The sequence below is a fragment of the Lactuca saligna genome, chromosome 6 (assembly GCF_052625555.1).
Source record: "Lactuca saligna cultivar CGN05327 chromosome 6, ASM5262555v1, whole genome shotgun sequence".
In the NCBI taxonomy this organism is placed as follows: Eukaryota; Viridiplantae; Streptophyta; class Magnoliopsida; order Asterales; family Asteraceae; genus Lactuca; species Lactuca saligna.
In genome coordinates this window covers 111,099,028-111,171,116 of record NC_136422.1, presented here as the reverse complement: position 1 = coordinate 111,171,116, position 72,089 = coordinate 111,099,028, and positions in this window count along the sequence as shown.

Genomic DNA, 72,089 nt, shown 5'->3' with positions numbered 1-72,089 from the left:
GAACTTATGAGCACTCATGATTGTTGTAGCCTTGTCCAATACCTCTACAACCAAACATGACAGTCTTGATTCATACCTACTTCCGACATATGACCGACTGTGGAGGTTTGAATAATATGTTATACCAAACAAAATTATTCTGGAAGTCAAAACATGCAAAAGAAATATAGTAAACGATCGACAAGAGATAGCAACACTTTACTCATAAATAAAACACTTTTATTCATCATCAAATGTCAATTACACTTTACAAATTTCGAGGTTATCTAACTACTAAATCTAATATCATCCTTCACCCCTATGCTCTGAGCATGCTGGAGATGCTTAATCCGAGTCAGTCCCTTCGTGAGGGGATCTGCCGGATTCTCATCTGATGATACCCTCTTTGGCACGAGGAGTCCTTCTTCGATCCGATGTCTGATGAAATGGTATTTTCTGTCGATGTGTCTGGATCTCCCGTGGTCCCTTGGTTCCTTGGCTAAGGCAACAACACTTTCACTATCACAGAAAATTTCCATTGGCTCTTTAATAGCTGGTACAACTCCAAGGTCTCCAATGAAGTTTCTCAGCCACAACGCCTCCTTTGCCGCCTTGCTAGCTGCAATATAGTCTGATTCACAAGTAGAATCTGCCATTGTCTCTTGCGTGGAACTCTTCCAAGAAATTGCTCCTCCATTTAGGGTAAAGACCCAGCCCGACTGAGAGCGGAAGTTATCCCTATCAGTCTGGAAGCTAGCATCACTATACCCTACAACTCTCAAGTCATCACTCCCACCGAGGGTAAGGACCCAGTCCTTAGTCCTTCGTAGGTACTTGAGAATATTCTTTACCGCAGTCCAGTGTGCCTTGCCAGGGTTCCCCTGAAACCTGCTAACCATGCTCAGGGCAAAAGCTACATTAGGTCGAGTACACGTCATAGCATACATGATCGATCCTACAGCCGAAGCATAAGGTACTCGACTCATTTGTGCTATCTCAGCCTCAGTGCTAGGGCTTTGTGTCTTACTCAGTTTGGCGTTACTCTGGATGGGCAACTCTCCTTTCTTGGAGTCTTGCATTCTGAATCTCTTCAGCACCTTCTCCAAGTAGGTACTTTAACTAAGTCCAATTATTCTTTTACTCCGATCTCTCAAGATCCTTATCCCCAAAATATAGGCAGCTTCACCAAGGTCCTTCATAGCGAAACACTTTCCAAGCCAGGACTTTACTTCCTGCAGGGTTGGAATGTCGTTTCCTATGAGTAGTATGTCATCCACATACAATACCAAAAAGCTAACTATACTCCCACTAGCCTTGACATATACACAAGATTCATCTTCACTCCTAGAAAAGCCAAATTCCTTGACCTTTTCATCAAAGCAAAGATTCCATCTGCGAGGTGCTTGCTTTAATCCATAAATGGATTTCTTAAGCTTACACACTCTATTAGGGTACTTGTTGCTGACAAAACCCTCTGGCTGACTCATGTAAACATCTTCAGCCAACTTTCCATTAAGGAAAGCGGTTTTGACATCCATTTGCCAAATTTCGTAGTCATGAAATGCGGCTATGGCTAACAGAACCCGAATAGACTTAATCTTGGCTACCGGAGAAAAAGGTCTCATCATAATCCACTCCAGGAATCTGAGAGAAGCCCTTTGCAACCAATCTCGCCTTATAAGTGTGTACTTTACTATCCATGTCAGTCTTCTTCTTGAAGACCCATTTGCACCCTACAGTCTTTCGACCTGGTACATTCTCAACCAAGTTCCAAACTTGATTGTCATACATGGATTGTATCTTGCTATCCACAGCCTCTTTCCATTTAGCAGACTCGGGGCCTGCCATGGCTTCCTCGTAGATGTTAGGGTCATCTTGACTTACTAGTGTCCCATCACTAATAAGTGTCTCACCTTCTGCAGTAATATGGAATCCATAGTAATGCTCAGGTGCACTCCTAACTCTCGTGGAACGCCTCAGAGGTACAGATTCGTCAATTGGCTCAACAGGAGTTTCCTCCTCAAGTTGAGGGCTAGAGTTTGAAGTTCCTTCACCACTTGACTCTTGAATTTCTTCAAGATCAACTTGCCTCCCACTGTCTCCTTGGCTTATAAACTCTCTTTCTCAAAAGACTCCTCTTCTTGCTACAAAAACCACATTGTCACTAGGTCTGTAGAAGAGGTAACCAAAGGATTGCTGTGGGTAGCCGATGAAAATACACCTCTCGCTTCGGGGTTCGAGCTTATCATGAGTCTCGCGTCTCACAAAAGCCTCGCAACCCCAAATCTTGATGTGGTCTAGTTTAGGTACTTTACCAGTCCACATCTCGTGAGGAGTTTTGGCAACTTTCTTTGTAGGGACTAGATTAAGGATATGGGCGGCAGTCTCTAAGGCATACCCCCAGAATGAGATTGGTAGCGAAGCTCGACTCATCATGGAACGAACCATGTCCAACAAGGTTCGATTACGCCTCTCAGCCAAACCATTCAACTGCGGTGTCCTGGGAGGTGTCAATTGTGAGACAATCCCACATTCCCTTAGATAGTCGAGGAACTCTGAACTAAGATACTCACCACCCCGATCGGATCGAAGCATCTTAATGTTCCTGCCCAATTGATTCTCGACTTCCTGTTTAAATTCCTTAAACTTCTCGAAAGTCTCTGACTTATGTTTGATTAAGTAGACATATCCATATCTACTGTAATCATCAGTAAAAGTCAAATAATAACGATTAGCATCCCTTGTGGCATGTTTGAATGGCCCACACACATCCGTGTGTATAAGGTCCAACAAACCTTCACCCCTTTCACACGAGCCTGTGAAGGGTGACTTTGTCATTTTTCCAAGTAAGCATGATTCGCAACTATCATTTGACTTTAGGTCAAATGATTCCAAGACTCCATCCTTTTGGAGTTGGCCGATGCGTTTCTTGCTTATATGACCAAGATGACAATGCCATAATGATGCTTTATCCAAGTTATTATTATTAGTAGAATCAATACACAAAACATTATTTCCTAAGTTATCTACAACAGATACAGCTTCATACACACCATCACAAGGTAATGCTTTAAAATAAAGTACATTATTAAAGAAAGCATTAATCGAACCAACTTCATTATCAAACGAAAAGGTGAAACCTTGTTTGTACAATGCATGAAAGGAAATAATATTTCTTGCCATTTCTGGCGAATAACAACATTTATTCAAATCTAAATTTAACCCACTACTTAGCGATAAAGTATAAACTCCAATCTTGGTGACAGGTGTAACTTTCCTATTCCCCATGATTAAGTTTATTCTTCCTTGCTCCACATTCTCACTTCTTCCTAGTCCCTGCAAGTCACAACAAATATGAATACCGCAACCGGAATCAAGGACCCAAGATTTCGAATGGGGTGAGTTATTAGAAATGATAGTGTAAATACCTGCATGGTTGGGTTTGACTTTCCCATCCTTCACATCCTGCTGGTACTTTGGGCAGTTCCGCTTCCAATGAGCTTTTTCATGGCAATAGAAGCATTCAGCCTCTTTCGGGTCAGAAGAAGGAGTAATGAAACCTTTCTTGGTTCTACTTGAACAAGAGCCATCAAGGGTCCGAGCCTTGGTACCCTTCGAAGATCTCTTTCTCTTCCTCCCTCGACTTTGCCCGATTGCTAAGACCGGAGTTGAGTCTGGAGTAGGAGTGATAGCAACCGACTTCCCCTTAAGACCTGTTTCTGCGGTCTTGAGAAGTCCCTGAAGTTTGCGGAGGGTGACCTCTTCCTTGTTCATGTGATATGTCATGCGGAATTGATCATAGCACGATGGTAAGGAGTGCAAAATGATATCTATTGCAAGCTCCTCAGGGAAGTTCACATTAAGCTTCAGCAAACGATCCACATACCTTTGCATTTTCTGCATGTGGCTCATGACGGAATCTCCGTCCTTCATCATGGTTGTTATCATGGAGCAGATGACTTCGTACCTCTCTTGTCGTGCACTTTGATGGTATCTTTCCATCAAATCTTGGTGCATTTCATAAGGGTAGAAATCCTCATAAGACTTTTGGAGTTCAGCTGTCATTGTGGGCAACATGATGCAAGCCACCTTGGTTGCATCTCTTTCATGAGTATGAAAGTCAGCGATCTCCTGGGGAGTTGCAGTGGACTCATCAATTTCCTTAAGCTCCTTGTCAAGGACATATTCTTTGTCCTCGTAACGGGTAATCATCCTGATGTTTCTGATCCATTTATTAAAGTTGGATCCATCAAAGGTGACTTTCCCACACAAACTCATAAGAGTAAAGGAGCCATTAGGATTCGAGCCAGAAGCATTATTTGAAGACATCTGAAAGAGAAGAACAAGTTTAGTATAGATTTAAGGGAGTCCTTAATAAAACACCCAAATGTAATATTAAGGCTAGGATCCAATCACAATATAATATAACTTAGAAGAGGTATGCCGTAATCTAAGCTATACCATATTTGAAAGGTAGGTGAATGACGATTCACCAATTTCCACCACGAAAACCGAAATAATAGATATTTAGTGTTTATTGGTTTTAGAAATTCCTAGATTCTTTGAGATCCAATGAACTTTTCAAAGGCATGTTTCAATCTCGAGAGTGCCATCCAAGTTTTGTGACTGGGATACCGAGGATCACAAAACGAGGTGTGAAGTAACCATGCAAATCACTTGGTACCCTTAAAGTTTATCACTCAATCGATGTGCCGGTAAACCACACACGCTCCACCGATACTATAATAAACCTTAAGTCACCCTTTACCTACCTTGTTAAGTCCAAGTTAGTGTGCTGGTTAACCACACACGCTCCACCAACGACTTAGACAAAGTGTAAAGTGTAATTTCATGGATTAGCACCTTATTCACATTTTCCTAAAGTAACTAAGATTGGGAATTTAATAAAACATTTAGTTACTTTATTATATTCATCATACTTTGAATGAGAATTTATATGTCCTTGTCTTACCCGTTCGGCTAACGACCCTCCACCAGTCAAGCAAGCGGTGGGTGAGAATATACACCCATTAAGTCACCATTTTATAGGCAACAACCTTATACCCACCTTATAGACCGGCTTCGTGAATGAGGCGTACTAGCGGTAAGACGACTTTATTCTTATACATATATATATAATTATTAAATCATCATAATATAAGTATAAGGGTTGAATTTTAACTTTTAAAATTCTAGGAGTTGGAACTTAAAGTTTTAACTTAACTTTACTTGTTCCAAAACTTGAGGGCAAGTTTTGTAACTTTCAAAACTTTTCATTTCTTGTAACTTATGAGTTTAATAGAGTAATAAAATGAAGACTCTTCATTTTTCTAACTCTTATGTTTTTAATGGTTTTAATTCAAGTGTGACTCTTGGTTTTCCATAACTTAAGGATAAGTTATGGACTCCATTAAAACACATTATGATCAAGAATTAATCTACCACATAGGTTACAAATAATTCCTATGATCATCTAAAACATCATAAGAACAAGAACATGAATATGAACACAATCAAAAATTACATTTAAAACTTTGTAATTTTGATAACTAGTTGTTGTAAATGAATTAGCAAAGACATTACACCACCAAAAACAAGTTTTCAATTACCAAAACAGTTTAGGGTAATGTTTCTAATTCATTTCCAGCAACTAAATCGAAATTCTGCAATCAGTCGACCCTATTCGCCGAGTGCATGAACTCACTCGCCGAGTTGGTTGAAGATACTCATGAACTCGACGAGTCCCTTCGCAGACAGCAAGATTTCCGATTATGTTTTCAACTTTTAAGCACAAATAAGAGCAAACAAGCCTAGGCTCTGATACCACTGACGGGTTTTGAGCATTCTAACACTTCCTAAGTGTACATGCAACCCTAATAACCTTGGATCTATGTTTGTCTAATTATCATGCAAAGTTGAATTCCAAGGTTATATTCCTATCTAGCATACATGGGGAACAATTTTAACTTAAAGTATAGATAGAATAACTTACCTTGTTGTTGTTTGTGTTCCTTGAAACCTTGTGAGCCTAGCACCCCAAGTGTGATGCCTCAAATGATTCACACAACACCAAATGCTCTTGGAAGAACTTATGAGAGAACACACACTTCTTCAAAATCGGCCAAGCCCTCTTATTTCTTAGTGTAACCGATTTTAGGTGGAGAACATGTTACTTATATAGTGTTGACACATCTAGGGTTAAACCCTAATGTGTCATGACTCTTCATTTCCATGACCCATGGGTTTGTAACTCCCATGGAGCATCCATGGAGCATCCTATGGGTGGAACCCAACTTGATAGTCCATGGAGCCTTTTAGCCCACTATACAAGATATGGATGACTTACATAATCAACCCATATATTTAATTAGTTATCTTTTGATCACTTAATTAATTCTAAATTAATTCTTGATCAAACTAATAAAATAATATTATTAATATATTAGAACTTATAATATATTAATAATCTCCAAGTGTTATTTCTCTCATTCATTCTATCCAATTGCATGGTGCCATGCAACCCAAATGGACCATGCCGGGTCGGGTCAAGTACATACCAGAAATAGTTATGGACTTAGACACCTTATCCAACATGAGGTTGTGTTGGAGTCCTTCCACATAAGCCACCTTCCTTATAGTAAAGTCCCCATTTCTTATCATCCCGTATCCCTTTATGGTGCATAAAGAATTATTTCCAAACTTCACGTTGCCACCATTTGCAAGAGATCTGTATTCCCTAAGCTCCTCTTTCCTCCCTGTCATGTGACGTGAGCATCCACTATCGATGTACCATTCTTCGTCGAACTGCTCGTCACTTATAACCTCTAAAAATTAGGCAGATTTAGGAACCCAAAGTTTCTTGGGTCCACGTGAGCTTTTCATGGGAACTGGAACAGTAAGAGAGATGTCAACTAGATATGTTCGTTTTATAAGAGTTGTTTCATCTTTCTTTTTAATGGTAAAAACTTTTATTTTGTTAGGATTGGGTGTGTTCGGTTTGGACTCTGGTTTGGATTCATTGACCTTCTGCTTTCCTTTTTGTTCAATTGATGAATGAGATTTTTGAGAACAAGCGGAATTAGCTTTAGAGCAAGATGGAGATGAATCGGTAGAAGTAGAAGAATTAGAAGAACGAGAAGAATTAGAATGAGAGCGTTTGGATTGAGAGGATTTCCTGGCTGGAGACTCTAGGTAACCCTTTTGCTTTTGATCGTTGGGGGGACCGACCTTAGAGTCTTGTTTTCTTTTGACTTCAGAACCGAACCTTTGCCCTCGGTTGATATTTTCTCGTGAACCGAACCTTGGCTTTCGGTTGTTGTGACTTTTAGGCTTTCCTACAGGATTGTTTTCATACTTCAGATTCTTGTCTTGGTGTGAGAAATATACATTCTGGGAATGCCAGAATTGTTTCCTTTCAGAAAGGTTCTTCCTATATATATTGTTCCTTTCTCTCTTCCTATTCCTCATCTGTTTAGGTTGATGATGAACATTCGCTTTCGTTTTCGGTGTCTCCTTGGCTGGTTCCTTTTGAACTGCAGGAGTATTACTTTGAGCCGAAGGAGCAGAGGGAATGTTTGTAGAAGTTCCTCTTTAAGCTGAGGGAGTAGAGGTAGCGTGTTCTTTTACCGAACGATCATCCTCCTGAGGAATATCTTTTGTACCACTGGTGCTTGGCTCATCGAAATTATCCGGCTTATTCAAGGGTTCAGGTATGTATCTTCCTTTGCTCTTCCAGGAAGTTCTTTCAGATAAACGAATGGTTTCGTTTGCATTATCTATTGGAGCTTCCCAGAAGTACTCATCGCAGCCATCAGCATTGTCTTCGTTTACAATAGCTGTGAGTTCAGCTGTTTTATGTTCGGTAACTCCTGTCACCTTGTATACTTGATTCGGAGTGGTCCTGACCTTTTGATACACAACTGCTTTCTCAACTAATATCGGGGACTTTTGATGGGACAATCGATCGAACTCCACTGAATTTTCAGAAATAAGATTCTTGTGGTTTTCAGGTTCATTTTTAATAAATTCTGAGCAGTCAACCGTGTCCTCTACAGAAATTTCACTCATGTTTTCGTCCTCGTTAAGCTCAGATGCATTTTCAACATCAATTTTATTTTCTGAGCTTACGTTAGCGTTTAAAGAGTCAAATTTTTGCATGGTTTCGGTTCTCAGTTTAAGTCTGTCATTTTCATCCAAAAGGTTTTTAAGCATGTCCTTGTGGTCCTTGGATTTAATGAAGGACTCAATTTTGTCCAGTCCATACATGTAGGTCGGATTGACATCATCAGACGATATCACACTCTCACAATTGTAGGCTTCGGCATCGATTTCATCCTCCTTAAACTCTAGGAAGGGCAAAATCATGCGATGGATCTTTTGGCCTATTTCACAATCCAAGTGAAGCTGAGTAATATTAGAATACAAACGTTTAGCAATTAAACAAAATACATTCCGTTGTTTTAACAATTTTAAATTGTCTCTTTGCAAATAAATGTTTTCGTCTTTAACTTTAACTAATTCCGACTCCTTTAACTCGATCCACATTCTCCGCTCCTCACTCTTCGATGCCACCCTGCTTAATTGATCAGTTAGGTTAGAATTGGTGACTCGAGTTTGAGTTAAGCTACTATCTAGATGAGAAATTCTTGTATTAACGTTTTTTAGTTCTTTCTCATATGAGGATGGTGGTACTTTGGATGAAATAAAAACGGATTGTACCTTCTTTATTAGTTCATCGAGCTCATTAAACTGCTGGCTAAGTGGTTTGGCCGTAAAGCACATGTCCTCCTGTACCTTCGGTCCATCGCTTCCTCCATCGGTGTTGTATCCCCTCATTTGAGATACGTCAGTCACCATGAAGCATCTTCCTCCACTGCTTTCCTCCTTAGCCACATAAGCCTTTCCATGGGTAGGCTTCCTCACTTCATCGTCTTCTGAGTCGGTAGACCAAACTTCCGTGCTACCGAACTCGTCATCTTTAACCGAACCCTGCACAATGAGAGCATTAATAGAGGGGTTAGCGGTAGACTTCTTCTTTCTCAACTAATCCAATCTTTTCTGCAACACAGCTTCCTCATCATTTCCATCATCCTTTTCAGCCATCTTCTTAAGGACACAGTCCTTAGCATAGTGGTTTTTCCCACCACAGTAGAAACAGCTTACTCCGGAATCACCATCCACCTTCGGTTCCTTCTTGTGCTCCTCAGCCTTCGGTTCATTGTTCACGTTTTCAGAGCTGTAACTCCCTTGCCAGTTTCGGTTTTTGTTGCTGGGGAATCTCTTCTTTATGAACCTCTTGGGATTGGACACCATCATGGCATAATCCTCAGACGTGAGATCATATTCCTCCAAGTGGAGGTCTTCATCCTCCATCACAGCTTTACTTTTAGATAGGAGGGCCAACGAACTAAGACTAGAAACGACGTTCTTTTCTTGCACCACAATCTTCTCTTGGGACTTAAGAATACCCACCAGTTTCGCCAAAGAGTATGATTTAAACTGCTCATGGGCTTTGACTGTGGAAACTACTGCTCTCCATTCAGACCTCAGTCCGTTCAAGAAAGTAACCTTCTGTTCGATAAGCTTCCTTTCAATATCGTGTTTGATGATCTTGCTGAGAAGATGATTGAAGCGATCAAACGTCTGGGTCACCGTTTCTTCGGCTCCTTGCCTGAATTCTCCAAACTCAGATAAAAGCAAAGTTTGAATGTAATGTTCAAGATCCTCGTCTGTAGAATACAGTTCACGAAGTCTATCCCAAACTTCCTTTGCCGTCGTGCATGAGCTGACCAACCTGAATGTGTCGGACTGAAGGGCGAATCTAATCAACCTTAACGTCTTAATATTGCACTGGAATTTATCCTTTTCATCTTGTGCAATATCCTTCACGTCCTTTAGCAGATCATTGTACTCCTTTTGTGTCTTGATGATTCTGGACAATGCAGAATGAGAAAACGGTCCATTAATGATGGCTTCCCATATGAGGGACCCATTATCCTCCGATCCAATCACGTAGTCTTCAAAGTGATGCGCCCATACTTCATAGTCATGGGTGTATAAGATTGGAATCTCTGTCGTCAAACCGATGCTGTTGGAAATATTAATAAGGTTTGATTGCATCACGTCCATTATAATCGTAAAAACCTGTTCAAAGATCAGACTTGTAATAAACCAGATTAGGGAAAAACAATAAATATCAAGATACGTCAATAAAGAGATGACGGTTCAATAAATATTGATGATTGCGGAAAAACCCTAATGGAAATCTTTTTCACAGTAAAGATGTGTATTGATTACACAGCCTCCCGCTCTGATACCAATTGTTGAGATTAAACTACCCTTTAATCTACAAAGATCAATTAGATCTTGAACAAGTATATAAACATAAAACAGTATGAACGCAATAATAAGAACAAGTCAAGATGAAATCAAACGTGTCGAATGATTAAACAAAATCCCCAGAAGAGCTCTATTAGGAACATCAACTGTAGAGGATTGGAAGGTTACAAGAACGATTAAAGAAACCTGTTATCGTCTAGATGAATCGCTATTTCGTAGATCTCTGAAAACGTTAACCTAATATGCATGCAAGCGTAAACTTATATACAAAACATAAAAGGTTCTCGGTTGGACAAGCCCAAACCGGAATACAAAATAACTTATGCTATCGAGCCCAAAAGACACAATCTTCAAAATAATCTTCAGCCCAACACAGACTGATAAGGATAATTTCCACTCTCAGTCGGGCTGGGTCTTTACCTTAAATGGAGGAGAAATCTCTTGGAAAAGTTCCAAGCAGCAGACAGTGGCTGATTCAACTTCCGAATCAGAGTATATAGTGGCAAGAGAGGCGGCAAAAGAGGCTATGTGCCTAAAGAACTTCATTGGAGACCTTGGAGTTGTACCAGCTATATCGAAGCCTATGGAGATTTTCTGTGATAGTGAAAGTGTAGTGCCTTAGCAAAGGAACCAAGGGATCATGGGAGATCCAGACACATCGATAGAAAATATCATTTTATCAGACATCGCATAAAAGGACTTCTCGTGGACTAGAGGGTATCATCGGATGAGAACCCGGCAGATCCCCTCACGAAGGGACTGGGTAGGGTTAAGCATCTCCAGCATGCTAGGAGCATAGGGCTGAAGGATGATATTAGTTTTAGTAGTTAGATAATTTTGAAATTTGTAAAATGTAATTGACATTTGATGATGAATAAAAGTTGTGTTTATTTATGAGTAAAGTGTTGCTATCCCTTGTCAATCGTTTACTATTATTTCTTTTGCATGTTTTGACTTCCAGAATATTTATGTTGTTTTACATATTATTCAAATTATCCACAGTCAGTCATATGTTGGAAGTAGATATGAAGTGAGACTATCATGAGTTGGTTGTAGAGGTCTATGATATTGGACATGGCCTCAACACTCATGAGTGCTCATATGTTATGAGTATTGGATTCAACCCACGCTCGTTGGCATCACTTCATGGAATTTATCTCGAGTGATCGCGAGACGGTAATATCATATAATTCTTCAAACCTAGAGATATGACTTGTTAACTATGAGATAGTTATGCATTGAATGTGAGCAACCGCATTGGTAACTCGATATTATAAAACGTGCGTTTCTGTATAATATAACAAGTAGTAGAACAAGCATATGAGTCGAAGTTTATATGTTCCTTCTTGGATTAGAAGCTGATATCTGGGCCCCTCGATGATTTTGTTTTGACCTATGTACCGGGCCCGGTCAGAACATAGTTGATGTATTCAATTAAGTTCTATGTCAAACAAATCCGAAATTGAGAAACAAACTGTTGGACAATAAGCAAGAGCGTGTTCCATGTGTTTGTCCGGCGGATATCTAGAACCGAGGATTCTATGATCACTTATCTGAAATGGTGTACCATCATCTTCTCAAATCTGAGACACCTTGAAAAGAGCTATGATTGTCGATCGGTTCCTGAAGTCATACTTTGAGTTAAAGTTATTAGACTTATCCAAGTGGGAGACTGTTGGATAAGGTGTCTAAGTCCATAACTATTTCTAGTATGTACTTGATCCGACCCGGCATGGTCCATTTGGGTTGCATGGCACCATAAAATTGGGTAGACTAAATGGGAGAAATAACACTTGTGGTTTATCAATATATTATAAGTTCCAATATATTAATAATATTATTTAATTAGTTTGATCAAGAATTAATTTAGAATTAATTAAGTGATCAAAAGATAATTAATTAAATATATGGACTGATTATGTAAATCATCCATATCTTGTATAGTGGGCTAAGAGGCTCCATGGATAATCAAGTTGGGTTAAACCCATTGGATGTTCAATGGGAGTTACAAACCCATGGGTCATGGAAATGAAGAGTCAGGACACATTAGGGTTTACATGGTGTAACCCTAGATGTGTCAACACTATATAAGAGTCTAAAACTGTCCCAAAATCGGTTAGACGAAAGAACCAAGAGGGCTAGAACCGATTTTAAAGTGTTACACTTTCTCTCTAAGTTTACTCCATAGCATTTGGTGTTGTGTGAAGCACTTGAGGCATCACACTTGGGGTGCTAGGCTCACAAGGTTTCAAGGATAAAATCAACAACAAGGTATGTAGTTCTATCTATTATTCAAGTTAAAATTGTTCCCCATGTATGCTAGATAGGATCATAGCCTTGGAAATCAAATTTGCATGATAATTAGACAAACATGGATCTAAGGTTATTAGGGTTGCATGTACACTTAGGAAATGTTAGAATGCTCAAAACCCATCAGTTTCGTCATCATCATTTTCTCAAAGTACGGAAAGAACTTGGACATCATCATCAGAGCATTGATCTCTGAGTTGATATTTCATGGCAGATTTAAATGGTTGATGTCTATGACTTGGTCCTTCTCCCCTCTTACATAGGTGAATCTCGGAACTAGTACAAGCAGAGTAGATTACTTCAGGTCCGAAAATTTGAACACTTTTTGAAAATTGGTGTTAAGTTGAAGAGTAATAGCATCGTAGGTGGGAGAGAATAGAGAACATTTCTGTTGGAATAGTGTCTAAGGCTATAACTATATTCGGTTGTGCATGGTCCTTTTGGGTTGCCTTCACCATAGCAACTTGAAGGATGATTTGTTAAGAGAGAGTAAATATTATAAGGAATAATATTTAGCTATTTGATTAATATAAGTCATAAATTAATTGGTATTAATTTGGTGACTTAAAGAGATTAATTAAATAAGAGGATATAAACTGTCAATTGTTTGATAGTTAGACTTTAGACTATAAATCCATTAGGATGGACTTTGGACAGTTTCTAAGAGCTTTAGGATAGCTCAAAATAGTCCATAAGGATATCTATGGAATGGATTTGGATAGCCTTAAGTGAAGATTATCCAATTAGGGTTTAGGGTGAAACCCTTAAGGAGTCTAAAGGTATAAATAGGCCCTTGGGGTGTGGAATTCGGGAACAACCTTTTAGAACCTAAAGCAAGGAACCTCTGGCCGAATTCCATCCCCTCTCCTCTCTCCTAAATCATCTTGCTTGCTATTGGTGTTTGTAAGCCATTAGAGGAGTGACAATTGTGACTCTAGAAGCTCCAAGACGAGAAGATCAACAAGGAACTCAAAGGTATGATTCTAGATCTATATTAATGTTGTTGTTTAACCTAATTAGCCATTAGAAGTCTTGGATTCAAAAGCATGTTTATTAGAAAGCCTAGATCCAAGCAATAGGGTTTTGCATGCGCACATAGGAAAGTTCTTATGGCTAAAACCCAATAGTGGTATCAGAGCCTAGATTGGTTTTCTACAAATTGTTGCTTGAATAACTGAAACAAACCTGCAAAATTCGATTTTTTTGGGTTATGAGTCACTGACTCGTCGAGTTCCATGGTGGACTCGTCGAGTAGGCCTGACTCGTCGAGTCCCCTTGTGCACTCGGCGAGTCCAAGCGTCAGGAAGGGCCAGATTCGGGATTTCTTTGTGTTTATCTTATCCAAACTTTCCATAAACTAATTAGATCAATATGAATCCGATTTCTTGATAAATATAAGTGTTATCTTGATCTAGTTAAAGGTAATTATCAACTAATTAAATATTTAGTTTTCCTATATGATAATTATTTAATTATTTTGATTGTTTTTTGGTAATTATCCTCAAAGAAATCAAAGATAAATCAAATAAAGATAATTAAGATATTAATTGTTAATTGAAATTATTTGTTATTTGATCCTCCATGTTTTTAAATGTTTAAAACCTACCCTATAGTTTTGAAATTTAAATTTTTGATTAAAAGCTTTAATTTAGACAACTTAAATTTCAAACCCTAGATTTTGAAAAGTTTAAAATACAACCCTACACTTATATATATGTATAACTAAATGCTAGTCTTACCGCTAGTAGGCCTCATTCACGAAGCCGATCTATAAGGTGGGTATAAGGTTGCGGCCTATAAAATGGAGCTTAATGGGTGTACACTCACACCCACCGCTTGCTTGATTGGTGGAGGGTCGTTAGCCGAACGGGTAGGATAGGGCAACCTCATCCTCTCATTAAAAGTATAATAAGAAATACGAAGTAACTAAATCTTTTTCCAAATTTCCCAATCTTAGTTACTTTAGGAAAAGTGAATTGATGCAATTCCATGAAATTACACTTTGCACCTTGCTAAGATGTTAGTGGAGCGTGTGTGGTTTACCGGCACACTAATTGGTTCTAAGCGAAGGTGGCGAAGGGTGATTCATTGTTTATCATAGTTCAATGGAGCGTGTGTGGTTTACCGGCACATCGAATAGGTGATCGTAACAATGAAGGCACCATGTAAATTTGCATGGTAATTCACACCCGCTTTGTGATCCTCGGCATCCCAGTCACAAACAAGAGGGACATATCGAGATTTAAACATGCCATTGAATAGTTCAATGAATCTCATCCGAACCTAGGAATTCTCAAAAACACTTAGGACCAAAAGTTGAAGTTTTGTGATGGAGAATTAGTGAATCGTCATTCACTTACCTTCAATTTATTTGCATGTTGGATTACGGCATCCCTTTTCTAGTATGTAAATGTTATTGTTGGATCCTAGCCCTAATTTTTCTTATTGGGTGATAATTAGGGATTCTTGTTCTAATCTATCTTTGTCGTTTCTATAGATGTCAAACACAAACAACGCTGCTGCTAGTTCTTTCACGTTGATGAGCCTTAGCCAAAAGGTCACCTTCGATGGGACGAACTTTGGCGAATGGATAAGATACATTCGCACTATTGCTCGCTATGAGGATAAAGAGTATGTCCTCGACGAGAAGCTCGAGAAAATCAACCCCGAAATTGCTACTCCCGCTGAAATCACCGCCTTTGAAACCCATGAGCGAGATGCGACGAAAGTACATTGCATCATGATCGCCACCATGAACTCCGAGTTCCAAAAGTCCTACGAGGACATGTATCCATACGAGATGCATCAAGACTTGTTGGAGAGGTACCACCAAAACGCGAGACAAGAGCGTTACGAGATCTTCACCAACATGATTTCCGCTAAGATGGGTCATGGAGAATCTCTTACCGTGCACTTGCAAAAGATGCAAAGGTATGTCGACCGCCTTCGCAAGTTGAACGTTGACTTCGGCGAAGACTTGGCGATCGACATGGTGCTTCACTCTTTGCCTCCGATGTATAATCAATTTAGGATGACCTACCACATGAACAAAGAGGAGGTCACTCTAAGTAAGCTCCAAGGTCTCTTGAGGGTTGCTGAGAGAAATTTCAAGGACAAGTCTGTTGCACCAACTCCCAATCCGTCTGCTGCTCCTGTCTTGGCAATTGGTCAAGGGAAGGGAAAGAAGAGGAAAGCTTCTTCAAATAACTATCGAAAGGTGAAAGCCCGAGATGGTTCCTCTTCTAGTGGGACAAAAGTTGATCCCTCTAAGCCCTGCTCTAACCTGAAGGAGGCAGAGTGCCACCACTGCCACAAGATAGGACATTGGAAGAGAAGCTGCCCGGATTACCTGCAAGCCATCAAGGAAGGAAAGATCAAGCCATCTTTCGCAGGTATATATGCAATAAAATCTAACGATTCTAATCATGCTATTTCTTGGGTTCTTGACACCAGTTGTGGTTATCACATTTGTTCTAATGTGCAGGGACTAAAAGGAAGTAGGTATGTGGAGCAAGGAAGGATCAATCTAATCATGGGGAACAGAAGATCGTCGCCTGTGACCAAGATTGGAGTGTATTCTTTGGTGCTTAAGAATAGTTTAGTTTTAGATTTGAACAATTGTTGCTATTCGCCAGAAATGGCTAGAAACATCATTTCATTTCATGGTTTATATAGACAAGGTTTTAGATTTTCTTTTAATAATGAGAATGGTTCTATTTTGGCTTATCTAAATGGTGTCTTTTATTTTGAAGCTATACCATGTAATGGAATATATGAAACTGTTATGATTGTTGATAACTTAGGAAATGATGTTTTGAATATTGATTCTTCCACTAGTATGGATAAAGCATCCTTGTGGCATTGTCGTCTTGGACATGTCAACAAGAAACGCATAGCCCAACTCCAAAAGGATGGAGTGTTGGAGTCATTCGACCTTAGGGAAGATGACACATGCGAATCTTGTTTACTTGGAAAGATGACTAAGTCACCCTTCACGAGTACTTGTGAAAGGGGTGAGGGACTATTAGACCTAATACATACCGATGTATGTGGACCTTTTAGATCAACCACGAAGGATGGGTATATCTATTTAATCAAGCAAAAGTCAGAAACCTTTGAAAAGTTCAAAGAGTTCAAGAATGAAGTGGAGAATCAATTGGGCAGGAAAATCAAGATGCTTCGATCCGATCGAGGAGGAGAGTACCTAAGTCTTGAATTCCACGATTATCTCAAGGAGTGTGGAATAGTTTCGCAATTGACGCCTCCTAGGACACCGCAATTGAATGGTGTGGCAGAAAGGCGTAATCGAACCTCATTGGATATGGTTCGCTCTATGATGAGTCGTGCTTCACTACCAATCTTCTTTTGGGGGTATGCCTTAGAGACTGCCGCCCATATCCTTAACCGAGTCCCTACCAAGAAGGTTGCCAAAACACCTCACGAGATGTGGACAGGGAAAGCTCCCTCGTTGGCACATATCAAGGTTTGGGGTTGCGAGGCTTTCGTAAGACGAGATACTCACGACAAGCTTGAACCTCGAAGTGAGCGATGTATTTTCATCGGCTACCCGCAAACTTCCTTTGGATATCTCTTCTATAGACCGAAAGATAATGTTATCTTTGTTGCGAGGAGAGGAGTTTTCCGAGAGCGAGAACTCATAAGCCAAGGAGACAGTGGGAGGCAAATCGAACTTGAAGAGATTCAAGAATCGATAGATGAAGGAACCTCTACCGCTGGCGTTCAACCCGAGGAGGAAACTCCGGTTGAACCGATTGACGAATCCTTACCTCTTAGACGTTCCGATAGATTTAGAGTTCAACCCCAGTTTTATGGTTTTCATATTACTACCGAAGGGGACACGTATATTAGTGATGGTACACTAGTAAATATTGATGAACCTAATAGCTATAAGGAAGCCATGGCAGGCCCGGAGTCTGCGAAATGGAAAGAGGCGATGGATAGCGAGATCCAATCCATGTACGATAACCAAGTTTGGAATTTGGTTGATTACGTGCCCGAACGTAAGACCGTAGGGTGCAAGTGGATCTTCAAGAAGAAGACCGACGTGGATGGGAACGTACACACATACAAAGCGCGATTGGTTGCGAAGGGCTTTACTCAAACTCCCGGAGTTGACTATGATGAGACCTTCTCGCCAGTTGCGAAGATTAAATCTATTAGAGTGATGCTAGCAATTGCCGCATTTCATGATTATGAGATTTGGCAAATGGATGTCAAGACCGCTTTCCTTAACGGAAAGTTGGCTGAGGATGTTTACATGGCTCAGCCAGAGGGGTTTGTGGATCCGAAGCATCCGAATAGAGTGTGTAAGCTTGAGAAGTCCATTTATGGACTTAAGCAAGCATCTCGCAGATGGAATCTTTGCTTCGATGAGAAAGTCAAAGAGTTTGGATTTGTACGAAGCGAAGACGAATCTTGTGTATATGTCAAAGCCAGTGGGAGTGTAGTAAGCTTCCTCGTTCTATATGTCGATGACATATTACTCATAGGAAACGACATCCCGACTCTGCAGGAGGTTAAGTCCTGGTTCGGGAAGTGCTTCGCTATGAAGGACCTCGGAGAGGCTTCTTACATTTTGGGAATAAGGATAGTAAGAGATAGAAGTAAGAGAATAATTGGACTTAGTCAGAATACTTACTTGGAGAAGGTACTAAAACGTTTTAGTATGGAAAACTCAAAGAAGGGAGAACTACCGATACAAGGAAATGCCAAGTTGAGTAAGACTCAAAGTCCGAGTACCGAAGCCGAGATAGCAGAAATGAGCCGAGTACCATACACTTCCGCAGTTGGCTCAATCATGTACGCTATGACTTGTACTAGCCCTGATGTAGTCTTCGCTTTGAGCATGGTTAGCAGATATCAAGGGAACCCTGGCAAAGCACATTGGATTGCGGTGAAGAACATCCTTAAGTACCTTCGGAGAACGAAAGAATGGTTCTTAGTCCTTGGAGGGAGTGATGACTTGAAGGTGCGAGGGTATAGTGACGCCAGCTTTCAAACCGACAGGGACAACTATCGTTCGCAGTCGGGCTGGGTCTTTACCCTAAATGGAGGAGCAGTGACATGGAAAAGTTCCAAGCAAGAAACCGTAGCTGATTCAACGTGCGAATCAGAGTACATCGCAGCAAGCGAAGCGTCGAAGGAGGCAATATGGCTGAAGAACTTCATCGGTGATCTTGGAGTTGTACCGGCCATAAAGGAGCCCATGGAGATTTTCTGTGATAACGAAGGTGCGGTTGCCTTGACCAAGGAACCGAGGGATCATGGTAGATCTCGACATATCGACAGAAAATATCACTTCATTAGACATCGTGTAGAAGAAGGACAACTCGTAGTGAAGAGGATATCATCAGAAGATAACCCAGCAGATCCGCTTACGAAGGGACTGAGTAGGGTTAAGCACTTACAGCATGCTAGGAGTATTGGGCTGAAGGATGATATTAGCATAGATTAGATTGTATTAGAAACGTATAATAGATAAATGTAATTAACATTTGATGATTAAATAAAGAAGTTTTATTTATGAGTAAAGTTACTATCACATGTTAGTTGTTTAACTATTGTTTCACTTTGCATGTTTTGACTTCCAGAATAATTGAGTTTATTAGGAATAATCGAATTATTCAAATGGTCCGCAATCGTTCATATGTTGGGAGTAGATATGAATGAAGATTGTCGTGAATTGGTGTGTAGAGTGTCTAAATGGTGTTAGACATAGCAAGAGTTGCTGCAACGTTCATGAGTGCTTACGAACTGGTTTTGAGCATTGGAATAAACCCGCGCTTGCTGGAATCACCTTATGGAATACGATATAAAAGGTGATCGCAAGACGATAATATCATATGGTCTTAAAACCTAGATATATGGTTTATTATTTGTTAATTGATTGTGCATTGATAATGCGAAAATGCATCAGTAACTTGATGTTATAAAACGCATTGTTGTGTATAGTTGGTTAATGAATAAGTGAATGCATATAAGTCGAAGTTTATCTGTAAATTTTATCCTAAGAGGGTAGAAGAGATATCTTGGCCACTCGATGATTTGATTTGACTTATGTGCCGGGCCCGGTCAGAACTGAATTGATGTGTTCGATTAAGTTCTATGTCAAATAAATCGAAGATCGAGAAATCTAAATGCTAGACTAACCATTCCATAGGATTGTCAGCATGATATTTAACAGAGGACTGTACGATCCCTTATCTAAAGGACAAGATTGATTAGATCAGAGTTGACAGCGTCTTTGAGAGCTACGATTGCAAACCCTATTATACTTGTATAGTTACTAGACTTATCCAAGTGGGAGACTGTTGGAATAGTGTCTAAGGCTATAACTATATTCGGTTGTGCATGGTCCTTTTGGGTTGCCTTCACCATAGCAACTTGAAGGATGATTTGTTAAGAGAGAGTAAATATTATAAGGAATAATATTTAGCTATTTGATTAATATAAGTCATAAATTAATTGGTATTAATTTGGTGACTTAAAGAGATTAATTAAATAAGAGGATATAAACTGTCAATTGTTTGATAGTTAGACTTTAGACTATAAATCCATTAGGATGGACTTTGGACGGTTTCTAAGAGCTTTAGGATAGCTCAAAATAGTCCATAAGGATATCTATGGAATGGATTTGGATAGCCTTAAGTGAAGATTATCCAATTAGGGTTTAGGGTGAAACCCTTAAGGAGTCTAAAGGTATAAATAGGCCCTTGGGGTGTGGAATTCGGGAACAACCTTTCAGAACCTAAAGCAAGGAACCTCTGGCCGAATTCCATCCCCTGTCCTCTCTCCTAAATCATCTTGCTTGCTATTGGTGTTTGTAAGCCATTAGAGGAGTGACAATTGTGACTCTAGAAGCTCCAAGACGAGAAGATCAACAAGGAACTCAAAGGTATGATTCTAGATCTATATTAATGTTGTTGTTTAACCTAATTAGCCATTAGAAGTCTTGGATTCAAAAGCATGTTTATTAGAAAGCCTAGATCCAAGAAATAGGGTTTTGCATGCGCACATAGGAAAGTTCTTATGGCTAAAACCCAATAATTTCATCAACATTGTGGTTGGGAACATCCACAATATTCCAACATGATCTAAGAAACTTTATTAGGACCTATTGATTGATGGGATTCATCTCGTCCTTTTTCCGGATCTCATTCTCCAATCATTGGATCTTTTTATGATGACAAATATGAGTTTGATTAATAAGTTCATTGGAAGCATTCAACATATCGTCATGGAACTTTAACATCTTAGGAAGCATTCAACCAGTTGAGACTCATGTTCCGTAGTGGTGGGTCCAGATGATTTAGTTGCAGAACAACGTGTTCAGGATTGCATCTAGTTTGGAATCATGTAACAAAACCTTGTTGTTAAGTCTTGTGTTGAGCCGTGGAAGCTTTTATAACATTAACATTCTTCATGGTATCGAAAATAGGGTCTCGAATTTCAAGGAGAGAAAATGGATCAATGTAGTTTCCTGTGAAAGATCTGGTGTCCGAAGTGGAATCTCAGGACTTGTTCGTGGCAGCGTCTTCAATGGGTTGATGTTTAGGAGAGCCAGGAGGAATAGGATTGCCAGCATTGTTCTTGGGAGTAGACTCAGTTTCACCTTTAGGAGTAGCTTGAACATCTTCTTCTACATCAATTTCTTGATCAACTAATTTGAAGAGGATGTTGAGAGATTGAAATCCAAATCTGGCCTTGAGGAGATAGATTTTGAAGCAAAAAAGAGTGATGTGAACAAATAGGGAACAACAACAGAGGCACATTCATATGTAAACATAACATTGTTAGAGTGTTCTTCATTGGGATTTGAGTTCATTGAATCGTGAAATGGAGGTTTGGGAATTTCTCTGGAAGCAAACTCCATATCAGCTACTTCAACGGAAGGAACAACAAAATACATGTTGCTCGTAATGGCTCTATTCCTCATGGAGATGAGTGTTCCTGCAACTTGGGATCCTGTTAGCTCTAGATTCTTGGAGTGACCTTGTTAACAAAATCTTCCGAAAGTGGGTCGTTAACGCCTGGTCGTCATGTACTTGTTCCGATTATCAGACCAGTTGAGGCATCCGAAGTAGGAGGGACAACTCTAACTTCAGAATGCTTGAGGTCTGGAACAGTTGTTCAAGACCATGCATGTGTAAAAGAAATAGGGATATCAAAAGTGACATGTAGGTGCGTTCCAGGGGACAAGGAACTTTGTTCAACACTAGCATCACCTTTTTGGGAACGTGTTGGTGGATTATTAGTAGACTCCTTGTGAGTATGTGTAAATGGTTTTGAAACATTGAGGGGTACATCAGATGAGTGAGCAGAGGGGTAGACAGACGACTAGAGACAGCCGAAATGTCATGGGTTCCTTCCTTTTGAGAGGAGGAAATGACTTTGGATCTCTTTTTGGCTTTATTGGATGGGGAAGGTTTGCGTTTGGCTGCTTTCTGTTTCTTTTCTCTAGATAACCTGCTTTGTCGTTGTCCAAGTTGGGCTCAACAGAGATAGGGGTGGATTGTGTTGGGTCGAATACAATCAAAGTCTCTAAATGTTGCTTCAAATAAGGGGACTCAGACGGAATAAGGGCTACCATGTGTTCTGGTAAGCACCTAATAGATCTGACGGACCTTTGGTCCGGAAGACGATATGATTTAACGGTTTTGAATGAGAGATATACCTCTTCCGGAATAATGTTGATAGAAATTGGTTCATGGTGTTCCTTTTACAATTGTTGAATAGTGAGAGCCCAAAATTTATGGCTTCAAATCTCATGAGGCTTGCGATTGATGGCGAATTTTCTGAAATCTTTCCATAGCACATTCATATGGTCAACAACATTTGTTATTCTGGAGTAGATATTGTATACAATGTACAGCTAATCCTTTCTTAAGGAGTTAATACCTCCAAGTTTTCCCGACAGACCTTAAATAATAAAATGAATAAGAATAGTCCACAAGCCTAAAAATCGCTGATCCCTTAAACTTCTTTGCCGTGTACACTTCATGATACCCAATGTGATTCTAAAACGACAGAAATTCTTTAGTTGTTGGCTCTTGAACAGTGATGCTTTCTGGGTTTTCTTCCACCCCTATCGCCTTCAAGAGAGTTGATTCATGGAAAGGCATAATATTTTCTCTAGTAATTTTTGTTTTAAGAGTCTTATTGTCAATCATGACACGTTCAAACGTCGTGTGTAGCAGAGAAAGTAGGATTGGCGGAGCTGGAGTCTTCGTGAGTGGCACTTAGATTAGGTGATGAGCGATGGAATCGGTCATCACTCGAATCGACTCATCATAGTCGTTTGGATCCAGTGAAAATAGTTGCGTTGTCTCCCTTAATAATGGTTTAGTTGGCATGCAAGAAGATGAACCTTCAGACAAATTTTTTTTCGTGGTTGATTTCGAGATTTTAAGAGCGATTTGGACATTTTTGTTGACTTCACTTTCTCCTATAAGTCAATCTCACAAACATTATTCTTGTTCTTGATTTATTGCATTCACCTTGATTGTGATCTTCTCTGTTCATCAATATCTTGAATACTTTGTTAAATGCATTAACCCGGAGTTGACTGGTCTTGCCAGACTTGACTGGAACATTTACTAGTTGCAGACATTGATCTTAAGCGTCAATTCATGGTTTGAGTTTTCAAACCTTGTCCCTGTGCATTAGATATTTTTTTTTTCACAATTGTTATCTAAGCTTGAGTGGTTGTCCTTTGAATCCATAAGATCAGATTATAGTTAGTTTGAAATTTCCTTGGTATTTCAACCATTTATGTGTTCAGGATAAAAGTTTTTCTATATACCACTTTTGCTCAAGATATCTTAACTTTAATGGTTGTTTCTAGTCCTTAGCAAATGTATTCAATGCAAATAGAAAATAACATGGGTTGCCTTACACGTGACCCACTGCTAGGTGTTGAAGAATATGATCATTGGAAAGTCAAAATGGAAAGGTTTGTACTTGCTAAAGAGAAAGGTGAAGCTATATGGAGATTAGTCAAAGAAGATCCTCATGTTCCTGTTAGAACAACAATTAGAGATGTTTTTGCCAAGATGATGGTTCAACTTGAAAACCTCCCTGCACCTCTTACTACAGACGATATCGAAAAATTGCATGCTGATCAAGTCGTCTTTTCCCAAATTGTGTTTGGTGTTCCACCATATCTCTTTGAATAGATTTAGCTGTGCAAATCTACCAAACATATTTGGGACACTCTTCAAGATCTGATCAATGGTTCAAAAAACATGAAAGACAAGTATCTGACATCTATTGTCAACCAGTTTGACAAATTTACAACAACTCCTGGTGAATCATTTGCGTCTGCCTCCAAACAATATCGAATCATAGTCAACAACATTACCGCTCATGGGATTATCCAAACTCCCTTTGAGTACAATCTTAAATTCATAAATAGACTTGGTAATGGATGGGGAAACGTGAATTCTTGTCTTAAAAGCAATGGATCTATGAAAAAGTTGAAGCTTTGCCAAATATTTGATAAACTTCAAGCTCATGAATAAAGCATCGCTTAGTCCTTCAGAGAACTCTCCGGAGGTCCTCTGTCTCTCGTCATTTCCTTTGAATCTTCTGTTCCTACCCTATCCACTTCAGACCCTTCAAATCTGTTGTCCCACCTATTCAACCCTCCGCCACTAACTATCTTGTTGATCGTAATCCTGACTCAGATGCATGGACTCTGAACTCCGTTTCCAAAAGGAGTTTGGACTACTCTCCATGAAATACAAATGTCTATTTAATACCTCTAACAAAACATATCACAACAGTTTTCATGCTTCTCACCAAAACAATCCTCAACCATACTCTACTCCAGAACCTCAATCCACTCTATAAAAATCCAACAGCCTACAAACCAAACATCATTAAACCCAACTCAACCCCGAAACCTCACTAGGCTTGGAAGTCTAACAAACCTAAAATTGTGTGTCATAAGTCTGGTCAAGTAAACCATTTTGCAAAAGATTGTCCAACTGATGTTCCATAAAAATCTAAAATCAAGGATTCTGCTTACTGCGCTCGAAGATCCCAGGAAATAGCCAACAGTGAAAAAGAATTTGTTACAACCGTGTCTAGAGATGTGGGAGGATATTAGTCTTCGGGAGATGATGATGATGTGGTTACTGGAAGAAACATGTGTTTGATGGCAAGACAAACAATTGAGTGTGATGAAGGCTATTGGTCATCAGGGTCAGAAGATGAAGATAATATTGGTGAACCAAACTACTGCTACATGGCCACTAATGATCTACCCAGTCGAAGCATCGTTCAACAGGATAAATATATGATTACTAATAATAATTTTGATACGTCTCTCTGTGAATCTTATCTGACCCCGATCTAAAAAAATATGAACACGATCTATAGAGCCCATGAGTCAGCCATAGAAGTCAGTGACAAGAAGGACAGTGAATTGTGTCGCATTGGTTACATTACGAGGCTAAGAAGTTAAAAATAGTGTGTTTAAAATGAGAACTTGTAATGTCACAAGATGAATGTATCATTCTTAGAGACAAATGTGAAATCACTTATTCTGAAAGAAATGTTTTGATTTCTGATAACAAACGTCTCAATACGAAAATCGATGCCTTGCATAATTCAAAAGATGACTCATAACTTTCGTCATCCTTGGTAAAAAGCTCCTAGTCTCATAAGCGAGTTTTTGAAACCTACAACTAGTGTCACACCCCAAAACCGGAACGGCGGAAACGTTCTGGGGAGGAGGATGTCATGTACAGTATCATAACAAAGCATAATAGTAAAAAAAAAAGCAACAACATCCATTGCATTAATATAATAGATAAATAGATATGTGTTCTTTTGTAAGGTTTAAATGACACCAAAAATGTACTATCAAAATACAAGTTATTTTGAAACAGAGTATCAACATAAAATGCTGGTGAGTTCATAAGAATTAATATCATTTGTCACACTCCAAAACCAATAACGGCATAAACGTTTTGGGGCGGAGGACATCATGTATAGTATCACAACACAGTATAATAGCAAACAATCAAACAACATCATCCATTGCATTAAGTATATAAGTTTAATACAAGTGTGTTCTACAGTATATAAAACACCAAAATACGAATCAAAATATAAGATGAGTCTTGTATGCGCTCCATCTTCTCAAAAGCTTGCATCTGTAGCTGTCTACTATTGACCTGAGAATACAAGTTATTTTGAAAGAGTTTATCAGCATTAAAGCTGGTGAGTTGGTATGTATTTAGTGTTTATGTTTGTATCAAAGTGTTTGAGACAGTGTTTGAAGTACGAGTTTGTAAACGTTTGTAGTAAAAGTATGTAGATGTTTGTAAGTGTTTGTAAAAGGTTGTAACTCTTAGAAAATCGTATATTTTCTACAAAAAGTAGCCTTCTACCAAGGCACAACTGTTTTGTATGTTTATTTCTTGTAAAATTTTGTAATTTTCCCAAGCGTAACTATCATTATTAAAATATAGTTTGTACATAAACGTGTAGGTGAAGTTATCACTAAATATTTGCAATGGGTAAATTAATGTAGTACTATAGTGTTTGTATTATAGGAACTACTACTCTACTAACTACCTTAAACCGGATTTATATCAAGGTATTTTGTGATCAATACTACCATACTATCGACTATGAACATGACGATGTAAGACGTCGAAAGGAATAACATTTGGCACCCGCAGACCAGCAGGTCCTGCTATAGCTAGCAGCAAGGTGTAGGATAGTCAATCTAGTATATGTAACAACATCAAAATTCAGGTCAAAATTTAAAGTTTTATAAAACCGTAATTAAGTATACTAAGTGGTAGATATTGTAACAAGGTTTTCATACATATAAAGAACATTAAAATCCAAGTTGTAGCGAGAAGTTATGACCATTCTAAGTTTCCGAAAAAAACTGGCAATACGAAGTTACATAAAAACGAAAAGTTTCAATAAAACACTTTTTGACCTTAGGTGTCTAAATGAAAATCATAGATATCATCAAACCATAACCGTCCACAAAAAGAACGTCCAAATCTGACTTCGTATGAGGAAGTTGTGATTTTTCTAAGTTACAGATATAACAGTAGACAGCTAAAAACTCGAAATAGAGATCGAGAGACTTTTAGCCGACACAATATAAATGAGAATCGATGGGCTCAACAGTACTAGCACAACGGTAAAAAGTCTGACGAAAATGGACGTCGGATGAAGAAGTTATGGAACTTTAACGGACTTTTCCTATCCCGCCCTGTTAAAAATATAATATTAAAAATAAATCAAAACTAGCCGACGGAGTCTAAACGAAAGTTGTAGATCGTAGTATCACCTTCGCGTGGATATAAAGAACGTCGAAAACAGAGTTCGTATGAGAAATATATGAATTTTTGTTAATTAATTTAAATATAAATTAAATTAAAGCCCGGTATTATCCGAAGAAGGAGTCACCGGTCCAATCCCTCGTATGCCCAGCGTATCGATGTACGCCCCGCGTATCCGGATGCTAGGCTGCGGTTCGGCCACGTCGCCCCAATGCTCCGACCGAGGATGGAGCCAATGAAGGAAAATTTCGATGCATCGGAGACGAAGATCTTCTTGGTATGGAACGTACCGATAGAAGACATCGATGCACCGTCAGCAGTAGGAACATCAAATTTATCCATTGCCCATCGTGTAATCAAGATCCAGAACCGGGCCAACGACACCTCAGAGTGTCGGGATGATGAGGAGAGGCTCTGAATAAGCTGTTGCCATAGGACAAACCAATAGTCCAGGTTAATCCCGTTGTAAACCCCGTACATTATTGTTAGGAAGAGACGACTTGCACCGTCGGATCCTGAGCTCCTTTCCGACAAGCCCTTGAAAAGGACTGCAAATAGGCCATTCCATTGTGGCGGCAGGCAAGACTTCTTAAACTTAGTGACAGAGGTGAGAACCTCTGTGTATCCCATGTTGTAAAACATGTTATACAGATGACCAATCTGAATTGTCTCCGGATGAACTCGTGAAGGGTCAACAGCAAACCCTAGCAAGTGATAGAAGCGTTGGCGAGAGACTGAGGTCTTGTGTTCTGCAATCTCAAAAAACACCCGGTCGACGGCCTTGTCGTAGTATGCAGTCGCGTAAACCTGCGATAGGGCCACCATTGGCAAAGATTCAATTCTGGAGAGAGCCGGAACAAGTTGGGAATACTTCAAACATTCTATGACCGGCGACATATAGGAGTTGTACGCCAGTGGATTAAGATCAATGACCAGACATTGTTGTGGGTGAATGGGAAGGATCTGTGAGGTAGCATGAACGGAAGAGGAATCAGCCATTTTTGCAGGTATGAAGACGATGATGAACAGGAAACTGTCTGGGAGTATTTGCGCTTTGGAAATTTTGAAGGCGGTAAAGAGGTAAAAGGTGGTGTAGAGGGCTATTTATAGTGGGTGATAGGAGAGAGAAAAATCGTTTCAAATCTCTTATGGAAATTTGAACCGGGTTGTTGAGTGACAGATGGATGACAGTTGAGGCGTGCGATGATCACGTAGGAGAGAGAGTGTCAGGTTCCTAGGATCACGCCGCCCAACAAGCGCCGTTTCAGAGAGAAAAGCCGTTACTATTTCCACACGCGCATTTAATGCCACAGGTCACGAGAGACCCTAGGGGTTTAGAGTGGATTCCTGTTAAATTACGATCAAACATTTATTAAGAAATGTTGAAAGGCTTCTTTTAATTAGGCTAAATAAGGGTGGCTTGGAAAAATATAAAATCTCAGAAGAAAATTAAAAAAAACTGGATCCCAAGGGAAGAAATGTTATGGTGTCTAACAATTTCATAGGAATCACACAAAATAGAATTTGAGATTTTAGTAGGGTACATTCATCAATCCTTTAGTGAAAACTTGAGCAACTTAATTGTTCACCGTCAATTCATTAGGTATTGAATTTTGGGTATCACTCAGCTCGTAGTGACACGAGACTAAGATCATAAACACAGATATTGTGTAACCATAAACCTCAGCGGTCATTTCTGAGAGTCTCAAGGGTTACTATGATGGAACGAGTGTAGTGGAGAAGAAAAATGGAGATGGTGTAAGAGAACGTTGTACCTCTACTGCGAAAATAAGGACCAAGCAGGAAACTCTTAACTCATGTGAGAAAAGAGTGAGGTAGCTCACGATTAGAATAAATGAGTTAGCCTTATTGGGAAGACAAGGTTTGTGTATACCAGGTTATGAAGGCCATTATTCAAAATCTTATGAGGCTTGAGACACATACAGCAGCATGCTTCTAGGGACACTTAAGTAATTCATCAAATTTATCCCCATAAACGAACACGAACACACAAGAAATTAAAAAATATTTTTGGAGTTTTTGAGATTAAAAAACCAAATGAAAAACCGAACGTTCAAAAACCGAACCTGAACGTTCGGTTGGTTTCGGTTCAAGAAAACTTTGAAAAACCGAACCCGAACCTTCGGTTGGTTTCGGTTTAGGAAAATTTTAAAAAACCGAACCCGAACCTTCGGTAGGTTTCAGTTTTGAAGAAATTTTGAGAAACCAAGGAATTTAGATAGGCAAGGAAAAAATATTTTTAACACAAGGAAAAACAAAATTGTCCAAGAAATATATAATAGAGAAAGACTACCTTTGAAGTAATGAGCGAGTCAGATAGTTGAACTGAACCCGAACGTTCGGTTGGTTTCGCTTCTTACGTTTGAGGTTGAGAGGTAGTGTGAGGTACTGACTCTGATTTCATCATACCTAGCCCTTTCAATATTTTATTGAATAATGCTTCAGGAAGAGCTTTGGTAAAGACGTCAGCTAGTTGATCAGTGGTTCTTACGAAGTGAACTTCGACGTTTCCATCTTCCACATGATCTTTGATGAAGTGATACCTCAGTGCTATGTTTTTGGTTTTAGAGTGTTGCACTGGGTTATGACAGATCCTAATTGCACTTTCAGAGTCACAATATAGTGGGATCTTCTTCATATTGAGTCCATAGTCTCAAAGTTGAGTTTGGATCCAAATCACTTGTGATGTGCAGGATGCAGCTGCAATGTATTCCGCTTCGGCAGTAGACAACGACACACACGTTTGTTTCTTGGATTGCCAGCTGACCAACTTCCCGTCAAGGAATTGACAACCACCAATTGTGCTTTTACGGTCGAGTCCACATCCTCCAAGGTCAGCATCAGAATAGGCTTGAACGAAGAAGCCTGAGTTGGATGGATACCATATACCTAAGGAGGTGGTTCGCTTGAGATAGCGTAAGATGTTCTTCACTGCAAGCATGTGAGGTTCATGTGGTTTTGCCTGAAATCGAGCACAATAACACACAGAAAACATGATACAAGGTCTGCTAGCAGTTAGATACATCAGTGAGCCTATCATTTGACGATAGAGCGTGATATCGACAACCAGTTTGTCTAGAGATGGGGTAAGCTTGGTGCTGAATGCCATTGGGACTTTGACTTTTGAGTCTCCCATCATGCCAAACTTTGCTAGGAGAGTCTTCGTGTAAGCTTCCTGATTAATAAAGATGCCTTCGGGTCCCTGTCTTATGTTTAAACCAAGGAAAAAGTTAATAGGACCCATTGAGCTCATTTCAAACTTACTCTCCATCAGCTTTTTGAATTCAGCTGTTAAGCTGGGATTCGTGGAGCCAAAGATGATGTCATCGACATAAATTTGAACTATCATAAGGTGGTTACCTTCCTTTTTGCGAAAGAAGGTTGGGTCAACCGAACCTTGTTTAAATTTAGACATCTTCAAAAATTTTGTAAGCGTTTCATACCAGGCTCTCGGAGCTTGTTTGAGGCCGTACACAGCTTTATCCAGAATATAGCAATGATTTGGATGCTTTTCGTTCACGAACCCAGGAGGTTGCTCCACATACACAGTTTCTTCGAGTTCTCCATTGAGAAATGCACACTTGACGTCCATTTGGAAAACCTCAAAGTTTTTGTGAGCAGCATAAGCCAGAAATATTCTAACAGATTCTAGCCTAGCTACTGGAGTGAAAGTCTCTTCATAGTTTATCCCTTCCTCCTGACAGTATCCCTTTACCACCAGACGAGCCTTGTTCCTTATAACATTACCTTCCTTGTCGATTTTGTTCCTAAAAACCCATTTGAGACCCACAACCGAAGCATCTGGAGGAGTTGGAATGAGGCGCCAGACTTTGTTCCTTTCAAATTCGTTCAGTGCATCCTGCATTGCTTGAACCCAATCAGAGTGATCTAGGGCAGTGTTAACTGTCTTCGGTTCAACTTTTGATACGAATGAGTTAAACATACAAAACTCAACCTTTGAAAATAAGGATGTCTGTTTTGCCTTAGTTGTGATCGGGTCAGAACGTTTTCAGATACATCACCAACTACTTGAGAGATAGGATGATCTCTGGTCCATTTGATAAGAGGAGGGTAATTCAGATCAAAGGTTGGGTCTAGTTCAGCACTAATCATTTCTTCTGGCTCAGATTGGCTATCGTACTCAAGCGTCATATCTTTATGTTCCCCCTCAATTGATGAGCTTTGAGAAACATGAGGTGCAGGTGTCTCTTGTGGTGCTGAGCTTCCAGGCATTGAAGCACCTTCGGTTGGAGAGGTATCATCGGTTGGAGAAGCACCTTTGGGTGATGAAGGACCTTCAGTTGAAGTGGTAGAATTTGGCTCCCCCTGGACTTGTGAGCTTGGCTCCCCCTCGACTTGTGAGCTTGGCTCCCCCTCGACTTGTGGGCTTGGCTCCCCCTCGACATGAGCGTTGTTGGAAGGAGAGTCATTAGTGGTCGATCCTACTTCATGCATTCTTCTTGCAGCATCTTCGACAATCTGCTTCATATGATCAACTTTGTTGTCTGCTGCACCTGCTTCGGAGAGTGAAGCTTTCTCTGGTTCGTCAAATTGGCGACCGAGACTGTGACCTGGCCAGTTAGAGAATTGTCTCGTATAAATTGGCGACCGAGACTGTGACCTGGCCAGTTAGAGGAAAGATTTCCCCAGCGGTGTCTTCTTTGGCCTGTAGCTTCTTGACATAGCTATCGTCAAAGGTCACATAGTATGTCTCTTCAATCCTTCTCGAACGCTTGTATATGACCCTGTACGCCTTGGATGTGAGCGAGTAACCCAGAAAAATTCCCTCGTCGGCTTTCACATCAAACTTGTTGCGGTGTTCTTTAGAATTAAAGATGAAACACCTTGAGCCGAACACATGGAAAAATTTCACATTGGGCTTTTTGTTGTTTAGTATCTCATATGGAGTGAGTGTGAAACACTTGTTGATATAGGACGTGTTCTGTGTAAAACAAGCAGCCGAAATAGCGTTAGCCCAAAAATAAAGAGGTAAGGAAGCGAAACTTAGCATAGTTCGGGCAGCTTCACACAAAGATCGGTTTCGTCTTTCGACTATTGCGTTCTGTTGCGGTGTGTAGGGAGCTGAGAAATTGTGACTTATTCCCTTTTCTTCAAGAAACTCTTCACTCCCTGTTCTTGAATTCGAGACCATTGTCGCTCCTGATGTTGCGGACAACCTTCTTGAGCTGTATTTCAATTTGCTTGATAAACACTTTCAGCTTTTGAGTCGCTTCAGATTTGAGCTTTAGAAAGAATACCCATGTAAATTGTGAAAAGTCATCAACAATAACAAGAATATACTTGCTACCACTGATGCTTTCGATAGATGAAGGTGTTGGGTTATGAGCATTCTAACACTCCTAAGTGTACATACAACCCTAAATACCTTGGATCTATGTTTTCTCTATTATACATGCAAATATGAACATCCAAGGTATTATCCTAATCTAGCATACAAAACTATCAATATAACAAGATAGAATACATACCTCTTTGATCTAGAATGTCTTCATGAAGCTTGAGTGCCTAGTGCCCCAAGTGTGACACCTCAAATGGTTCACACAACACCATAAACACTTGGAATAACTTAGAGAGAATTCTACACTTCATGAAATCGGCTAGCCCTCTCTAGAATAATATAGTAGACGATTTTGGGAAGAATAATATCTTTATATAGTGTTACAATTAGGGTAAACCCTAATTGTCATGACTTTCCATTTCCTTGGATCCATGGGTTCAAATACACCATGGAGCATCCATGGAGCATCATATGGGTTTTGGCCCAACTAGATAATCCATGGAGCATTAGCCCACTATATAAGTATGGATGATTTACACAATCAACCCATATATTTAATTAGTCTTCTTTTGATCACTTAATTAATCCTAGATTAATTCTTGATCAATACTAATTAAATAATCTTATTATTCTTATTATTAATATACTAGAACTTATAATATATTAATAACCATAAGTGTCTTATTTCTCTCATTATAGTCTATCCAAGTGCATGATGCCATGCAACCCAAATGGACCATGCCGGGTCGGGTCAAGTCTTACCAATTATAGTTATGGACTTAGACATTAATCCAACAGTCTCCCACTTGGATAAGTCTAAAACTATTATTGCGTATGACTTCAGAAACCAACTGGAAATCGTAGCTCTCAAAAGCTTTTGTCGAACTCTGACCTTGTAGATGAACTCTGATCTTGTCAATGACTTGTCCATTAGATAAGGGATCATATATTCCTCCATTCTAGATATCATATGGACTGAGACATGGATTATAATCATTCTCTCTGTCCATTTGTTGTTTCCCGATTTCCGATTTATGACGACTGACTAATTGAACAAATCAAATCAGTCCTGGCCCGGCCGAGCACTTCCATTTGTCATCATCAAATCATCGAGGGGCCCACAGATATCGCTTTCATCCCAAAGGTAAAAGGAATGGATAAACTTCGACTCATATGGCTTGTTCTACTACTTGTTGAATCATACACAAAGACACGTTTTATAACATCGAGTTACCAATGCATTTCGTGTAATCAATGTACTATCAACTCATAGTAACAACTCATATCTCTAGGTTTGAAGAATATAAGATATTATCGTCTCATGATCACTCGTGATAAAATCCATGAAGTGATTCCAATGAGCGCGGGTTGAATCGAATACTCAGAACTTATGAGCACTCATGAGTGTTGTAGCCATTTGTCCAACACGTTAGACCTCTACAAGCCAACCCATGATAGTCTTAATTCATATCTACTTCCAACATATGACCGACTGTGGATGGTTTGAATAACTTAGTCATTCCGGAAGAATAACCTAGTTTATTCGGGAAGTCAAAACATGCAAAGTGAAACACAATAATAATTGAATCCAATATGGTCTCAGAACTTATGAAAATAAAACACCTTTTATTTATCACCATATGATTACACATTATTCATTGTATACTGTTTCAGCTGTCAACATTATTCTTGAATTTAAAACAATAGTTGTCCCATGCTCCAAGCATGTACACTATGTTTTTCTAAACACTAGTCATGCCATACACCAAGTATGCATACTATGTTTGTCTATGATCTTTACTTTGTGAGCTAGATCAATTGAACATAGCTTCAATGATTCTCTTTTCACACTCCCAAATCCTTACTGTAAATACAAGAATTCCAAATTCATGTCATTTACTGAAATCTGTTAGATTCTAAATTTATATGCATTGATCCTCTTGTAATGATTATGCACAAAGTCAGAAAGACTTAACAACAATCATTACATAGCATTCCAAAGGAGATCAAGTCCTTGGAACCATCCTTCTTGCATTAAGTTTCCTTAATCCTACACAAATTGAAAAATTCTAACTTTGAAACATTTCCAGATTCCATTTCGACTATCACTTCTTAATAAGAGTTGCCTCCTTACAGATTATGTCAATATGGTCCTTCCAGAATTATCACTATACTTCTAACTGTCCTTGAGCAACCAATCTTTGGTAAACCTTAGATTGTCCTCGACAATTGTTTAATCCTTTTAGTCATATCCAGTTCTAAACCTTTTCCCTTCTTAATGCCCTAGACATTTGGAAAATTTTAGAAAGGATGAATATAGCACATGTAATCGGTCCTATATCTGAAGCATATGGGACACGATTCATGATGTCTCACATAAAGACTAAACCAGTCTTTTGCTATAACATTTCCATTTCTATTTGCCAAGTTCTCATAATTCAGATTATGAAGAGGTGAATTTTAGAACGCAAATAATGGACCCATATACAGAATTTCCTTATGTTGAGCCATTCCAACATGAAACTCATATATATCCTTGACTAAATGATTAAAACCTCACGATCTAAGCTTATAGATTTGAGATGAAGTATAATTTCCTCTCCCTTAATTATAGCAAAACAACTTTTTCCCAATTGAAACCTTTTGTTTTCTATAATTAACATTGCTAGCTTGCAATACTTATCATAATTATCATGCTCCCACTAACATGATGATTATTAGCATAACACTTATGCTCCCACTAGCCTTGACATGTACTCAAAAAACAGCTGGACTTCTAGAAATCAATACTTTATTGACTTTTTTACCAAAGTTTAGATTTTTGATACTAGATTGTTTTGATAAGACTTTATCAAAAACATACACCTTCCCTTAGATAGCTCATGGGTGTGTCAAAACAATTTTAAGAACTATGAAAAGGGATGTCGTAATCATAGTCTTGATCGTTTTGACCTTTGCCATTTCTCACAAGTCCAAGTTAGTGTGCCGGTAAACCACACACGCTCCACTAACGACTTTGAGAATGCAAATATTACAATTGCTATCTAACTAAAATCTACTTAGTGGAAGTGTTTCCTCACCATCATTTTCATGAATCAGAGAGAAACCTTATGACACTTAGATTTATTGGTGTATGAGTTCCTACCCATATGAATTTGTCAAAACCATAATCACAAGACACGGATAATGACAAATCCAAAACCATATGTATTGAACTCAATCTTAATTTCTTGCCACCTGGCAGCTCAAGGGCCTACTATTGCTTCCAAGTTGTTATGCAACACATTGAGAACTCTAAGAACTCATATGCAAAGCCAACTTTAACTAGAATGGGCACAGAATATGTCAACACGATAGGTTATAAACCTTAAGTCGTGTGCTAGTGAAGAACTTTAGGTTTCATTCTTGATTAGTTCTTGAGACTTTCAAGACCTTTAAGACTCCCACTGTCCTCTTGACCTATAAGACTCCTTTGTCAAACATCCAAGAGATAGTGTGGATTCTAATCAAGACAAACACTTCACACAATTGGCCGAAGTTGGTCTTTGTTTTATCCAAAACATCACAACTTACCAATTTCAAATGTACAAGAGTAGAAAACTTTTACTCTTACATTTGTCAAGTGTTTTAAACCTTATTTAAGACATGTCACGCATATTACAATCTTGGAGTATGACTCTAAGACTTGTATTGGAATGAAGTATGACTCATCTTTTTGATTTAACCATTTCAACAATTCAAGATCCCTTCTTCTTAGTCATAAGAATGCACTAAGACTTCCTTAGAGAACTAATTTTGATATGGTTTCTTAATCATTAAGATGATCACAAAACTAATACTAAAGTACTTTCCCATCTTTTCAGATTTGAGAAACTTTTATCCTTCTGCCTAATTTGATTCTTCTTATCCGCTCTGCTATGCATTGGAACCTTTTCCAATGTCTCAGAGTTACACTTAAGCTTGTAAGTATAATCATATTTACTGAGCTTTAGTAAACTATGACGAATAGCCTTACATCTTTTGTGGTGGACTTAATCAGTGCACATGACTATGTACTCGATCCCTTAGTCCATTACTTGACTCACACATCCATGCGAACAAGTAATTAGTCTTAATTTTTCCAATACTTGAAAGTTCTCATTCATCATGCTATACAACTTGCATGATTCCAAGTCCCGGTCCAATTGAAACTTGGGTGATGAGAATCTTTCCTTATTTGGTAAATTTAGACATTACCACAAATGAAAGAATCAATTTCATATTTCCACTCTTGCTATTAATGGAATCATATAAGCAACAATTTTTCCGCAAATGCCATTGTAAGGATATTTTAAAATAAATAAAATCAAAAATTTTCTTTTATTTTAAAACTATGCGGAAAAACTTATCCTTACAATCCATATGAAAACTTGTTGTTATCTATTCCTAAGCAATATCTCATAACTCCTAAGAAGTAGCTCAAGAATCCGATCTTCAAACTACGCGATACAAATCCATCTACGCGATCAGATTCAGCATATTCTTTCTTTAAGTTCCTTTACTTTTCTTTGATTCTTAAAACATTACCATGTGACCCAGTCACATTATGTATCAGGAATCTCAGAATAGAAACTTAACAGAGTTAGAGTAGTGGACTTTACCTGAAGTAGAGTCAACCTTATTGACTTTAACATCCTTAGGTAAATTTGGCAGCTTCGCAAATAATGACCCTTTCTTTGGCAATATAAACATATGGACCCTTTGATAATGGTACACGAGACTATCACAGACTTAGCTTTTCTCTTTACCATTCGTTCAACCGAGTTGACTATGGCCGATCCCTCTCCATTGGGAAGAGAATTTTTTTTCTGTATTTCCAGTGTCACCATTGTCAATGTCCATAAAGTTTCAGGAAGTTGATCTTAGCAAATAGATAAGATCATTAAGGGTCTTGTCATAGTCTATTTCATAGGTGTTCCAAAAGAACTCACTATGTGACTTAGAAAGTAGTTGAACCACCAACTTTCTCAAGACTTTGACACCCAACTCTCCCGGCTTGTCAATATGTGACTACATCTCCAAGATGTGATCACACCTAGACCTTTCCTTGCCAATAGGGCTTGAGTGACCTTAAACTTTTCAAGAACTTGTGGGGTAGGGTGAATAATTGGAGGAGGAGAAAGAAGTATGATTTCCATAGGACATCATCTTCATTAGGAATGCTTGTTTCAAGAGATTTGGGAAGATCATAAATGTCTAAACCAGACATCTTTTGGGTGATATTCAAGATAGTTGATCTAAAGTCCTTAATATGACACCCAATATGAAATATTAAGGCTAGGACCCAACAAACTATTTTATAACTTAGAAGAGGTATGCCGTAATCCAAGCTATAAAACAATTTGAAGGTAGGTGAATGACGATTCACCAATTTCCACCAAGATAAACGAAATGTATTATTAGGTTTTAATTGGTTTTTGAAACTCCTAGATCTTTTGAGATTCATTGAACTGTTCAATGGCATGTTTCAATCTCGAGTGTGCCCTTCAGGTTTTGTGACTGGGATGCCGAGGATCACAAAACAAGGTGTGAAGTAACCATGCAAATTACTTGGTACCCTTAATAAATTACCCTTCAATCGATGTGCCGGTTAACCACACACGCTCCATCTATACTATGATAAACATTAAGTTACCCTTTGCCTACCTTGTTAAATACGAGTTAGTATGCCGGTTAGCCACACACGCTCCACTAATCGACTTAAACAAAGTGCAAAGTGTAATTTCATGGATTAGCACCTTCTTCACATTTTCCTAAGTAACTAAGATTGGGAATTATTAAGAGTTTAGTTACTTAGTATTTATCATTAATACTTTTTAATGAAAGGAGAATTATAGTCATGTCAAACCCGTTCGGCTAACGACCCTCCACCAGTCAAGCAAGCGGTGGGTGAGAGTGTACACCCATTAAGTTGCCATTTTATAGGCAACAACCTTATACCCACCTTATAGACCGGCTTCGTGAATGAGGCGTACTAGCGGTAAGACCGACTTTACTCTTATACATATATATATTATTAACTTATAATATTATAAAGTATAAGGGTTGAATTTTAACTTTTAAAATTCTAAGGGCTAACTTGGAATTAAAGTATTCATAAGAGAAAACTTTACAAATTCCAAAACTTGAGGGCAAGTTTTGAAACTATTCAAAACTAATTAATTCCATAACTTATATGTTTAAAGTAGTTTTAATCCAAAAACTCTTCAAGTTCCATAACTTGTGGACAAATTATGGAAGACTTTAAACTAATAAAGAATTAAACTTTTCTTTATTTTATAACTTATGGAATTAATTAAGGTTACATATTTTATTTATTTATTTATTAATGAAGTGACTCTTGAACCTCCATAACTTAAGGACAAGACTCTTCATCTTTTGTAACCATTGCCAACTTTTATGAGTTTTTATGAAACTTAAATGTGACTTTTCATATAACTTGAGGACAAGTTACAAAAACACATTTTAGAATCAACTTTTAGATTAATTTGGATTGAAAACAACTTTTTCACTCAACTTTTCTATTAATCTAAGCAACTCATAAGAACAAGATAATTCAAATCAAACTTTTTCATGTAATTAGTCTAACCTTTAAACTAATACAAAACATGAATCTATTGACAATTATCTTTGAAAATGGATTAGCGTGAACATTACCACATTAAAAAACAAGTTTATAAGTTCAAAACAACTTAGGGTAATGTTCCTAGTCCATTTCTAGCCAAAAACCTCGAAAGTATGCTGTCTGGGGTCCAACTCGTCGAGTGCATGAACACAACTCGGCGAGTTGGATGCATTTTTCCTTGGACTCGTCGAGTCCCTTCATGGACTCGGCGAGTCTGCTGGGCTGACAGCATCAATTTCGATTTTTCAGCTTCTATTGCAAGTATAACAAGAAAACAAGCCTAGGTTCTGATACCACTGTTGGGTTATGAGCATTCTAACACTCCTAAGTATACATGCAACCCTAAATACCTTGGATCTATGTTTTCTCTATTATACATGCAAATATGAACATCCAAGGTATTATCCTAATCTAGCATACAAAACTATCAATATAACAAGATAGAATACATACCTCTTTGATCTAGAATGTCTTCATGAAGCTTGAGTGCCTAGTGCCCCAAGTGTGACACCTCAAATTGTTCACACAACACCATAAACACTTGGAGTAACTTAGAGAGAATTCTACACTTCATGAAATCGGCTAGCCCTCTCTAGAATAATCTAGTAGACGATTTTGGGAAGAATAATATCTTTATATAGTGTTACAATTAGGGTAAACCCTAATTGTCATGACTTTCAATTTCCTTGGATCCATGGGTTCAAATACACCATGGAGCATCCATGGAGCATCATATGGGTTTTGGCCCAACTAGATAATCCATGGAGCATTAGCCCACTATATAAGTATGGATGATTTACACAATCAACCCATATATTTAATTAGTCTTCTTTTGCTCACTTAATTAATCCTAGATTAATTCTTGATCAATACTAATTAAATAATCTTATTATTCTTATTATTAATATACTAGAACTTATAATATATTAATAACCATAAGTGTCTTATTTCTCTCATTATAGTCTATCCAAGTGCATGATGCCATGCAACCCAAATGGACCATGCCGGGTCGGGTCAAGTCTTACCAATTATAGTTATGGACTTAGACATTAATCCAACAGAAGGACCGCACAAATCGATATGAAATAATTCGAGTGGTTCAACAACTTTTGTGTTGATTATAGATGGGTGACTTTGATGACTTTGCTTCCCCATTTCGCATGCACCACACAAATGATCTCTATTGAACTTGAGCAATGGAAGACCCCTAACATGACCTCCAGTGACAAGTCGGTTGATATCTTTAAAATTGAGATGAGAGAGTCTTCGGTGCCACAACCAGCTTTCGTCGGATTGAGCTTTTGATAACAAGCATATAGCTGGGTTTCCTTTGATGGGTTTAAGGTTTAAGGGAAATATTTCACCCTTTGGCTCTGACTTGAGAATCACTTTCTTTGTCCTTTTCTCTATGATTTCAGAACCTTCATCATCGAATGAGACTTTGAGACCTGTACCTCCAACAAGCTGAGATACACTAATGAGGTTGTGTTGGAGTCCTTCCACATAAGCCACATTCCTTATAGTAAAGTCCCCATTTGTTATCATCCCGTATCCATTTATGGTGCCGAAAGAATTATTTCCAAACTTGACGTTGCCACCATTTGCAAGAGATCTATATTCCCTAAGCTCCTCTTTCCTCCCTGTCATGTGACGTGAGCATCCACTATCGATGTACCATTCTTCGTCGAACTGCTCGTCACTTATAACCTGTAAAAATTAGGCAGATTTAGGAACCCAAAGTTTCTTGGGTCCACGTGAGCTTTTCATGGGAACTGGAACAGTAAGAGAGATGTCAACTAGATATGTTCGTTTTATAAGAGTTGTTTCATCTTTCTTTTTAATGGTAAAAACTTTTATTTTGTTAGGATTGGGTGTGTTCGGTTTGGACTCTGGTTTGGATTCATTGACCTTCTACTTTCCTTTTTGTTCAACTGACGAATGAGATTTTTGAGAACAACCGGAATTAGCTTTAGAGCAAGATGGAGATGAATCGGTAGAAGTAGAAGAATTAGAAGAACGAGAAGAATTAGAATGACAGCGTTTGGATTGAGAGGATTTCCTGGCTGGAGACTCTAGGTAACCCTTTTGCTTTTGATCGTTGGGGGGACCGACCTTAGAGTCTTGTTTTCTTTTGACTTCAGAACCAAACCTTTGCCTTCAGTTGATATTTTCTCGTGAACCGAACCTTGGCTTTCGGTTGTTGTGACTTTCAGGCTTTACTACAGGATTGTTTTCATACTTCAGATTCTTGTCTTGGTGTGAGAAATATGCATTCTGGGAATGCCAGAATTGTTTCCTTTCAGAAAGGTTCTTCCTATATATATTGTTCCTTTCTCTCTTCCTATTCCTCATCTGTTTAGGTTGATGATGAACATTCGCTTTCGTTTTCGGTGTCTCCTTGGCTGGTTCCTTTTGAACTGCAGGAGTTTTACTTTGAGCCGAAGGAGCAGAGGGAATGTCTGTAGAAGTTCCACTTTGAGCTGAGGGAGTAGAGGTAGCGTGTTCTTTTACCGAACGATCATCCTCCTGAGGAATATCTTTTGTACCACTGGTGCTTGGCTCATCGAAATTATCCGGCTTATTCAAGGGTTCAGGTATGTATCTTCCTTTGCTCTTCCAGGAAGTTCTTTCAGATAAACGAATGGTTTCGTTTGCATTATCTATTGGAGCTTCCCAGAAGTACTGATCGCAGCCATCAGCATTGTCTTCGTTTACAATAGCTGTGAGTTCAGCTGTTTGATGTTCGGTAACTCCTGTCACCTTGTATACTTGATTCGGAGTGGTCCTGACCTTTTGATACACAACTGCTTTCTCAACTAATATCGGGGACTTTTGATGGGACAATCGAGCGAACTCCACTGAATTTTCAGAAATAAGATTCTTGTGGTTTTCAGGTTCGTTTTTAATAAATTCTGAGCAGTCGACCGTGTCCTCTACAGAAATTTCACTCATGTTTTCGTCCTCGTTAAGCTCAGATGCATTTTCTACATCAATTTTATTTTCTGAGCTTACGTTGGCGTTTAAAGAGTCAAATTTTATTTTCTGTCATTTTCATCCAAAAGGTTTTTAAGCATGTCCTTGTGGTCATTGGATTTAATGAAGGACTCAATTTTGTCCAGTCCATACATGTAATTCGGATTGACATCATCAGACGATATAACACTCTCACAATTGTAGGCTTCGGCATCGATATCATCCTCCTTAAACTCTAGGAAGGGCAAAATCATGCGATGGATCTTTTGGCCTATTTCACAATCCAAGTGAAGCTGAGTAATATTAGAATACAAACGTTTAGCAATTAAACAAAAAACATTCCGCTGTTTTAACAATTTTAAATTGTCTCTTTGCAAATAAATGTTTTCGTCTTTAACTTTAACTAATTCCGACTCCTTTAACTCGATCCACATTCTCTGCTCCTCACTCTTCGACGCCACCCTGCTTAATTGATCAGTTAGGTTAGAATTGGTGACTCGAGTTTGAGTTAAGCTACTATCTAGATGAGAAATTCTTGTATTAACGTTTTTTAGTTCTTTCTCATATGAGGATGGTGGTACTTTGGATGAAATAAAAACATATTGTACCTTCTTTATTAGTTCATCGAGCTCATTGAACTGCTGGCTAAGTGGTTTGGCCGTAAAGCACATGTCCTCCTATACCTTTGGTCCATCGCTTCCTCCATCGGTGTTGTATCCCCTCATTTGAGATACGTCAGTCACCATAAAGCATCTTCCTCCACTGCTTTCCTCCTTAGCCACATAAGCCTTTCCATGGGTAGGCTTCCTCACTTCATCATCTTCTGAGTCGGTAGACCAAACTTCCGTGCTACCGAACTCGTCATCTTTAACCGAACCCTGCACAATGAGAGCATTAATAGAGGGGTTAGCGGTAGACTTCTTCTTTCTCAACTCATCCAATCTTTTCTGCAACACAGCTTCCTCATCATTTCCATCATCCTTTTCAGCCATCTTCTTAAGGACACAGTCCTTAGCATAGTGGTTTTTCCCACCACAGTAGAAACAGCTTACTCCGGAATCGCCATCCACCTTCGGTTCCTTCTTGTGCTCCTCAGCCTTCGGTTCATTGTTCACCTTTTCAGAGCTGTAACTCCCCTGCCAGTTTCGGTTTTTGTTGCTGGGGAATCTCTTCTTTATGAACCTCTTGGGATTGGACACCATCATGGCATAATCCTCAGACATGAGATCATATTCCTCCAAGTGGAGGTCTTCATCCTCCATCACAGCTTTACTTTTAGATAGGAGGGCCAACGAACCAAGACTAGAAACGACGTTCTTTTCTTGCACCACAATCTTCTCTTTGGACTTAACAATACCCACCAGTTTCGCCAAAGAGTATGATTTAAACTGCTCATGGGCTTTGACTGTGGAAACTACTGCTCTCCATTCAGACCTCAGTCCGTTCAAGAAAGTAACCTTCTTTTCGATAAGATTCCTTTCAATATCGTGTTTGATCATCTTGCTGAGAAGATGATTGAAGCGATCAAATGTTTGGGTCACCGTTTCTTCGGCTCCTTGCCTGAATTCTCCAAACTCATATAAAAGCAAAGTTTGAATGGAATGTTCAAGATCCTCGTCTATAGAATACAGTTCACGAAGTCTATCCCAAACTTCCTTTGCCATCGTGCATGAGCTGACCAACCTGAATGTGTCGGACTGAAGGGCGAATCTGATCAACCTTAACGTCTTAATATTGCACTAGAATTTATCCTTTTCATCTTGTGCAATATCCTTCACATCCTTTAGCAGATCATTGTACTCCTTTTGTGTCTTGATGATTCTGGACGATGCATAATGAGAAAACGGTCCATTAATGATGGCTTCCCATATGAGGTACCCATTATCCTCCGATCCAATCACGTAGTCTTCAAAGTGATGCGCCCATACTTCATAGTCATGGGTGTATAAGATTGGAATCTTTGTCGTCGAACCGATGTTGTTGGAAATATTAATAAGGTTTGATTGCGTCACGTCCATTATAATCGTAAAAACCTGTTCAAAGATCAGATTTGTAATAAAGCAGATTAGGGCAAAACAATAAATATCAAGATACTTCAATAAAGAGATGACGGCTCAATAAATATTGATGATTGCGGAAAAACCCTAATGGAAATCTTTTTCACAGTAAAGATGTGTATTGATTACACAGCCTCCCGCTCTGTACCAATTGTTGAGATTAAACTAACCTTTAATCTACAAAGATCGATTAGATCTTGAACAAGTATATAAACATAAAACAATATGAACACAATAATAAGAACAAGTCAAGATGAAATCAAACGTCTCGAATGATTAAACAAAATCCCCAGAAGAGCTCTATTAGGAACATCAACTGTAGAGGATTGGAAGGTTACAAGAACGATTAAAGAAACCTGTTATCGTCTAGATGAATCGCTATTTCGTAGATCTCTGAAAACGTTAACCTAATATGCATGCAAGCGTAAACTTATATACAAAACATAAAAGGTTCTCGGTTGGACAGGCCCAAACCGGAATACAAAATAACTTATGCTATCGAGCCCAAAAGACGCAATCTTCAAAATAATCTTCAGCCCAACACAGGCTGATAAGGATAATTTCCACTCTCAGCCGGGCTGGGTCTTTACCTTAAATGGAGGAGCAATCTCTTGGAAAAGTTCCAAGCAGCAGACAGTGGCTGATTCAACTTCCGAATCAGAGTATATAGTGGCAGGAGAGGCGGAAAAAGAGGCTATGTGCCTAAAGAACTTCATTGGAGACCTTGGAGTTGTACCAGCTATATCGAAGCCTATGGAGATTTTCTGTGATAGTGAAAGTGTAGTTGCCTTAGCAAAGGAACCAAGGGATCATGGGAGATCCAGACACATCGACAAAAAATATCATTTTATCAGACATCGCATAAAAGAAGGACTTCTCGTGGAATAGAGGGTATCGTCGGATGAGAACCCGGCAGATCCCCTCATGAAGGGACTGGGTAGGGTTAAGCATCTCCAGCATGCTAGGAGCATAGGGCTGAAGGATGATATTAGTTTTAGTAGTTAGATAATTTTGAAATTTGTAAAATGTAATTGACATTTGATGATGAATAAAAGTTGTGTTTATTTATGATTAAAGTGTTGCTATCCCTTGTCAATCGTTTACTATTATTTCTTTTTCATGTTTTGACTTCCAGAATATTTATGTTGTTTTACATATTATTCAAATTATCCACAGTCAGTCATATGTTGGAAGTAGATATGAAGTGAGACTATCATGAGTTGGTTGTAGAGGTCTATGAGTGCTCATATGTTCTGAGTATTGGATTCAACCCACGCTCGCTGGCATCACTTCATGGAATTTATCTCGAGTGATCGTGAGACGGTAATATCATATAATTCTTCAAACCTAGAGATATGACTTGTTAACTATGAGTTAGTTATGCATTGAATGTGAGCAACCGCATTGGTAACTCGATATTATAAAACGTGCGTTTCTGTGTAATATAACAAGTAGTAGAACAAGCATATGAGTCAAAGTTTATCTGTTCCTTCTTGGATTAGAAGATGATATCTGGGCCCCTCGATGATTTTGTTTTGACCTATGTACCAGGCCCGGTCAGAACTTAGTTGATGTGTTCAATTAAGTTCTATGTCAAACAAATCCGAAATCGAGAAACAAACTGCTGGACAATAAGCAAGAGCGTTTTCCATGTGTTTGTCCGGCGGATATCTAGAACAGAGGATTCTATGATCACTTATCTGAAATGGTGTACCATCATCTTCTCAAATCTGAGACACCTTGAAAAGAGCTATGATTGTCGATCGGTTCCTGAAGTCATACTTGTAGTTAAAGTTATTAGACTTATCCAAGTGGGAGACTGTTGGATAAGGTGTCTAAGTCCATAACTATTTCTGGTATGTACTTGATCCGACCCGGCATGGTCCATTTGGGTTGCATGGAACCATGCAATTGGATAGACTAAATGGGAGAAATAACACTTGTGGTTTATCAATATATTATAAGTTCCAATATATTAATAATATTATTTAATTAGTTTGATCAAGAATTAATTTAGAATTAATTAAGTGATCAAAAGATAACTAATTAAATATATGGACTGATTATGTAAATCATCCATATCTTGTATAGTGGGCTAAGAGGCTCCATGGATAATCAAGTTGGGTTAAACCCATTGGATGCTCCATGGGAGTTACAAACTCATGGGTCATGGAAATGAAGAGTCATGACACATTAGGGTTTACATGGTGTAACCCTAGATGTGTCAACACTATATAAGAGTCTAAAACTGTCCCAAAATCGGTTAGACGAAAGAACCAAGAGGGCTAGAACCGATTTTAAAGTGTTACACTTTCTCTCTAAGTTTACTCCATAGCATTTGGTGTTGTGTGAAGCACTTGAGGCATCACACTTGGGGTGCTAGGCTCACAAGGTTTCAAGGATCAAAATCAACAACAAGGTATGTAGTTCTATCTATTATTCAAGTTAAAATTGTTCCCCATGTATGCTAGATAGGATCATAGCCTTGGAAATCAAATTTGCATGATAATTAGACAAACATAGATCTAAGGTTATTAGGGTTGCATGTACACTTAGGAAGTGTTAGAATGCTCAAAACCCATCAGTTTCTGTAACAGCCGGAATTTCAGGTATTTCTTTAAATTATTTTTGGGGCACATTTAGGAGGGGACTCGGCGAGTTGATGCCTGACTCGCTGAGTAGGACCACAGTCTTGGTCACAGATTCGCGACTGGAATCGACGAGTCCAATAGGGACTCGTCGATTCGATGCTGTTCAGCTGAAACCCTAGCCGTTTTGATTCTGAATCGTATATAATGACTTTAGGGCCGTCATGTCTCGTCTTTTGGCCGATTGAAGATATCTCAGGAGTCTGTGGGAATCTGGAGCAAGGGTGAGGGCTAGTGGAAGCTTGAAGACGTTGTTAGACAAGGAGAAGCAAGGTGGTGATCAAAGGAGGTTCAAGGGGTCGAGTTCTGAAGGTTGGGGGCAGGGAAAACGTTTCCAGGTAATCTTCGGATCATAATCTGTAGCTTTTACGTTGTATGCGAATTTAGGGTTAGGAAACCCATTTAAGGAATTGGTAGATTATAGTGTTGTTACAAGTGTTTAAACCACTGTAATAGTATATGTGAAAGTCCAGGAAGCCCCATATCTATATACTACGGAATCATGCGAGATACAGGAGGCAGCGGATTGGCTGCATGGCGAGGACTCGCCGAGTCCAATGATCAGACTCGGCGAGTAGCTTGAAGATTCACTAGGACTCACCGAGTTGTTCTTCAGACTCGGCGAGTAGCTTGAAGATCTACTGGAACTCGTCGAGTCTTTCTTTAGACTCGGCGAGTGGAGTCGGGGTGTCTAGACTCGCCGAGTTGCCCTTTGCACTCGACGAGTCCGGTCAAGTTGACCGTTGACCTGTATGTAACTTAGTAGGGTCAGTTGTCTTGTTTGATAAGATCATTAATAAAGGTATGTGGTATTATAGGGAACCTGCGGATTAGCGGATCGAGTGCGAGTAGCTCGAAGGGTTTATAGTTTGCATACTACGAGGTGAGTCTTCTCACTATACTTCACCCGTAAGGGTTTGACTGTGTGACCGGAAGGTTGTATGTGTTATATTTATGCTATGTCTAGGGAGGTAGATGCTTTGTATGTGATGTATGCTTATATGTGATGTATGCTTATACGGGCCGGAAGGCGTGACTTATGTGATAGAAAGAACGGTATGATGTATGACTTATGTGTTATGTGTGATATGCTATATGTGTTATGTTTATACTGTTATGGGCCGGAAGGCAAAATACTATGGGCCGGAAGGCAATGTAATACGGGCCGGAAGGCGATATGTTATGGGCCGGAAGGCGATTATGTTACGGGCCGGAAGGCAATGTTATGTGGACCGAAAGGTCCGGGCCGGAAGGCGTATGTGGGTAAGTCGTATACTGGGGAACTCACTAAGCATTTATGCTTACTAGTTGTGTTTATGTTTTTCAGGTACTAGCAATGACCGTGGGAAGGCGCCGGCGTGACACCTACACACTGCCATCGATGAAGATCTTGAGGATTTATTATTTATACGTTTGCAATAAACTTGGAATAATCTCCTTTGTCGAATAATGATGTTTTATTTTAAATGAAAATTTTATTTGAAAATTTGAGCTGTTACAATTGGTATCAGAGCCTTGGTTTGAGGGATTCGGGTGTACTTTCGGGTGCAACTAAACTCAGACCGGGGATTTGAGGAAAAACCTTTTTAAATAATAAGGACACAACATTTCATAAATGGTAAGGCGGTAAAACAAGGATGGAGCAGTGTGTACGATCAGCCAGTGCCCGAACGGTAAAGATCCCCAGAATACCTTACAATGTTATATTATGCACTGAATTATGAATTGTTATGCATGCTAGAAGACTAGGTATACATGATAGGACTAGAATGGCCTGTTTTGTGATGCCTTGTCTAGGGAGATTGCTTATATGGGATGTTTGGTAGCATACAAGTAGATAGTGCATACTAGAGGTAGAGTACTCATTATTCGGGATTTGGGGTGGAAGATTTGGGACGAATACTGATACGGTGTGGTCGGTAGTATTGGGCCCGTACTACCGAAGACACCGGATCAGTGGAAGACCCAAGTAAGAATCCCTGGAAATCGGAGACTGAGTAGGGCGCGTATCGAGTACCATTGTACTTGGTGGAGTCTCTGATGATTTTATGTTGTATTTCAGAGACATCATGGTCATCACACGCAATGGGGCGAGTTCGAGCGGTGCGAGTGACGAGGAGATTCATCAGATTATTCAGGAAGAGGTAGCTGCGGCGGTCCGGGCTGAGATCCCGGAGATGTTTGGGTCTATTAAGACCACGCTGATGGAGGAGTTTGAGGAGCGGTACGCCGCACTTACTGAAGCTGCAGTTGCTACCGCTACCGCAGCTGTGGCTGCTGCTAGGCCGCAAGGGGGTGATTCATTACTATTCAGGGAATTCAGCAACACGAAACCCCCTGAATTTGATGGGATGCAGGATCTGATTGCAGCTATGAGGTGGATCGCCGACATCGAGGGGTGCTTCTATACTTGCTCATGCCCGGAGCACTTGAGGGTACGGTTCGCCTTGAACCAGCTCCGTCTGGGAGCGAAGGATTGGTGGAAGTTCGTGACGGCGAACTTCACTCAGGCAGAGATTTCGGCGGTGACATGGGAGAGGTTTACGGAGATGTTCAGGGACGAGTACGTTCCCCCGGTGGAGAGGGAACAATTGATTCAGGAGTTCTTGACCCTTAAGCAGGGTATTGATTCCGTGGCAGTGATCACACGGAAGTTTCATGAGAGGGCAATGTTCTGCCCCGAGCTGGTATCTACGGAACAGTCGCGGATGAGCCGGTATTTGGGTGTTTTGAAGAGGGAGATCCGGGAGTTTGTGTCAAACTCCACCTATCGTACTTTCACTGAGCTTCAGGCGAACGCCAGGAAGCGCGAGATCGAGTTGGAGACTCAAGCGAGGGAGGAGGCTGAGTCTCGGCAGGTGGATCGATGGCCGACTCAGTCTCAGCCGGCAGCCAAGAGGACTAAGTTCGCTGATTCGAGGATGGGAGGTCCGAAGGGTCGCACTTGCACGAAGTGCGGTAAGAGTCACGAGGGGGTGTGTCGAGCTGGTGGTTGCTACAAGTGTGGCAAGGAGGGACATATTGCCAGGGATTGCCCTAAGGGGTTTATGGTTTGCTTTCACTGCAACCAGACAGGCCATCGGAAGGCCGAGTGTCCGCAACTTCGTCAGGGAGCTACACCTACTACCCGGACTACTGAGACTCGACCGGCGAAGGTCGAGGCCCCGAAGGCTCGCGGGAGAGCCTTTCAGCTGACTGTGGAGGAGGTCCGCGCTGCGCCCGATGTTGTGGCAGGTATGTTATCATTCACGTATTTACTTAAAGGTCGAAATGCTATGCTTATGTTAATGTATGTGTAGGTACTTTCCTTGTGAACTCTATGCCTGCTCTAGTGTTATTTGATTCGGGTGCGAGTAGATCGTTTGTATCGTTAGCTTTTAGTCAGCACATCGGCATTAGTCGTGAGCCGTTAAGTCGGCCTTTGAGCGTTTCTATTGCGGCTGAGAGGGTGATTTGTGCTACGGAGGTTCTTCGGGGATGTGTGCTAGAGATCTTCGGGGTCGCGTTTCCGATTGACCTCATTCCTATTGCGATGGGGGATGTTTGTGTCATTGTAGGCATGGACTGGTTGAGCCGATTCAGCGCTGTTATCGACTGCGAGCGTCAGCTGGTGACTATACGAGACCCTAGTGGGGGAGTTCTTACGGTATACGGCGAGGGTACCCGTTCGGGATCAGCTTTTTGTTCAGCCGCTAGGGCGAGGCAATGCCTACAGCGGGGATGTAACGGTTTTGTGGCGTATGTGATGGATACGCGGGAGAGTTCCGAGAGACCGAAGACACTGAAGGAGGTTCCAGTGGTGCGCGAGTTCCCAGATGTTTTTCCCGAGGATTTGCCGGGAGTACCTCCTGCGAGGCAAGTAGAGTTTGGTATCGATCTAGTTCCAGGGGCTGCGCCTGTTGCGAAGGTGCCTTATCGTCTTGCACCTCCAGAGATGCAAGAATTGTCCTCGCAACTTCAAGAGTTGTTGGGGAAGGGATTTATTCGGCCGAGTAGCTCGCCGTGGGGAGCACCGATTCTGTTCGTCAAGAAGAAGGATGGTTCACACCGGATGTGTATCGATTACTGGGAGCTGAACAAGGTGACAGTCAAGAACCGCTATCCGTTACCGAGGATCGATGATCTATTCGATCAGTTGCAAGGGGCATCTTGGTTTTCCAAGATTGATTTGAGATCAGGGTACCATCAGGTAAGAGTGCGGGATGAGGACGTCCAGAAGACAGCCTTTAGGATGCGGTATGGGCATTACGAGTTCGTGGTGATGCCTTTTGGGCTCACCAATGCCCCAGCTGTGTTCATGGATCTCATGAACAGGGTATGCAGGCCGATGCTGGATCGGTCTGTGATTGTATTCATCGACGACATTCTGGTGTATTCGCGGTCTAGGGAGCAGCATGAGGGACATTTGAGGGAGGTCCTTGAGGTACTGAGGTCGGAGAAGCTATATGCAAAATTCTCCAAATGTGACTTCTGGTTACGGGAGGTTCAATTTCTGGGGCACGTTGTAAATCAGGCAGGGATATTGGTCGATCCGGCCAAGGTGGAAGCGGTGATGAGTTGGGAGGCACCGAAGTCACCTTCGGAGATCAGGAGTTTCCTTGGGTTGGCGGGGTACTATCAAAGGTTCATTAGGGACTTCTCCAAGATCGCGGTGCCGCTTACCAAATTGACCCGAAAGGGTGTTACATTTTCATGGGGACCCGAGCAGCAGACTTCCTTCGAGACACTTCGTCAGAGACTGTGCGAAGCACCAGTATTAGCTCTCCCGGAGGGGATGGAGGACTTTGTCGTATATTGCGACGCATCGATTTCAGGACTGGGTGCAGTGTTGATGCAGAGGGGCCATGTGATAGCCTATGCATCGAGGCAGCTGAAGCCTCACGAAGCGAGATATCCCACGCATGACTTAGAGTTGGGGGCAGTGGTGTTCGCCCTCAAAATTTGGCGTCACTACCTGTACGGGGTTCGTTGTACCATATACACGGACCATAAGAGTTTGAAGTATTTGATGGATCAACCCAACCTAAACATGCGTCAGAGGAGATGGTTAGACGTGGTTAAGGATTATGACTGTGAGATCCTATACCACCCAGGCAAGGCTAATGTGGTAGCCGATGCATTGAGTCGTAGGGCGGAGAGCACTCCATTGCGGGACGTATGTTTAAGATTGACGGTGATGACTCCGGTATTAGATGCGATTCGTGGGGCACAGGCCGAGGTTGTGAAATCTGGGATGCAGAAACAGGAGCGGGTCGTCGGGTTGATTTCAGAGTTCGTTATGGATGGACGGAGACTTCTGACATTTCAGGGTCGGATCTGGGTACCATTCGTGGGCGGTACGCGTGTTACTTTGATGGAGGAGGCACACAGATCGAAATTCTCGATCCATCCCGGTGCTACGAAAATGTATTTGGATTTGAGAAAGGAGTACTGGTGGCCTTGCATGAAGAGAGACGTTGCCTGGTTCGTCGAGAGGTGTTTGACCTGCCGTAGGGTTAAGGCCGAACACCAGAGACCGCACGGTAAGTTGCAACCCTTGGAGATTCCTGAGTGGAAGTGGGAACAGATCACGATGGATTTCATCACCAAATTGCCGAAAACTGCCAGGGGAGTCGATGCGATTTGGGTGATTGTGGATAGGCTAACAAAGAGTGCACACTTCCTTGCCATTAGCGAAAGTTCATCAGCAGAGAAGTTGGCAGAGTTATACGTGAGAGAGATAGTATCTCGGCATGGAGTGCCGACCTCGATTGTTTCGGACCGCGATGTACGTTTCACTTCCAGGTTCTGGAAGAAATTCCATGAGGAGTTGGGTACTAAACTGCATTTTAGTACCGCATACCATTCCCAGACCGACGGTCAGAGCGAGCGGACGATTCAGACATTGGAAGACATGCTTAGAGCGTGTGAGTTAGACTTCGGGGGTAGCTGGGATGCGCATCTGCCGTTGGCTGAGTTTTCCTACAACAACAGCCATCATTCGAGCATTGGTATGCCACCTTTTGAGTTGTTGTATGGTAGGAGGTGTCGGACTCCCATTTGCTGGGGAGAAGTGGGACAGAGAGTGATGGGCAGTACAGAGATCGTACTTCAGACGACTGAACAGATTCAACGGGTGAGGCAGAGGTTATTGACCGCCCAGAGCCGACAGAAGAGTTATGCGGACAGACGTCGGTCCGAGCTCGAATTCCAGGTCGGCGACTTCGTTCTCCTAAAGGTTTCTCCTTGGAAATGGGTGATTCGGTTCAGGAAGAGGGGCAAATTGGGGCCCCGGTTCATACGCCCATTCCGGGTAATTGCAAGGGTAGGTCGGGTAGCTTATCGGTTGGAGTTGCCAGCGGAGCTGAGTCAGATTCACAATACCTTTCACGTATCACAGTTGAGGAAGTGTATAGCCGATGAAGCGGCAGTGGTTCCGTTAGAAGATATTCAGGTGGATGCGAGCCTGAATTACGCCGAGAGACCAGTAGCTATCAGGGATCGGAAGATCAAGGTTCTACGGAACAAGTAGATACCTCTGGTGTTGGTTCAGTGGCAACATCGGAAGGGATCGGAGATGACTTGGGAGCCGGAAAGAGAAATGCGGGAGCAACATCCGGAGTTATTCGCAGAATGAGACTTCGAGGGCGAAGTCTAGTTCTAGTGGGGGAGAGTTGTAACAGCCGGAATTTCAGGTATTTCTTTACATTATTTTTGGGGCACATTTAGGAGGGGACTCGGCGAGTTGATGCCTGACTCGCCGAGTAGGACCACAGTCTTGGTCACAGATTCGCGACTGGACTCGACGAGTCCAATAGGGACTCGGCGAGTCGACACTGTTCAGCTGAAACCCTAGCCGTTTTGATTCTGAATCGTATATAATGACTTTAGGGCCGTCATGTCTCGTCTTTTGGCCGATTGAAGATATCTCAGGAGTCTGTGGGCATCTAGAGCAAGGGTGAGGGCTAGTGGAAGCTTGAAGAAGTTGTTAGACAAGGAGAAGCAAGGTGGTGATCAAAGGAGGTTCAAGGGGTCAAGTTCTGAAGGTTGGGGGCAGGGAAAACGTTTCCAGGTAATCTTCGGATCATAATCTGTAGCTTTTACGTTGTGTGCGAATTTAGGGTTAGGAAACCCATTTAAGGAATTGGTAGATTATAGTGTTGTTACAAGTGTTTAAACCACTGTAATAGTATATGTGAAAGTCCAGGAAGCCCCATATCTATATACTACGGAATCATGCGAGATACAGGAGGCAGCGGATTGGCTGCATGGCGAGGACTCGCCGAGTCCAATGATCAGACTCGGCGAGTAGCTTGAAGATTCACTAGGACTCACCGAGTTGTTCTTCAGACTCGGCGAGTAGCTTGAAGATCTACTGGAACTCGTCGAGTCTTTCTTTAGACTCGGCGAGTGGAGTCGGGGTGTCTAGACTCGCCGAATTGCCCTTTGCACTCGACGAGTCCGGTCAAGTTGACCGTTGGCCTGTATGTAACTTAGTAGGGTCAGTTGTCTTGTTTGATAAGATCATTAATAAAGGTATGTGGTATTATAGGGAACCTGCGGATTAGCGGATCGAGTGCGAGTAGCTCGAAGGGTTTATAGTTTGCATACTACGAGGTGAGTCTTCTCACTATACTTCACCCGTAAGGGTTTGACTGTGTGACCGGAAGGTTGTATGTGTTATATTTATGCTATGTCTAGGGAGGTAGATGCTTTGTATGTGATGTATGCTTATATGTGATGTATGCTTATACGGGCCGGAAGGCGTGACTTATGTGATAGAAAGAACGGTATGATGTATGACTTATGTGTTATGTGTGATATGCTATATGTGTTATGTTTATGCTGTTATGGGCCGGAAGGCAAAATACTATGGGCCGGAAGGCAATGTAATACGGGCCGGAAGGCGATATGTTATGGGCCGGAAGGCGATTATGTTACGGGCCGGAAGGCAATGTTATGTGGACCGAAAGGTCCGGGCCGGAAGGCGTATGTGGGTAAGTCGTATACTGGGGAACTCACTAAGCATTTATGCTTACTAGTTGTGTTTATGTTTTTCAGGTACTAGCGATGACCGTGGGAAGGCGCCGGCATGACACGTACACACTGCCATCGATGAAGATCTTGAGGATTTATTATTTATACGTTTGCAATAAACTTGGAATAATCTCCTTTGTCGAATAATGATGTTTTATTTTAAATGAAAATTTTATTTGAAAATTTGAGCTGTTACAGTTTCATCATCATCATTTTCTCAAAGTACGGAAAGAACTTGGACATCATCATCAGAGCATTGATCTCTGAGTTGATATTTCATGGCAGATTTAAATGGTTGATGTCTATGACTTGGTCCTTCTCCCCTCTTACATAGGTGAATCTCGGAACTGGTACAAGCAGAGTAGATTACTTCAGGTCCGAAAATTTGAACACCTTTTGAAAATTGGTGTTAAGTTGAAGAGTAATAGCATCGTAGGATTTAGCAGTGGGAGCTTGAGCCTTGAGGTGATCGAACAGTTGGGAGAGAATAGAGAACATTTCATCAACATTGTGGTTGGTAACATCCACAATTTTCCAACATGATCTAAGAAACTTTATTAGGACTTATTGATCGATGGGATTCATCTCGTCCTTTTTCCGGATCTCATTCTCCAATCGTTGGATCTTTTTATCATGACAAATATGAGTTTGATTAATAAGTTCATTGGAAGCATTCAACATATCATCATGGAACTTTAACATCTTAGGAAGCATTCAATCAGTTGAGACTCATGTTCCGTAGTGGTGGGTCCAGATGATTTAGTTGCAGAACAACGTGTTCAGGATTGCATCTAGTTTGGAATCATGTAACGAAACCTTGTTGTTGAGTCTTGTGTTGAGCCGTGGAAGCTTCTATAACATTAACATTCTTCATGGTATCGAAAATAGGGTCTCGAATTTCAAGGAGAGAAAATGGATCAATGTAGTTTCCTGTGAAAGATCTGGTGTTCGAAGTGGAATCTCGGGACTTGTTCGTGGCAGCGTCTTTAATGGGTTGATGTTTAGGAGAGCCAGGAGGAGTAGGATTACCAGCATTGTTCTTGGGAGTAGACTCAGTTTCACCTTTAGGAGTAGCTTGAACATCTTCTTCTACATCAATTTCTTGATCAACTAATTTGAAGAGGATGTTGAGAGATTGAAATCCAAATCTGGCCTTGAGGAGATAGATTTTGAAGGAAAAAAGAGTGATGTGAACAAATAGGGAACAACAATAGAGGCACATGCATATGTAAACATAACATTGTTAGAGTGTTCTTCATTGGGATTTGAGTTCATTGAATCGTGAAATGGAGGTTTGGGAATTTCTCTGGAAGCAAACTCCAGATCAGCTACTTCAACGGAAGGAACAACAAAATACATGTTGCTCGTAATGGCTCTATTCCTCATGGAGATGAGTGTTCCTGCAACTTGGGATCCTGTTAGCTCTAGATTCTTGGAGTGACCTTGTTAACAAAATCTTCCTAAAGTGAGTCATTAACGCCTGGTCGTCATGTACTTGTTCCGATTATCAGACCAGTTGAGGCATCCGAAGTTGGAGGGACAACTCTAACTTCAGAATGCTTGAGGTCTGGAACAGTTGTTCAAGACCATGCATGTGTAAAAGAAATAGGGATATCAAAAGTGACATGTAGGTGCGTTCCAGGGGACAAGGAACTTTGTTCAACACTAGCATCACCTTTTTGGGAACGTGTTGGTGGATTATTAGTAGACTCCTTGTGAGTATGTGTAAATGGTTTTGAAACATTGAGGGGTACATCAGATGAGTGAGCAGAGGGGTAGACAGACGACTAGAGACAGCCGAAATGTCATGGGTTCCTTCCTTTTGAGAGGAGGAAATGACTTTGGATCTCTTTTTGGCTTTATTGGATGGGGAAGGTTTGCGTTTGGCTGCTTTCTGTTTCTTTTCTCCAGATAACCTGCTTTGTCGTTGTCCAAGTTGGGCTCAACAGAGATAGGGGTGGATTGTGTTGGGTCGAATACAATCAAAGTCTCTAAACGTTGCTTCAGATAACAGGACTCAGACGGAACAAGGGCTACCATGTGTTCTGGTAAGCACCTAATAGATCTGACGGACCTTTGGTCCGGAAGACGATATGATTTAATAGTTTTGAATGAGAGATATACCTCTTCCGGAATAATGTTGATAGAAATTGGTTCATGGTTTTCCTTTTAAAATTGTTGAATGGTGAGAGCCCAAAATTTATGGCTTCAAATCTCATGAGGCTTGCGATTGATGGCGAATTTTCTGAAATCTTTCCATAGCACCTTCATACGATCAACAACATTTGTTATTCTGGGGTAGATATTGTATACAATGTACAACTAATCCTTTCTTAAGGAGTCAATACCACCAAGTTTTCCCGACAGACCTTAAATAATAAAATGAATAAGAATAGTCCACAAGCCTGAAAATCGCTGATCTCTTAAACTTCTTTGCCGTGTACACTTCATGATCTCTTAAACAGTGAAGCTTTCTGGGTTTTCTTCCAACCCTATCGCCTTCAAGAGAGTTGATTCATGGAAAGGCATAATATTTTCTCTAGTAATTTTTGTTTTAAGAGTCTTATTGTCAATCATGACACGTTCAAACGTCGTGTGTAGCAGAGAAAGTAGGATTGGCGGAGCTGGAGTCTTCATGAGTGGCACTTAGATTAGGTGATGAGCGATGGAATCGATCATCACTTGAATCGACTCATCATAGTCGTTTGGATCCAGTGAAAATAGTTGCGTTGTCTCCCTTAATAATGGTTTAGTTGGCATGCAAGAAGATGAACCTTCAGACAATTTTTTTTTTCGTGGTTGATTTCGAGATTTTAAGAGCGATTTGGACATTTTTGTTCACTTCACTTTCTCCTATAAGTCAATCTCACAAACATTATTCGTGTTCTTGATTTATTGCATTCACCTTGATTGTGATCTTCTCTGTTCATCAATATCTTGAATACTTTGTTAAATGCATTAACCGAGAGTTGACTGGTCTTGCCAGACTTGACTGGAACATTCACTAGTTGCAGACATTGATCTTAAGCGTCAATTCAAGGTTTGAGTTTTCAAACCTTGTCCCTGTGCATTAGATATTTTTTTTTCACAATTGGTATCTAAGCTTGAGTGGTTGTCCTTTGAATCCATAAGATCAGATTATAGTTAGTTTGAAATTTCCTTGGTATTTCAACCATTTATGTGTTCAGGATAAAAGTTTTTCTATATACCACTTTTGCTCAAGATATCTTAATTTTAATGGTTGTTTCTAGTCCTTAGCAAATGTATTCAATGCAAATAGCAAATAACATGGGTTGCCTTACACGTGACCCACTGCTAGGTGTTGAAGAATATGATCATTGGAAAGTCAAAATGGAAAGGTTTGTACTTGCTAAAGAGAAAGGTGAAGCTATATGGAGATTAGTCAAAGAAGATCCTCATGTTCCTGTTAGAACAACAATTAGAGATGTTTTTGCCAAGATGATGGTTCAACTTGAAAAACTCCCTGCACCTCTTACTACAGACGATATCGAAAAATTGCATGCTGATCAAGTCGTCTTTTCCAAAATTGTGTTTGGTGTTCCACCATATCTCTTTGAATAGATTTAGCTGTGAAAATCTACCAAACATATTTGGGACACTCTTCAAGATCTGATCAATGGTTCAAAAAACATGAAAGACAAGTATCTGACATCTATTGTCAACCAGTTTGACAAATTTACAACAACTCCTGGTGAATCATTTGCGTCTGCCTCCAAACAATATCGAATCATAGTCAACAACATTACCGCTCATGGGATTATCCAAACTCCCTTTGAGTACAATCTTAAATTCATAAATAGACTTGGTAATGGATGGGGAAACGTGAATTCTTGTCTTGAACGCAATGGATCTCTGAAAAAGTTGAAGCTTTGCCAAATATTTGATAAACTTCAAGCTCATGAATAAAGCGTTGCTTAGTCCTTCAGAGAACTCTCCGGAGGTCTTCTGTCTCTCGTCATTTCCTTTGAATCTTTTGTTCCTACCCTATCCACTTCAGACCCTTCAAATCTGTTGTCCCACCTATTCAACCCTCCGCCACTAACTATCTTGTTGATCGTAACCCTGCCTCAGATGCATAGACTCTGAACTCCGTTTCCAAAAGGAGTTTGCACTACTCTCCATGAAATACAAATGTCTATTTAATACCTCTAACAAATCATATCACAACTGTTTTCATGCTTCTCACCAAAACAATCCTCAACCATACTCTACTCCAGAACCTCAATCCACTCTATAAAAATCCAACAGCCTACAAACCAAACATCACTAAACCCAACTCAACCCTGAAACCTCACTAGGCTTGGAAGTCTAACAAACCTAAAATTGTGTGTCATAAGTCTGGTCATGTAAACCATTTTGCAAAAGATTGTCCAACTGATGTTCCATAAAAATCTAAAATCAAGGATTCTGCTTACTGCGCTCGAAGATCCCAGGATATGGCCAACAGTGAAAAAGAATTTGTTACAACCGTGTCTAGAGATGTGGGAGGATATTAGTCTTCGGGAGATGATGATGATGTGGTTACTGGAAGAAACATGTGTTTGATGGCAAGACAAACAATTGAGTGTGATGAAGGCTATTGGTCATCAGGGTCAGAAGATGAAGATAATATTGGTGAACCAAACTACTGCTACATGGCCACTAATGATCTACCCAGTCGAAGCATCATTCAACAGGAGAAATATATGATTACTAATAATAATTTTGATACGTATGAGTCAGCCATAGAAGCCAGTGACAAGAAGGACAGTGAATTGTGTCACATAGGTTACATTACGAGGCTAAGAAGTTAAAAATAGTGTGTTTAAAATGAGAACTTGTAATGTCAAAAGATGAATGTATCATTCTTAGAGACAAATGTGAAATCACTTATTCTGAAAGAAATGTTTTGATTTCTGATAACAAACGTCTCAATACGAAAATCGATGCCTTGCATAATTCAAAAGATGACTCATAACTTTCGTCATCCTTGGTAAAAAGCTCCTAGTCTCATAAGCGAGTTTCTGAATCCTACAACTAGTGTCACACCCCAAAACCAGAACGGCGGAAACGTTATGGGGAGGAGGATGTCATGTACCGTATCATAACAAAGCATAATAGTAAAAAAAAAAGCAACAACATCCATTGCATTCATATAATAGATAAATAAATATGTGTTCTTTTGTAAGGTTTAAATGACACCAAAAATGTACTATCAAAATACAAGTTATTTTGAAAGAGAGTATCAACATAAAATGCTGGTGAGTTCATAAGAATTAATATCATTTGTCACACTCCAAAACCAATAACGGCATAAACGTTTTGGGGCGGAGGACATCATGTATAGTATCACAACACAGTATAATAGCAAACAATCAAACAACATCATCCATTGCATTAAGTATATAAGTTTAATACAAGTGTATTCTACAGTATATAAAACACCAAAATATGAATCAAAATATAAGATGAGTCTTGTATGCGCTCCATCTTCTCAAAAGATTGCATATGTAGCTGTCTACTATTGACCTGAGAATACAAGTTATTTTGAAAGAGTTTATCAGCATTAAAGCTGGTGAGTTGGTATGTATTTAGTGTTTATGTTTGTATCAAAGTGTTTGAGACAGTGTTTGAAGTACGAGTTTGTAAACGTTTGTAGTAAAAGTATGTAGATGTTTGTAAGTGTTTGTAAAAGGTTGTAACTCTTAGAAAATCATATATTTTCTACAAAAAGTAGCCTTCTACCAAGGCACAACTGTTTTGTATGTTTATTTCTTGTAAAATTTTGTAATTTTCCCAAGCATAACTATCATTATTAAAATATAGTTTGTACATAAATGTGTAGGTGAAGTTATCACTAAATATTTGCAATGGGTAAATTAATGTAGTACTATAGTGCTTGTATTATAGGAACTACTACTCTACTAACTACCTTAAACCGGATTTATATCAAGGTATTTTGTGATCAATACTACCATACTATCGACTATGAACAGGACGATGCAAGACATCGAAAGGAATAACGTTTGGCACCCGCAGACTAGCAGGTCCTGCTATAGCTAGCAGCAAGGTGTAGGATAGTCAATCTAGTATATGTAACAACATCAAAATTCAGGTCAAAATTTAAAGTTTTATAAAACCGTAATTAAGTATACTAAGTGGTAGATATTGTAACAAGGTTTTCATACATATAAAGAACATTAAAATCCGAGTTATAACGAGAAGTTATGACCATTCTAAGTTTCCGACAAAAACTGGCAATACGAAGTTACGTAAAAACGAAAAGTTTCAATAAAACACTTTTTGACCTTAGGTGTCTAAATGAAAGTCATAGATATCATCAAACCGTAACCGTGCACAAAAAGAACGTCCAAATCTGACTTCGTATGAGGAAGTTGTGATTTTTCTAAGTTACAGATATAACAGTAGACAGCTAAAAACTCGAAATAGAGATCGAGAGACTTTTAGCCGACACAATATAAATGAGAATCGAAGGGCTCAACAGTACTAGCACAACGGTAAAAAGCCTGACGAAAACGGACGTCAGATGAAGAAGTTATGGAACTTTAACGGACTTTTCCTATCCCGCCCTGTTAAAAATATAATATTAAAAATAAATCAAAACTAGCCGACGGAGTCTAAACGAAAGTTGTAGATCATAGTATCACCTTCGCGTGGATATAAAGAACGTCGAAAACAGAGTTCGTATGAGAAATATATGAATTTTTGAAGTTTGTTAATTAATTTAAATATAAATTAAATTAAAGCCCGGTATTATCCGAAGAAGGAGTCACCGGTCCGATCCCTCGTATGCCCAGCGTACCGACGTACGCCCCGCGTACCTGGATGCTAGGCTGCGGTTCGGCCACGTCGCCCCAATGCTCCGACCGAGGATGCGGTCAGCGATGTCGTCCCGTACGCCCCGCGTACGGGAGTACGCCCCGCGTACGTGTGCCCTCCAGCCCCTATATAGAGGTTGCGAGGGTGCCGGCCAAACTTACTAATTTCCTTCCTTTCGCGCTCCGAAGCTCTGCGTTTCAACCCTCGGAATCATCCCAAAGGCCCGGTTTTCATACCCAAGGTGGGAAGAAAGTTTTACACTCCCGAGACTCCCAAGATTTCCTGAGAATCTCGAGAGATATGCTTTCTCGAGTAGAAGTTCTGCTTGGTTCTCATCGCGCTTTGTTCAATCGATCAAGTGAGTTCATACCCCTTAATTAACCCTTTTTAAATATTCTAAATGCTTTTATATATCCTTTCTAAGGGGGGGGGGGGGGGGGGGAATACAAGTAAAACACACGACTACTATCGGATGTTATATATATAAAGATTATTATACACTTTTATTAAGTAGAATCATACGTGATTTATAAATTTTATAGGGAACTGTCGTATACAAAATATATTACAATATCATCCTATCTTTAAAACTATAAATTGTTGTAATGCATGTATAAACTAAACATTTTTCCTAGATTTAAAGTATATAGTGAGTTCATACCCCTTTCAAACACACTTTAAATACATTTTAAATGTTTTTATACTCTATAAGGGGGGAAATACAAGTAAACATACGGTTATTATCGTGTATTTTATAATGTTTCACTTCACTTGTTTTATCGAATAAATCACTTGTAATTCCTTACTACTATGGAAAACTCTTGTCATACTTTGCGTGCATTAGACTTATACAAAGTATATAGTGATTTCAATGTACCTTTCATTGCTAAGTCGTTTTATACATTCAAAAAACTTATGATTTATGTTTTGTCAAACATTGTGAAAAAGGATAAACTTTGCATACAAAACTATCACTTTAATACAAACTTAGTTGAGAATCCATGAGACGTGTATATCTTCAAACACTACTTTCTTATTAGAAAGTAATGCTGCAAGTCCTGTCTATAACCAGAGTCTCCCGTTAGAAGAACGTGTCAAATGTGTATAGATCTATACGGGAAGTCATGATCCCGCGCCCTGACTGTTAGCTACAGTCCGACCTTTGGGGTGATAGTTGTCATAACGCTACGACGCCTGAAGAACGTCGCTACAGGCATATTATGTTTAGTATGGTTATAAAACTCATCGGATAGACAATTATTATGGTATTATGCTTTTATGAACGAGTAGCTATTAAAACTATTATTCATCTAACAAATGCGATCTTCTTATAGCTTTATTATATAAAACTATGACACAACTTTTAAGAACATCGGTTGCTTGCAATTTTCGGTCTTAGAGACTGCCAGTTATGTTAGGAAAATAAGGGTTTTTCCTGTATACAAACCAAACAACTAATAGGAAAATAAGGGATTTTCCTAGTGCAATTATTTACAACTTATAACACGAACATTCATATGCATTTCATACTTTTATAAGAAAATAATGGTTTTTCTTGGAAAACACAACAATTCATACCTCAACCATTAGGGAAAATATGGGATTTTCTAGATCTAATACATTCATTTTCAACACAACAAATCATAACTCTTTACATTTAAAATACTGCGTTTTCTGGAAAACATACACGAACTTTCGAATGGCGTACATTTTCTCAAAACAGTACTCATGAACTCACCAACTTAATTGTTGACACTTTCTCTTTGAAATAACTTGTATTCTCAGGGAACCGCTATGCAGATTTGGAAATCAACTTTTGGGGATTAACGTACCGACGTTAATTACTTCTTTTGAAAGATGTTTATGTATTTAACTTTTGAACATATAACGAATACAATTATGTAAACATTTTGGAAACTTTAAGATATATGGTGGTGTACTTTCCTTTCTATGAACTGTTATGATACTGAATATGACGTCCTCCGCCCCCGAATGTTTCCGCCGTTTCGGTTTGGGGGTGTGACAGATTGGTATCAGAGCATTGTTTATAGTGAATTAAGTATATGAAAACCATATTTGGTATACAACTATAAACACAACTGGGCAAAAACACTCTGAGTAAGAGTCATACTTTTAAAATTAAATTTATTTAGTTTTTGTAAAGTAGGCATGCATTCATTTCATATTAATAACATGGTCAGTATCATAATTAAAACAAAATAGGAGTATTATAAATAAGTTGTGCAGTGCAGGTATGCCTTGGGACATGTAATCGGAACTAGGAAGAATGTAGCCTGATCAACTATATTTGTCCAAAGGCCGACTAACGTATGCCAAGGAGTGTCTGCAATGGACAACAAATTTAAAACTTACCAAAAGCATATCGTTAAAGAATAGTAAGGGAGTATTTGAGTGCCTTCAACCCTTAAACTTAAGAGTAAATTCCATGTGCTTTAGCTTATAGTCAATTCTTAACCCTATTCTCGTATAGACTCAAATGGCTGGATTCCATCACCCCGGTGACCCCTACTACCCCAACCAAGGTAATGGAGAAGGGATAGAGAATGATCCTAAAGAAGGAATGCAAGAAGAATCAGACTCAGATCCAGCGAACAATAACCTACCCTTAACGGCTCCAATTCAAAATCCTAATCGTCGACCATAATTTCATGGCTCGACGCCCCTTTGGGCAACTAACCTGAATAGGTGGAGCCGGGAACAGGATCAACCCCTTCCATTCAACGGAGACCGAAGCTTCTACAACCTAAGTGAGGGAGGCTCAGCAGATAGAGCCCTTCCTATATTGGTTCGTCGGGTTTCTCGCATTGGTGAACAAGGACGGACGACCATCCATCGAACTGAGGAAAATGATGCGAACACTGGAGTCAACATAGTTCGCATCCGACAGTTAGGATTAGCTCACGGGAGAATCATAAATCAAAATGAAGCGTTGCTGAGAGAGCTAACGGAAACTTAAACCGAAGTGATAGAACTTCGGGCACGCCAGGCAAGACATGAACTACGTATGCTCGAGATGGAGCGTCAGTTGGCAGAATCTAAGGCCCATGTAGCCAGCTCACATAACAAATAATACCTGTCTGACTTCCAAAATTTTGTCATAGCATAAGACCTCAAATAAAGTCCTTACTTTTCTTAACCTTGTAATCGGAGACCTTTAGATAGGTCAAATTTTCCTAACTACAAAATGTAATGCACCATGTTTTATAATATATGATGTATTTCCTTTATTAAACCCTTTGCATACCCCTCCAATTCATGAGTTTATCTACTCTCCTTATGAGTCGAACTCAAAACCCTATTCAGGGGTAAACCAAGCTTCTAATATAACAAATCACTAATGCGCAACTTTCGCATCATTAAAACTTATAGTTCTTCTTGTTATTTCCTTATCAGAACAATGTCGCCTCGTAGATCAGCATGTAGAAACGCAACCCCTCAATATGACCCCAACATAGTGCAATCTGCTATCGCTGCGGCAGTAACAGCTGCACTGTCTCAAGCAAACGTTAGCGGCGTAGCAAGGACTAGAAATAACCAACTTACCAACGCAACCCCATTACTACAATTGGACAACGCCACTTTGCAAGCTACAGTTATAGCCATAGTGGTAGCCATTATAGCATACAATAACTCTGTCTAGTCAAGCAGGGAAGGAAACAATATCAAAAATCCTAATCAAAGAAACAATCGAAGCCACCTACCAGTAGCTACCGACAAGAATACCGCAAGGTGCGAACACAAGAACACCAAACGAAAACCCTGGAGCGAGAGGGGAGGCAAATCAACTCAAAGAAATGCCAAAAAGGAATCAACAAACCATAGTCCTACACCCAAAAGGTCGTACAACGACAACCAGCCTAAGTGCAACCGATGCAACTCTCATCATTACGGAGCCTGCCGTGAAATGCATTGCGTTAGGTGCAATAGAAAGGGACACACCATCCGCTACTGCAGAGAACTAGCCCAACCAACTACTCCAGCCAAAAATATAGGAGTAGACCGTGCTTGTTATGAGCACGGAGTAGCAGGACACTTCCGAAGGGACTGTGTCACACCCCAAAACCAAGAACGGCGGAAACGTTCTGGGGCGAAGGACGTCATGTAACATATCACAATACAGTAAATGTAAATAAGCAAACAACATCATCCATTGCATTAAATATATAATTTTAATACAAGCGTGTTCTGTACATTATAGACACCAAAAATAACGTAAATTAAAATAATAAGATGAGTCTTGAATACGCTCCATCTTCTCAAAAGCAGGCGTCGGTAGCTGTCTACTGATGACCTGAGAATACAAGTTATTTTGAAAGAGTTTGTCAGCATTAAGCTGGTGAGTTCATAAGTGTTTTAGTGTCGATGTTTGTTATCAAAACGTTTGAACCTGTCGCAAATATGAGTTGTACATGTATGTAAGTGTTTGTAAAAGTTTGAATCTCTCAGAAAAACCTATATTTTCTGTTAAAGTAGCCTTCTACCAAGGCTTAACGGTTTTGTATGCTCGTTTGATGTAAAAGTGTGTAATTTCCCAAGTGTAACTATCTTTTAACTAAATATAGTTTGTACATTAAAGTTTAAGTGGGGTTATCACTAAAATGTAATGGGTAAATCATTGTAGTACTGTAGTTTTGTATTATAAGAACTACTGCTATACTAACTACCGTGAACCGGGTTTATATTAAGGTATCATGTGATAAATTGCACCATACTATCGACTGGTAACAACGACAACGTATAGTCGAAATAATAAGGTATGACGTTTGGCACCCGCAGACCTGTCGGTCCCGCTGTAGCTAGTAGCGAGGTGTAGGATAGTCAATCCAGTATAGATCTATACGCAAACTCACGCTCTCCCTCCAAGAGACTCTGGCTACAACTCGGGTCATGACAATTAAGACATGCTCCCATACATTGGATCACAATTGTTAACGTATTCGTGTATATGTAATATAATGTTACTTGTTCTAGTATCGTTGCATATGTTCCCTTAGTAATAAGTATTGACTCCTGAATGAACTAACTCGTTGATCTAGAAATTGTAGTAGTATGATCCTGTGTTACCCCGATGGTAACTTACTAATGATGTGCTGATGAGTATGAGTATGGAAGTACTTTTATGTCAATATATGTATAGTTGATATTGTTGGGTTTTGAGCATTCTAACACTTCCTAAGTGTACATGCAACCCTAATAACCTTGGCTCTATGTTTGTCTAATTTGTCATGCAAAGTTGATTTCCAAGGTTATATTCCTATCTAGCATACATGGGGAACAATTTAAACATAAAGTATAGATAGAATAACTTACCTTGTTGTTGCTTGTGTTCCTTGAAACCTTGTGAGCCTAGCACCCCAAGTGGTGATGCCTCAAATGCTTCACACAACACCAAATGCTCTTGGATGAACTTATGAGAGAATACACACTCTTCAAAAATCGGCCAAGCCCTCTATTACTTAGTTGCAACCGATTTTGGTGGAGATTATGCTTCTTATATAGTGTTGACACATCTAGGGTTAAACCCTAATGTGTCATGACTCTTCATTTCCATGACCCATGGGTTTGTAACTCCCATGGAGCATCCATGGAGCATCCTATGGGTAGAACCCAACTTGATGATCCATGGAGCCTTTTAGTCCACTATACAAGATATGGATGATTTACTTAATCAACCCATATATTTAATTAGTTATCTTTTGATCACTTAATTAATTCTAAATTAATTCTTGATCAAACTAATCAAATAATATTATTAATATATTAGAACTTATAATATATTAATAATCTCCAAGCGTTATTTCTCTCATTTAGTTTATCCAATTGCATGGTGCCATGCAACCCAAATGGACCATGCCGGGTCGGGTCAAGTACATACCAGAAATAGTTATGGACTTAGACACCTTATCCAACAGTCTCCCACTTGGATAAGTCTAGTAACTATTACTGCAAGTATGACTTCAGGAACCGATCGGAAATCGTAGCTCTTTACAAGGTTTCTCGAAACTTGAGAAGATGATGGTACGCCATTTAAGATAAGTGATCATATAATCCTCTGTTCTAGATATCAGTTGGACAAATACATGGAACAATGTCTTACTTATTGTCCAACATTTGTTTCCCGATTTCCGATTTGTTTGACAAAGAACTTTATTGAACACATTAATTTAGTTCTGACCGGGCCCGGTACATTGGTCAAAACAAAATCATCGAGGGGCCCAGATATCAGCTTCTAATCCAAGAAGGAACAGATAAACTTCGACTCATATGTTTGTTCTACTACTCATTGAATTACACATAAGAGCACGATTTTATAACATCGAGTTACCAATGCGTTTTTCGTACAATCAATGCATAACCAACTCGTAAGTAACAAATCATATCTCTAGGTTTAAAGACTTATATGATATTACCGTCTCACGATCACTCGAGATAGGATTCCATGAAGTGATTCCAGTGAGCGTGGGTTGAGTCCAATGCTCAGAACTTATGAGCACTCATGATTGTTGTAGCCTTGTCCCAGACCTCTACAATCAAACATGACAGTCTTGATTCATATCTACTTCCGACATATGACCGACTGTGGAGGTTTGAATAATATGTTATACCTAACAAAATTATTCTGGAAGTCAAAACATGCAAAAGAAATATAGTAAACGATCGACAAGAGATAGCAACACTTTACTCATAAATAAAACACTTTTATTCATCATCAAATGTCAATTACACTTTACAAATTTCGATATTATCTAACTACTAAATCTAATATCATCCTTCAGCCCTATGCTCCGAGCATGCTGGAGATGCTTAACCCGAGTCAGTCCCTTCGTGAGGGGATCTGCCGGATTCTCATCTGATGATACCCTCTTTGCCACGAGGAGTCCTTCTTCGATCCGATGTTTGATGAAATGGTATTTTCTGTCGATGTGTCTGGATCTCCCGTGATCCCTTGGTTCCTTGGCTAAGGCAACAACACTTTCACTATCACAGAAAATTTCCATCGGCTCTTTAATAGCTGGTACAACTCCAAGGTCTCCAATGAAGTTCCTCAGCCATAACGCCTCCTTTGCTGCTTCGCTAGCTGCAATATACTCTGATTCACAAGTAGAATCTGCCACTGTCTCTTGCTTGGAACTCTTCCAAGAAATTGCTCCTCCATTTAGGGTAAAGACCCAGCCCGACTGAGAGCGGAAGATATCCCTATCAGTCTGGAAGCTAGCATCACTATACCCTACAACTCTCAAGTCATCACTCCCACCGAGGGTAAGGACCCAGTCCTTAGTCCTTCGTAGGTACTTGAGAATATTCTTTACCGCAATCCAGTGTGCCTTGCCAGGGTTCCCCTGAAACCTGCTAACCATGCTCAAGGCAAAGGCTACATCAGGTTGAGTACACGTCATAGCATAGATGATCGAACCTACAGCCGAAGCATAAGGTATTCGACTCATTTCTGCTATCTCAGCCTCAGTGCTAGGGCTTTGTGTCTTACTCAGCTTGGCGCTACTCTGGATGGGCAACTCTCCTTTCTTGGAGTCTTGCATTCAGAATCTCTTCAGAACCTTCTCCAAGTAGGTACTTTGACTAAGTCCAATTAGTCTTTTACTCCGATCTCTCAAGATTCTTATCCCCAAAATATAGGCAGCTTCACCAAGGTCCTTCATAGCGAAACACTTTCCAAGCCAGGACTTTACTTCCTGCAGGGTTGGAATGTCGTTTCCTATGAGTAGTATGTCATCCACATACAATACCAAAAAGCTAACTATACTCCCACTAGCCTTGACATATACACAAGATTCATCTTCACTCCTAGAAAAGCCAAATTCCTTGACCTTTTCATCAAAGCAAAGATTCCATCTGCGAGGTGCTTGCTTTAATCCATAAATGGATTTCTCAAGCTTACACACTCTATTAGGGTACTCGTTACTGACAAAACCCTCTGGCTGACTCATGTAAACATCTTCAGCCAACTTTCCATTAAGGAAAGCGGTTTTGACATCCATTTGCCAAATTTCATAGTCATGAAATGCGGCTATGGCTAACAGAACCCGAATAGACTTAATCTTGGCTACCGGAGAAAAGGTCTCATCATAGTCCACTCCAGGAATTTGAGAGAAGCCCTTTGCAACCAGTCTAGCCTTATAAGTGTGTACTTTACCATCCATGTCGGTCTTCTTCTTGAAGACCCATTTGCACCCTACAGTCTTTCGACCTGGTACATTCTCAACCAAGTTCCAAACTTGATTGTCATACATGGATTGTATCTCGCTATCCATAGCCTCTTTCCATTTGGCAGACTCGGGGCCCGCCATGGCTTCCTCGTAGCTGTTAGGGTCATCTTGACTTACTAGTGTCTCATCACTAATAAGTGTCTCACCTTCTGCAGTAATATGGAATCCATAGTAGTGCTCAGGTGCACTCCTAACTCTCGTGGAACGCCTCAGAGGTACAGATTCGTCAATTGGCTCAACAGGAGTTTCCTCCTCAAGTTGAGGGCTAGAGTTTGAAGTTCCTTCACCACTTGACTCTTGAATTTCTTCAAGATCAACTTGCCTCCCACTGTCTCCTTGGCTTATAAACTCTCTCTCTCGAAAGACTCCTCTTCTTGCTACAAAGACCACATTGTCACTAGGTCTGTAGAAGAGGTAACCAAAGGATTGCTGTGGGTAGCCGATGAAAATACACCTCTCGCTTCGGGGTTCGAGCTTATCATGAGTCTCGCGTCTCACGAAAGCCTCGCAGCCCCAAATCTTGATGTGGTCTAGTTTAGGTACTTTACCAGTCCACATCTCGTGAGGAGTTTTGGAAACTTTCTTTGTAGGGACTAGATTAAGGATATGGGCGGCAGTCTCTAAGGCATACCCCCAGAATGAGATTGGTAGCGAAGCTCGACTCATCATGGAACGAACCATGTCCAACAAGGTTCGATTACGCCTCTCAGCCACACCATTCAACTGCGGTGTCCTGGGAGGTGTCAATTGTGAGATAATCCCACATTCCTTTAGATAGTCGAGGAACTCTGAACTAAGATACTCACCACCTCGATCGGATCGAAGCATCTTAATGTTCCTGCCCAATTGATTCTCGACTTCCTGTTTAAATTCCTTAAACTTCTCGAAAGTCTCTGACTTATGCTTGATTAAGTAGACATATCCATATCTACTGTAATCATCGGTAAAAGTCAAATAATAACGATTAGCATCCCTTGTCGCATGTTTGAATGGTTCACACACATCCGTGTGTATAAGGTCCAACAAACCTTCACCCCTTTCACATGAGCCTGTGAAGGGTGACTTTGTCATTTTTCCAAGTAAGCATGATTCGCAACTATCATTTGACTTTAGGTCAAATGACTCCAAGACTCCATCCTTTTGGAGTTGGCCTATGCGTTTCTTGCTTATATGTCCAAGACGACAATGCCATAATGATGCTTTATCCAAGTTATTATTATTAGTAGAATCAATACACAAAACATTATTTCCTAAGTTATCCACAACAGATACGCTCCACCGATGTGCCGGTAAACCACACACGCTCCACCGATACTATAATAAACATTAAGTCACCCTTTACCTACCTTGTTAAGTCCAAGTTAGTGTGCCGGTTAACCACACACGCTCCACCAACGACTCAGACAAAGTGTAAAGTGTAATTTCATGGATTAGCACCTTATTCACATTTTTCCTAAAGTAACTAAGATTGGGAATTTAATAAACATTTAGTTACTTTATATATTCATCATACTTTGAATGAGAATTTATAAGTCCTTGTCTTACCCGTTCGGCTAACGACCCTCCACCAGTCAAGCAAGCGGTGGGTGAGAATATACACCCATTAAGTCACCATTTTATAGGCAACAACCTTATACCCACCTTATAGACCGGCTTCGTGAATGAGGCGTACTAGCGGTAAGACGACTTGTTCTTATACATATATATATAATTATTAAATCATCATAATATAAGTATAAGGGTTGAATTTTAACTTTTAAAATTCTAGGGGTTGGAACTAAAGTTTTAACTTAACTTTACTTGTTCCAAAACTTGAGGGCAAGTTTTGTAACTTTCAAAACTTTTCATTTCTTGTAACTTATGAGTTTAATAGAGTCATAAAATGAAGACTCTTCGTTTTTATAACTCTTTTGTTTTCTTAATGGTTTTAACTCAAGTGTGACTCTTGGTTTTCCATAACTTAAGGATAAGTTATGAACTCCATTAAAAACACATTATGATCAAGAGTTAAACTACCAAATAGGTTACAAATAATTCCTATGATCATCTAAAACATCATAAGAACAAGAACATGAATATGAACATAATCAAAAATTACATAAAACTTTGTAATTTTGATAACTAGTTGTTGTAAATGAATTAGCAAAACATTACACCACCAAAAACAAGTTTACATTTACTAAAACAGTTTAGGGTAATGTTTCTAATTCATTTTCCAGCAACTGAATCGAAATTCTGCACTCATTCGACCCTACTCGCTGAGTGCATGAACATGACTCGCCGAGTTGGTTGAAGATACACATGGACTCGACGAGTCCCCCCAATAGACTCGACGAGTCCGATCGCAGACAGCAAATTTTCGATC